The following is a 70302-nucleotide window of genomic DNA, read 5'->3' on the forward strand; positions in this document are numbered from 1 at the left end:
ACTCGCTCATTCGCTCGCTCACTCGCTCACTCACCCACTAGCTCACTCGCTCACCCTCTCAATCATTCACCAACTCGCTCACTCGCTCACCCTCTCAATCATTCACCAACTCGCTCATTCGCTCACCCTCTCAATCATTCACCATTTACTCATTCATCTACCTACCCAATCACTCAACTGGGTGAGCGAGTGAGTGAATGAGTGAGCGAATTAGTCGGTGGGTGGGTGGGTGAGGGAGTGGCTGAGTGGGTGAGTGAATGGGTGGGTGGATAGGTGAATGGGTGGGTGGGTGAGTGGGTGAATAATTGAGCAAGTGAGTGGGTGAGTGAATGAGTGAGTTCATCGAGTTCCCTGTTTATTTGGCTTAACCAGGCTGGGAACTCAAGAGACCACAACGCAGTCCCATTTGCACGAGTGGCATGGATCATCGAAATGACGAAAAAAAAATAAAGTTACAGCGACCAAGGGAATAGAAACATCATGGCCGAGACGACCGCATTACCGAAGAAATCGATAATACCGCACGGACATCCGGTCGATATTGAAGAAAATGCATTTCCTGTGATGAAAGTTGGCACGGGCAAATTACGTTTGAAGGTGGACGAGAAGGCAGAGAGCTCCTCAATCCAACAGTGGATTGACCAATGGCGACTGCACGTGCGCAGGTGCCTGCCGAGTGATCGTTTGATGAACTGCGAGGGACGATACTGAGCTCTGCTTCTTCTTTGGTTCTTTCGGTAAAGTCACGTAGAATTAGAATAAAATAATAAATTGATAAAATAAAATAACACAATAATATTCTCACGACGTTTCGGCTACAACACAAGCGGCCTTCATCAGGTGAAGGGACGAGACTGTCTGGTAGGACAGCGCTTGTCAACATGAATGTCGGTGGTCGCGTTCCCCATTACCACCCCCACGCCCTCTTTGCTGGCTGCTCCGTCCGCTCCTCTTCTCCTTCTTGAAGGACAAAAAGTGCTGCACCACAAGAGCGACGACCTGGAGAGTGTGGTGCTGATCAACCCCGCCGAGGAGACGGTGTGCACAGAGGTGGGGTCCCCTCCCATACCCCCTTCACCCGTACCCCCCCCCCCTCCATACCCCTGCATCACTCCCTCCCCTCCACCCGTACCCCCCCCCCATACCCCTGCATCACTCCCTCCCCTCCACCCCCCCCCCCATACCCCTGCATCACTCCCTACCCTGCACCCCCCCCCCCATACCCTGCATCACTCCCTACCCTCCACCCCCCCCCATACCCCTGCATCACTCCCTCCCCTCCACCCCCCCCATACCCCTGCATCACTCCCTACCCTCCACCCCTACCCCCGCCCCCCTCCATACCCCTGCATCACTCCCTAATCTCGCTGTGTGTGAGTTTCTCAGCATATTGGGCTGAGTGTGTGTTGGTGTATGTGAGTGTCTCAGCATATCGGGGTGAGTGTGTGTTTGTGTGTTGGTGAGTGTGAGCGTCTCTGCATATCGGGGTGAGTGTGTGTTGGTGTGTGTGAGTGAGTGTGTGTTGGTGTGTGTGTGAGTGTCTCAACATATCGGGGTGAGTGTGTGTTGGTGTGTGTGAGTGTGTGTTGGTGTGTGTGTGTCTCAGCATATCGGGGTGAGTGTTAGTGTGTGTGAGTGTGTGTTGGTGTGTGTGTGTGTGAGTGTCTCAGCATATCGGGGTGAGTGTGTGTTGGTGTGTGTGTGAGTGTCTCAGCATATCAGGGTGAGTGTGTGTTGGTGTGTGTTGGTGTGTGTTCGTGTATGTGAGCGTTTCTGCATATTGGGGTGAGTGTGTGTTGGTGTGTGTGAGTGTGTGTTGGTGTGTGTGAGTGTGTGTTGGTGTGTGTGTGTTGGTGTGTGTGAGTGTGTGTGTTGGTGTGTGTTGGTGTGTGTCAGTGTGAAGGTGCTCGCTAACAGCACTTGCCCCTACAGTCTGTTAAGGCTATACGGGGGATCTTTGTCTTTGTCTTTCTCAGTGTGTGTTGGTGTGTGTGTGTGTTGGTGTGTGTTGGTGTGTGTGTTGGGGTGTGTGTTGGTGTGTGTGAGTGTGTGTTGGTGTGTGTGTTGGTGTGTGTGAGTGTGTGTTGGTGTGTGTGTGTTGGTGTGTGTGAGTGTGTGTGTTGGTGTGTGTTGGTGTGTGTCAGTGTGAAGGTGCTCGCTAACAGCACTTGCCCCTACAGTCTGTTAAGGCTATACGGGGGATCTTTGTCTTTGTCTTTCTCAGTGTGTGTTGGTGTGTGTGTGTTGGTGTGTGTTGGTGTGTGTGTTGGGGTGTGTGTTGGTGTGTGTGAGTGTGTGTTGGTGTGTGTGTTGGTGTGTGTGAGTGTGTGTTGGTGTGTGTGAGTGTGTGTTGGTGAGTGTGTGTTGGTGTGTGTTGGTGAGTGTCTGTTGGTGTGTGTGTTGGTGTGTGTGAGTGTGTGTTGGTGAGTGTGTGTTGGTGTGTGTTGGTGAGTGTGTGTTGGTGTGTGTGTTGGTGTGTGTGAGTGTGTGTTGGTGTGTGTGTTGGTGTGTGTGAGTGTGTGTTGGTGTGTGTTGGTGAGTGTCTGTTGGTGTGTGTGTTGGTGTGTGTGAGTGTGTGTTGGTGAGTGTGTTGGTGTGTGTGAGTGTGTGTTGGTGTGTGTGAGTGTGTGTTGGTGAGTGTGTGTTGGTGTGTGTTGGTGAGTGTCTGTTGGTGTGTGTGTTGGTGTGTGTGAGTGTGTGTTGGTGAGTGTGTGTTGGTGTGTGTTGGTGAGTGTGTGTTGGTGTGTGTGTTGGTGTGTGTGAGTGTGTGTTGGTGTGTGTGTTGGTGTGTGTGAGTGTGTGTTGGTGTGTGTTGGTGAGTGTCTGTTGGTGTGTGTGTTGGTGTGTGTGAGTGTGTGTTGGTGAGTGTGTTGGTGTGTGTGAGTGTGTGTTGGTGTGTGTGAGTGTGTGTTGGTGAGTGTGTGTTGGTGTGTGTTGGTGAGTGTCTGTTGGTGTGTGTGTTGGTGTGTGTGAGTGTGTGTTGGTGAGTGTGTGTTGGTGTGTGTGTTGGTGAGTGTGTGTTGGTGTGTGTTGGTGTGTGTTGGTGAGTGTGTGTTGGTGTGTGTGTTGGTGTGTGTGAGTGTGTGTTGGTGTGTGTGAGTGTGTGTTGGTGAGTGTGTGTTGGTGTGTGTTGGTGAGTGTCTGTTGGTGTGTGTGTTGGTGTGTGTGAGTGTGTGTTGGTGAGTGTGTGTTGGTGTGTGTGTTGGTGAGTGTGTGTTGGTGTGTGTTGGTGTGTGTTGGTGAGTGTGTGTTGGTGTGTGTGTTGGTGTGTGTGAGTGTGTGTTGGTGTGTGTTGGTGTGTGTCAGTGTGAAGGTGCTCGCTAACAGCACTTGCCCCTACAGTCTGTTAAGGCTATACGGGGGATCTTTGTCTTTGTCTTTCTCAGTGTGTGTTGGTGTGTGTGTGTTGGTGTGTGTTGGTGTGTGTGTTGGTGTGTGTGTTGGTGTGTGTGAGTGTGTGTTGGTGAGTGTGTGTTGGGGTGTGTGTTGGTGTGTGTGAGTGTGTGTTGGTGAGTGTGTGTTGGTGAGTGTGTGTTGGTGTGTGTGAGTGTGTGTTGGTGAGTGTGTGTGAGTGTGTGTTGGTGAGTGTGTGTTGGTGTGTGTGTTGGTGTGTGTGAGTGTGTGTTGGTGTGTGTGAGTGTGTGTTGGTGAGTGTGTGTTGGTGTGTGTTGGTGAGTGTGTGTTGGTGTGTGTGTTGGTGTGTGTGAGTGTGTGTTGGTGTGTGTGAGTGTGTGTTGGTGAGTGTGTGTTGGTGTGTGTTGGTGAGTGTGTGTTGGTGTGTGTGTTGGTGTGTGTGAGTGTGTGTTGGTGAGTGTGTGTTGGTGTGTGTGTGTTGGTGTGTGTGAGTGTGTGTTGGTGTGTGTTGGTGAGTGTGTGTGAGTGTGTGTTGGTGTGTGTGAGTGTGTGTTGGTGTGTGTTGGTGAGTGTGTGTGAGTGTGTGTTGGTGTGTGTGAGTGTGTGTTGGCGCGTGCAGCGGTAGCGTAGTGGAAAGAGCACTGCCCTACGAACCCTGCAGACCCCAGTTCGATTCCCGCTCACGGCCAACAGCGGTGACGAATATCCAAACCGATCAATGGACCTCCCCTAGGTCCACTCAGCCTTCAACTGAGTACCTGGCGCAGTGTATAATCGCCATCAGCATTCGGGGGTGGGGGGAGACAAAGGCGGCCGGGCAGGCGTGCCGGCACCGACCACCGTTCACCTTCGTGATCCGAGTCGGCCTCGCAATGGGCGCTCGTTACGGGGAGGCGGGATCCTTCTCCCTTGGCTTTGCGTGGCGGCTTGTTCTGCTTCTGTTGCCTTTGAGTTTTGCTTTGTGTCCTCCTGTGCCCGAGGTTGGCCCTCCAGGCGCGTGCGTGAAGGCAGCGTTCCGCGTGAGTCCCGGGGAGCCGGCGCCCGCGTCACCCCGAGCCCCATGCTCGCCGCCGTGGGATCAGTGATTCCTTCAATTGTTGTCACTCTTTTTGTTCGTCATCATTTCCCTTCCTTGCGCCTGTTTGCGCTCACGCCGTTGGATCCCTCGTGGCTCAGCCCACGCTGCTTCTTCCCTCGTCACCGAGCCATGGGTAGCGGCAGAGAAGAGGAGGCGTTCTCGGAGTCGTTCGGAGAATAGGGGTATAGGTGTTCACCTGATGAAGGCCACTTGTGTTGTGGCCGAAACGGCGTGATTTTTGCGTGTTTTTTTGTTGTTTTATTTTTTACCTACGTGACTTTACCGAATAGAACCAAAGAGTATGGATCCTTGCAGTCACGAGAGCTTCAAATCTAGAAGTTCGGGTTATAAGTAACGTTTTAGGGTGAGGACTATAGCTGGTCATTGGGTTTAGGTGTTAAGGACGGAGAGGTTGGGTTAGTGGTGTCATTCAAGAGGGGTGAGGTTAGGGATCGATTTGGAGGTGGGGGCAGTGTGAGTGGTGATCACGAGGCCGCTGGAGCTTTCCACTCCTAAATACAAATTGAAAACTCATTTCTTTAGAGCTGTTCTAGTGTTTAGTTTGTTGTGTCCCCCCCCCCCTCCACCTCTGATTAGTGTGGTTGGCTACGTACGGTGCGAAAGAAGTTCAACATCATACTTACATAGAGGTAGGGACAGCCTCAGGAGTGATGCTAGGGCTATAATTCGTGGTATTTGTAGTGGTAGGGTAACATCGTGTTCGTGGTAGTATCGGGGGTGGTGTTGGGGTAGATGTAGGGATTGTGTAAGGGGTCATGTTTAGCTGTAGGGGTACCCTTATGGTCGTGGCAAGCGTCACGCGCGTGTGCATTGTGTGACCAGCGTGCATGCAGGGGTCATGACCCCCACCACTCTTCACGCGTGTGCCCCCCCCCCACGTGTGCCCCCCCCCGCGTGCCCCCCACTTAGGTCCGAGCCCTGGTGGCGGGTGCGTGCCGCCACAAGTTGCTCGTCCTGGCCGGCTGCTGCTACGAGGACTCTGGGGACCTGTGTCTCCGCGACGGCTTTTTCACCCCCGACTCACTCGCCGACATCATCTTCTCGGATCCCGAGGTCCACCCCCCCCCCCGCACGATCACGGGCCCAGCCCCAACCCTATCCGTGACCCTGCGCAGTCGAGTAAAACTAAACTCGTTTTTATTTCAGCAGCGAAGGCTCCACTGAGCTCTGTAGCTCTTTTTCTGAAGTGAGCCGGCCACAGATGAGAGCTCAACGAAGTGGCTCGTCACGTGGACATTGACAGCGGCCACAGATGATAGGTCAACGAAGTGGCTTGTCACGTGGATATTTATAGCAGACAAATACTCTGAACGCACGCTGATTTGAAATGTGGAGAGAAAAACCAGAGCACCTGGAGAAAAATCCACGTGACTATGGGGAGAGAAAGACAGGCAACCTCCAAATATACAGCAGCAGGCGTCAGGGTCGGGATCGAACCCACGACCTCCAACATACCAGTCGTGGTAGTTAACATCTCCTAGCCACCGTGGCACCCCAAGTACAATCCTAACCCCAACTCTGTCCCTAATCCCTACCCCTGGGCCCCCACAAGCGTATCCATTAACCGTTAACCCCGGTGCAGTGTCAACCTCGGTGCAGTGTCAACCCTGGTGCAGTGTCAACCCTAGTGCAGTGTCGACCCCGGTGCAGTGTCAACCCCGGTGCAGTGTTAACCCTAGTGCAGTGTCAACCCCGGTGCAGTGTCAACCCCGGTGCAGTGTCAACCCCGGTGCAGTGTCAACCCTGGTGCAGTGTCAACCCTAGTGCAGTGTCAACCCCGGTGCAGTGTCAACCCTAGTGCAGTGTCAACCCCGGTGCAGTATCAACCCTAGTGCAGTGTCAACCCTAGTGCAGTGTTAACCCTAGTGCAGTGTCAACCCTGGTGCAGTGTTAACCCTGGTGCAGTATCAACCCTAGTGCAGTGTCAACCCTGGTGCAGTGTTAACCCTGGTGCAGTATCAACCCTAGTGCAGTGTCAACCCTGGTGCAGTGTCAACCTTGGTGCAGTGTCAACCCTGGTGCAGTGTTAACCCTGGTGCAGTATCAACCCTAGTGCAGTGTCAACCCTGGTGCAGTGTTAACCCTGGTGCAGTATCAACCCTAGTGCAGTGTCAACCCTGGTGCAGTGTCAACCCCGGTGCAGTGTCAACCCTAGTGCAGTGTTAACCCTGGTGCAGTGGCAACCCTAGTGCAGTGTCAACCCTGGTGCAGTGTCAACCCCGGTGCAGTATCAACCCTAGTGCAGTGTCAACCCTAGTGCAGTGTTAACCCCGGTGCAGTGTCAACCCTAGTGCAGTGTTAACCCTAGTGCAGTGTTAACCCTAGTGCAGTGTCAACCTCGGTGCAGTGTCAACCCTAGTGCAGTGTCAACCCTAGTGCAGTGTTAACCCTAGTGCAGTGTTAACCCTAGTGCAGTGTCAACCCTAGTGCAGTATCAACCCTAGTGCAGTGTCAACCCTAGTGCAGTGTCAACCCCGGTGCAGTGTCAACCCTAGTGCAGTGTTAACCCCGGTGCAGTGTCAACCCAAGCGCTACCACAGCCCTAACCCTGCACACTCCCGACCCCGTGGTCTTGCCCCCCTCCCCGCCCCCCTCCCCGCCCCCCAGGTGACTGAGCCCCCGAACGCCCCCCTCCCCGCTCACCGCCCTCGCCTCACCCTGCACTGTCCGCGCCGCGGGGGGTGGCACGTGCTCTCCTCGCCGGCACTCGAGCACCTGCAGCAGGTGAGCGAGCGAGTGTACAGGTGTGTAGTGGTGTGTAGTGGTGTGTACAGGTGTGTAGTGGTGTGTACAGGTGTGTACAGGTGTTTAGTGGTGTGCAGTGGTGTGTACAGGTGTGTAGTGGTGTGTAGTGGTGTGTACAGGTGTGTAGTGGTGTGTACAGGTGTGTACAGGTGTGTAGTGGTGTGTACAGGTGTGTAGTGGTGTGTACAGGTGTGTGCAGGTGTCTAGTCGTGTGTAGTGGTGTGTACAGATGTGTACAGATGTGTAGTGGTGTGTAGTGGTGTGTACAGGTATTTAGTGGTGTGTACAGGTGTGTAGTGGTGTGTAGTGGTGTGTACAGGTGTGTAGTGGTGTGTACAGGTGTGTAGTGGTGTGTACAGGTGTGTAGTGGTGTGTACAGGTGTGTAGTGGTGTGTACAGGTGTGTAGTGGTGTGTACAGGTGTGTACAGATGTGTACAGGTGTGTAGTGGTGCGTAGTGGTGTGTACAGATGTGTAGTGGTGTGTACAGGTGTGTAGTGGTGTGTAGTGGTGTGTAGTGGTGTGTACAGGTGTGTAGTGGTGTGTAGTGGTGTGTACAGGTGTGTAGTGGTGTGTACAGGTGTGTAGTGGTGTGTAGTGGTGTGTACAGGTGTGTAGTGGTGTGTGCAGGTGTGTGCAGGTGTGTACGGGGAGCGGTGGAGCAGCGGTTAACGCACTGCGCTACGAAGCCGGCGACCTGAGTTCGATTCCCGCTCACGGCTAACAACATGGACGATTATCTGAAACGGTCCTGGGCCTCCTCCCCTTGGTCGACTCAGCCTCAAATGAGTACCTGGTGCGGTGTGTAAACATCGCCACTGGGGAGACAAAAGCGTCCAGGTGTGGTTCTGGCCACTCATGTGCTGTGCCAGCCATCTCAGGTGCTCGCTAACAGCACTTGCCCCAAAAGTATGTTAAGGCTGTAAGGGGGATAATTTGTCTTTACAGATTTGTCTAGGTGAGTGTGTGTACTTGTATGAGTGTGTGTACTTGTATGAGTGTGTGTACTTGTATGAGTGTGTGTACTGGTATGAGTGTGTGGTATGAGTGTGTGTACTGGTATGAGTGTGTGTACTGGTATGAGTGTGTTTACTGGTATGTGTGTGTGTACTGGTATGAGTGTGAGAGTGTTTGTAGGTGAGTGTGTGTACTGGAATGAGTGTGTGGTATGACTGAGTGTACTGGTATGAGTGTATGTACTGGTATGAGTGTACAGGTGAGCGAGTGTACAGGTGAGTATGTGTACAGGTGAGTATGTGTACAGGTGAGTGAGTGTACAGGTGAGTGAGTGTACAGGTGAGTGTGTGTACAGGTGAGTGAGTGTACAGGTGAGTGTGTGTGTGTAGGTGAGTGAGTGTACTGGTGAGTGTACAGGTGAATGAGTGTACAGGTGAGTGTGTGTTTAGGTGAGTGAGTGTACAGGTGAGTGAGTGTACAGGTAACTATGTGTACAGGTGAGTGAGTGTACAGGTAAGTATGTTTACAGGTGAGTGTGGAGGTGAGTGAGTGTACATGTGAGTGAGTGTGTAGGTGAGTGAGTGTACATGTGAGTGAGTGTACAGGTGAGTGAGTGTGCATGTGAGTGAGTGTGTAGGTGAGTGAGTGTACAGGTGAGTGTGTGTGTAGGTGAGTGAGTGTACAGGTGAATGAGTCTACAGGTGAGTGTGTGTGTAGGTGAGTGAGTGTACAGGTGAGTGAGTGAGTGTACAGGTGAGTGAGTGTACAGGTGAGTATGTGTACAGGTGTGTGTACAGGTAAGTATGTGTACAGGTGAGTGAGTGTGTAGGTGAGTGAGTGTACAGGTGAGTGAGTGTACAGGTGAGTATGTGTACCAGTGAGTGAGTGTGTAGGTGAGCGAGTGTACAGGTGAGTGATTGTGTAGGTGAATGAGTGTGTAGGTGAGTGAGTGTACATGTGAGTGAGTGTACAGATGAGTGAGTGTACAGGTGAGTGAGTGTACAGGTGAGTGAGCGTGTAGGTGAGCGAGTGTACAGGTGAGTGTGTGTATAGGTGAGTGAGTGTACAGGTGAGTAAGTGTGTAGCTGAGTGAGTGTAAGGTGAGTGAGTGTACAGGTGAGTGAGTGTAAGGTGAGTGAGTGTACAGGTGAGTGAGTGTGTAGGTGAGTGAGTGTAAGGTGAGTGTGTGTGTAAGTGAGTGGGTGTACAGGTGAGTGTGTGTGTAGGTGAGTGAGTGTACAGGTGAGTGTGTGTGTAGGTGAGTGAGTGTACAGGTGAGTGTGTGTGTAGGTGAGTGGGTGTACAGGTGAGTGTGTGTGTAGGTGAGTGAGTGTACAGGTGTCCCCTATGATACCCCATGTCCTCCGTGATGACCCTGAATCTCCTGTGACCCCCCCGCCCCCGCGACCCCCCCTCTCTGCGCTGCAGGAGCTGCTGGAGGTTTGTGTGAACCCCGAGCCGCTGCTGTCCCCCACGGAGGGGCTGCTCGAGTTCACGGAGTACCTCTCCGAGTCCCTGGAGGTGCAGGGCCCCTTCGACCTCCTGGAGCCCCCCACGTCCGGGGGATTCCTCAAGGTGCAGCGGAGAGCCCCGGGGGGGGGGGGGGGAGGGGTGGGGGGGGTCGCCGCCTTGCCCACAGTCGGCCTAGGTCAGGGGTCGGCAACCGGCGGCTCCGGAGCCGCGTGCGGTGGCTCTTGAAGTGACCGCTTCACGACGCTGCTTATTAAATATTGAGGTTTATTTATTTCACCGAATTCGACAAAAATGCCTCCTTGTTATTTTCGTTGCCGACCCGTGGCCTAGGCCTTCTCTCAGCCCATTACACCTCCTCGGGTCGATAAACCGTTCTGTAATCACCACCGAGATCAACATGGCAACAGTTTCCTGCTGCCACCCGAATACACGCGCCGATGCCAAGTTGTAAATTGACCAGGGCGGCCACCGGATTGGAACCTTCTGCGACAGGCGGCGAACGCGCTACGGCGGCGCCCGCATCACCGTCTCGAATCAACTGCTGCATGAGGGCCTCCCCCCAACGCGACGTTGCGGCGGGAGGGGGTATTTGACCATACTTCACCACACCGGTCACGGGTGCGGGTTGGGTTGGCGAAGGCGTAGGGACGTAGACCCGGGTGCATAGAAGTACAGCACAACAATGTGAGCCGTGGGTGGTGGGGGTGTTTGTTAACTGACCACGCATCCACCAAACATCTCGTCTGGAATAACGAAGGTGAACGTGTATGTCCACTCCTCCCCCCCGCATGGTGGAGCAGCTGACTCGCCCCTGCTGCTACATCTTCCCCGGAGGAAGAGGTGACTCAGCACTCTTCGCCGTGAACGGCTTCAACATCCTCCTGGACGGGGGGTCCCACCCCAGCTCGGGACTCTGGAAGTTGGTGAGGAGGGGGGGGGGGCAGTGGGGGGGATGGTGGGGGGGCGACTCTTCCACATTGACCAGACGTGTTGGAAGAGGAGGAGTACAATGGCAAAGATCCCCCGTATAGCCTTTAACGGACTGCTGGGGCAAGTGCTGTTAGTGAGCGCCTATTAAGGCCGGTACGACGCACCAAGAGGGTGGGGTGGCCAGCAACACGCCTGGTCGCCTTTGTATCCCCAGTGGCGATGTTTACACATCGCACTAGATACTCAGTTTAAGGCTGAGTCGACCTAGGTGAAGCCCAGGAGCAGAGCGCACTAACCACTGCGCCACCGTTCCCCACGGTAGCGAAGTGTCCAAACTCCACCATACGTTACCTGCCGTTCAAAGACTAACTGGTGGACCACATCTTCCAAGATGCTTAGTTAGTGTGGAAGAGTAGGCCAAATACCCTCTCTCTAGAAGGGCTCTCTAGGGCTCCGTATAGCAGTGGCCCGAGAGAGCACTTCCAGGGCTGCGTCTTTATCTTTTAGTTTACAACGCCACACTTACTCCCCTTGTGTGCCACTGCTGGCGGTCTTCGCTCTGCGTCGTGGAAGAACGACCTCATTGTCGCCAGAAGGAAAGCAATGCTTGAGTGAACGAGGCTTTCTTATTCCTCCCTCCCTCTGCTCCTCCTCCTCCTCGTAACCCCCCCCCCCCCCCAGGTTCGCCACCTGGACCGGGTGGACTCGATGTTGATCACGCACGCCGGTGCCGACAACCTCCCGAGCGTGAACAGCCTCCTGCAGCGCAAGGTGGCGGAGGGCGACGAGGAAGCCTCGCAGGGCTCCACCTCGCCCAGCGAGTGGATGAAGAACCTCGTCTCCCCCGAGATCGGCGTCGTCTTCTTCAACGCGCCCGACCTTCCTCCTCACTCTCCTTCCTCCTCGTCATCGGCGGCGGCGGCCGGCGCCCCGTCGGCCCGCACGGCGGCGCAGGAGGCGCGGCTCACGGTGCAGCTCCTGCAGAAGCTCTGCATCAAACCCGAGCCGCTCTTCCGACCCCCGGCCTCCGACGTCCTGAAGCCGGTGACGCTCTTCCACAAGATGGGCGTGGGCCGCCTGGACATGTACGTGCTCAACCCGGTGGGCGACAGCGAGGAGCTGCGGCGCTTCGTGCGGGGCTGGGCCCGCGACCCCGGCGGCCCTGGCACCGCGCCGCTCTTGAACCGCGCGACGTCCATCTCGGCGCTCGTGGTGTGGCACCCCGTGGCGCCGTGCGAGAAGACCGTGCGCGTCCTGTTCGCCGGCTCGGCACCGCAGGGCAAGATCCTCGAGGGCCTCGACAGGCTGCGGCACCTGGACTTCCTGCGTAGGCCCGTGGTCACGGAGAAGGACCTCGCGGCGGGCCGCGAGAAGGAGGACGCGGCGGCGGGGGCGGCGTCGGGGTCTCAGCCGGCCGGCGACAGGGCGCCGCCGCCTCCGCCGGGAGGCCCGCGGGGGGGCGCGGGGGGGGACCGGGGCCTGGGTCACGTGAACGCTGACGGAAGCGAGGAGGTGAAGAGTTGGCGGACCGAGCCAGCCGAGGGGGAGGCGGCGGCGGGATCGGCGTTTGTGGCCCCGAGCGAGGCCGCGGTTCCCGAGAACCAGCAGGAGAAGCGGGAGGGCGTGCCGGCGGAGAGCAAGAAGACGCAGAAGGTCCTGAAGAAGACGGTGAAGGATCCCCAGGAGAGGCTGAAGAGGGCAGAAAGCGTCAGCCAGAAGGAGAAAGAGGTGAAGCAGCTGAAGAAGGAGGTGAAGCGGGAGAAGGATGTAACGAAGGAGGTGAAGCGCGACGACGTGAAGAAAGTGGAGCGGAAGGTCAAAGTCGAGAAGAAGGAGCTGAAAAAGGAAGAGGTGAAGAGGGAGGTGAGGAGGGAGGTGAGGAGAGAGTCGTCACTCTCGTCCAAAAAGGAGGAAGAGCCGAAGAAGACGGCCAGGGCCTCGGAGGGGAAGGTGAAACGAGAGGCCAAGGAGGTGAAGAAGGACGTTCGCAAGGCAACCAAGAAGACCCCGGAGAAGCCGCTCAAGAGGGAATCTTCCCTGAAGGAGACGGCGCCTATCGCCGCAAAGACCGCAGACAAAGCCAAAGCGAAGGGGGACAAGAAGAAGGCCGACAGTCCAGCCAGGAGTGCTGCGGTGACCACTCCAAAGGTGACGCCTTCACCCGCCCTGGCCACGCTTCACACAAAAATGGAGCAGCAGCTGGAAAGGTCCCGCATGTCCACACCCGAAGATCTGACCCGTGACTTTGAAGAGCTCAAGCAGGTGGAAGGGGAGGTGGGGGAGGAATCTGGCTTGGAGATCATCGAGAAGGGAGACGTCCCCGTAGAAGATGAGGTCCTGGAGGACCGGAGTCCTGAGACGCCGCTGTCCAAGGAGGACATCGTCCCGAGCATCGGCGAAGAGCCCTGCTTCCGCACCGCACTCTCCACGGAATCCCCCGACGAAGGGATCGCAGCCACGGACGGCGAAGCCGAGCTCGAGTCTTCGCCTCCCGAAGAGTCTGGCGGCGAGATCAAGGTGGGGAAAGGAGGCATGGGCCGAGAGGAAGTGGAGGAACACGATGTGGCGGCGGTGGTGGAAGCGGAGCAGGAGGAGGACGACGCTTTCGGGGAATCTTCCGACACGGGGGACTACGAGGAGAAGGCCGAGACCGAAGACAATGACGAGCAGGAGTTCAAAGAGAGGGACAGCGTGCGGAGCGATGCGAACAACGACGCGGAGCAAAAGCAGGGCCTGGGCGGCGGCGAAGCCTCCGAGGGTCCTGGAGACCGCGGTGGCGACGAGGCCGGCGGTGCCGTCGAGGGAGATGCCACCAGCTCCGCTCGCCCCGAAGCGCCACGGGATTCTGATAGCCGGACCGATTCGGATGGAGCTGCTAATCAGGCCGACGCGGAGAGCTCCGATGAAGAGCCTGAACGACGCGAGGATGGCAGCGGCGATGACGATGACGAACAAGTTGAAGCTGCTGCTTTCGAACGCGGATGTGAAAAAGTGTCGTCAAATCTGACGGAAAACTTTCCCACGAGTGGTGGCAAAGTGCCGTCTGCACCATTGCCTCACCCTGCCGCAGATAATCTGTCCACCTACCTAGAGATGGAGTCTTTGGCCTTCGTAGGGAACCAGACACTTGGGAACGGAGCCGCTGGTAATGGCCACGCGACGAAGCTCCACGTGGACCTTGCAAACCCAGCGTGGTTGGAGAGGGAGCGCCTCGACAGCGAATCGTCCTCCACGGTGACCCGCACGGAGGAGACGCAGGGCAAGGACTGCATCGTCTCGGCACACACGATATCTCCCACCTCTTCCATCGAAGAAGACAGGTCCTTTCAACTGCAGCCTGCGAAATTCTGCCTTGCCAACGTGGCCAAGAATGGCGAGGAGGAAGGGGAGGGAGGGCAGCTGTTCCGGCGAGGTTCGGCGAGCAATGGAAGTCCCCAAAAGAGCCCGGTTCCTCCGTCGCCGCTCCTCAAGACCCCCGGCAGCGAGCGGAGCGTAAACTTCGACCTGACACCCACCGAGATCAGGACGACGCTAGACCGGAACATCCTTAACTTTGAGCAGAAGTTCAACAATTCGCTGAATGATCACATCATCGCCGAGACCACGGCCTTCCGCCCGGACTCCCATGCGGTCTCCCCGCCGGCCAGTGCCGGCCACACGCCGTTCTACCAGTCTCCCGTCGAGGAAAAGTTCAGCGTGGTGCAGGCGGAGGTCGTGGATGCGACCGCGCCGGGCGCGGCGCCGCCCAGCGCCACGAGCCCCGACGGGGAGCAGAACGTGAGCCCCATGGACGAGCCCGTGCCGGACTTTGTCCACTCCGATGAGAAAGTGCTGTCCCCCATGCGCAGCCCCCCGCCCCTGGGCTCATGCTACCGGCCGCCGTCCTGCCAGTCGTCCGCGTCTGAGGAGGAGTCCCCGGGCGGGAGGGATCGGGGCTCGTCGACCACTCCCGGGGCCTCCGAGGCCGCCGGCCCCCCCAAGCTGGACCTGAAGGAGTTTGAGTCGCTGACCGGCGAGGGCGGCACGCCGAAGAGCACGAGGTCGCTGAGCTTCGACAAGATCCCCCCGTCGCTGGGGGTCGCCGCCGACTTCCCCTCGCTCAGCCCCTTCGAGGAGGCACGGCCGCCGCTCGGCTCGGGCCCGGCCACCGTCGGAGAGGGCGACCGGGAGCAGAGGGCGTCCGGCCGGAAGCATGAGGGGTCTCTGTTACAGCAGCCGCGGTCCTCCTCAGAGAGGTCGCTGTCGCCCGTGGAGGAGAACATCGTGGGGCCGGGCTACATCCAGTTTGAGGCCCCGTCGCCCGAGTCCCAGGGCCCCCGTCGCCCGAGCAAGGCCAACGTGGTGCTCATCCCGGGAGACGTCGTTGAGACGCGGGCCCCGACGGAGAAAGAGTGGCGCTACTTCACGGTCGACGACTGCCGCCATCGCCCCGAGCGGGAGACGGCAGCGATGGGGCATGGAGAAGGTGAAGCTCCCCCTCGAGCCGTGGCCAACGGCCCCACAGAGGTGGACTTCTCCCCATCGGCGGAGGGCCCAGGGCCTTGCCTTCTCTCCGACGCGAAGCCGGGGTGGGACAACGCCCCGCCGGGCCCCGTCGCGCGACCCGAGCCCGTCCTCAACCTGAGTTTGCGCAAATCCGACAACTCCCCCGAGTCATCCGCGCCGGAGGGCGACCCCATGGAGAGCGGCGGTCGTGGGTCTCCCCGCGGGGGGAGCGGCCCCTCGCCCGAGGGGTCCCCCGCTGGGTACCCCGTCGTGGAGCTCGCCCAAACGCCCGACGCGGCCCCCGAGGAGGAGCCGGAGTCGGGCCGCTGGCCCTTGATCGAGTCCGTGACGTCGCCCTCGGACCCGCTTGCCAGCTCCCCACTCACCTCGCCCATCGTCGAGGAGGTGGCCTCTCCGGAATTGTCGAGGAACTCCTCATTCAGGTCCTCACGCACCCTCGAGGGGCCGTCCGTGGTGGAGGTGCCGGCGCCCCGAGCGCACCGCGACAACGCGCCGGCCATCCCGGCGCGCGGTGACGGCGCGCCGTGCCACCAGGGGAGCGACTCGACTGGCCGCAGAGCTCGCAGCAACGACGACGACGGTGGTGGCAGTGGGTTTCTTATCAGCGAGGCTGCACCTCTTGCGGCCACTGCCTCCGTCGACCTGTGCCTGGTGTCTCCCTGCGAGTTCAAGCACGCGAGGGCGTCGCTGTCTCCGATGTCCGATGGGGACAACCGACGTGGCGACCGACCCTGGAGCCGAGGAGAGAAACGGGAAGAAGAAGAAGAAGAAGGCATCTTGGCGAGCGAGGCTGGGCCCTTGTGCGGGCCCGTCGGGCCGCCGCCGCCGCCGCCGGCCGCGTCCCGTCACCACCACCACACCCACCACCGCCACCACCACGACGACGACGACACGCCGCCCTCGTCCGTCAGCGAGTCGCTGCCCACGCAGACGGACTCGGACGTGCCCCCCGAGACGGAGGAGTGCCCGTCCATCACGGCCGACGCCATGCTGGACTCGGACGACGACTCGGAGTGCCTGCCCGCCGACAAGCCGGCGCCGACCCCGCCGCCTCCCCCGGCGCCTTCGTGCGGCTCCCGGCATCCGGCGGCGGCGGCGGCGGCGGTGCCGCCGGATCCCTGCCCGCCGGCGCGGGACCCCGGCGTGGCCATGGTCGACCCCGAGGCGGCGCCGCCGCCGGACGGGCCGCTCGAGCGGGAGCCCGGGGAGAAGGCCGCCAAGGGCCGCAAGGCGACGGCCGCGCCCTCCTCGCCGGGTCGGAGGTCGCACGCCAAGGCCAGGGCAGCCGGGGTGGCGACGGGCGCGGGGAAGGAGGAGGAGGAGAGGAAGAAGGTGAAGAAGAAGAAGAGGGACGAGGAGGATGTGGAGAAGGATGCGGCGAAGAGCCCCAATGGGAAGACGCGGGCACGGGTTGACGGGAGGGCGGCCGGCACGGGTGAGGCTGCCCTTCAGCAGCAGCAGCACTATCAGCAGCAGCAGCACTATCAGCAGCAGCACTATCATCAGCAGCAGCACTATCAGCATCACTATCAGCAGCAGCATCAGCAGCAGCACCACCACCATCAGCAGCAGCATCAGCAGCATCAGCAGCAGCACCACCACCATCAGCAGCAGCATCAGCAGCAGCATCAGTAGCAGCAGCATTGTCTGCATCGTCATGGTCACCAGCAGGGTCATGGCTCGTTGTTGTTGTTGTTGCCGCCAGCAGAGCGCGCTCGGCTGACGCCCAAGAGCACGGCTCTGTGATCGTGGCGAGCTCGGCTCGTGATCCCCTTGCAAGCTCCCCTTGTTGGACATCGTCTCCCCTCCGTGTACCCGCGTATCTGTACACCCTGTTTACCTGGTCACCTGTTTACCTGGTCACCTGTGTATGCGGTCACCTGTGTATGTGGTCACCTGTGTATGTGGTCACCTGTATATCTGGACACCTCTATTTCTTGACACCTCTATTTCTATAGACCATTATATCCGTACACCTTTATATCCAGTCACCTGTGTACCTGTACTCCTGTGCCCATGTGTGTGTGTGTCCGTGTGGGTGCGTGGGAGACAAAGGCGGCCGGGCGTGGTGTTGGCCAACCACCCCCTCATATGCCGTGCCGGCCTTTATAGATGCTCGCTAACAGCACTTGCCCCTACAGTCTGTTAAGTCTATACGGGAAATCTTTGTCTTTGTGGGTAGCGGTAGTGTAGTGGTAAACGTGCTCTACTACGAACCCGTCGACCCGACTTCAATTCCCGCCCATGGCCAACACCAGTGGTCATCCACCACGGCCGGGCGTGGTGGATGACCACACCACCCCCTGGTGCACCGTCCCGACCGCCGCAGGTACTGCTCGCAAAGAGCCACTCGCCCCGGCGGTCTGTCATGGTCCACACATGGGGGGGGGTCTTCGTCTTTGCGTGTTCACGTGCGGTGCCCCCCCCCCCACTCTGTGTTGTGCCGCTGCAGGCGCGGGGCGCTCCTCCACGCGGGGGGCCGCCCCCGTCCACGTGGACCTGGCGTTCGTGCCGGGGCACGCGGCGCCGGGGGCCTGCGACGCCGAATTCTTCCGTCGTGTGCGAGCGTCGCACTACGTGGTGAGCGGCGCTCACCCGGGAGCCAACCAGCCCTGCCGCGCCGTGCTCGACGCGCTGCTCCGGGGGAAGGCCACCTGGGGGGGCGACGCACAGGTGAGCATGCACCTGTACAGTATACACCTGTGTCACCTGTACAGCACACACCTGTGTCACCTGTACAGCACACACCTGTGTCACTTGTACAGTATGCACCTGTGTCACCTGTACAGTATGCACCTATGTCACCTGTACAGTACGCACCTGTGTCACCTGTACAGCACGCACCTGTGTCACCTGTACAGTACACACCTGTGTCACCTGTACAGTACACACCTGTGTCACCTGTACAGCACACACCTGTGTCACCTGTACAGCACGCACCTGTGTCACTTGTACAGTACACACCTGTGTCACCTGTACAGCACGCACCTGTGTCACCTGTACAGCACACACCTGTGTCACTTGTACAGCACACACCTGTGTCACCTGTACGGCACACACCTGTGTCACCTGTACGGCACACACCTGTGTCACCTGTACAGTGCACACCTGTGTCACCTGTACAGCACACACCACACACCTGTGTCACCTGTACGGCACGCACCTGTGTCACTTGTACAGTACACACCTGTGTCACCTGTACGGCACGCACCTGTGTCACCTGTACAGCACGCACCTGTGTCACCTGTACAGTGCACACCTGTGTCACCTGTATAGCACGCACCTGTGTCACCTGTACAGTACACACCACACACCTGTGTCACCAGTACAGCACGCACCTGTGTCACCTGTACAGTGCACACCTGTGTCACCTGTACAGCACGCACCTGTGTCACCTGTACAGTGCACACCTGTGTCACCTGTACAGCACACACCTATGTCACTTGTACGGCACACACCTGTGTCACTTGTACAGTACACACCTGTGTCACCTGTACAGCACGCACCTGTGTCACCTGTACAGCACACACCTGTGTCACTTGTACAGCACACACCTGTGTCACCTGTACGGCACACACTTGTGTCACCTGTACAGCACGCACCTGTGTCACTTGTACAGTACACACCTGTGTCACCTGTACGGCACACACCTGTGTCACTTGTACAGCACACACCTGTGTCACCTGTACAGTGCACACCTGTGTCACCTGTACAGCACACACCACACACCTGTGTCACCTGTACGGCACGCACCTGTGTCACTTGTACAGTACACACCTGTGTCACCTGTACGGCACGCACCTGTGTCACCTGTATAGCACGCACCTGTGTCACCTGTACAGCACACACCACACACCTGTGTCACCAGTACAGCACGCACCTGTGTCACCTGTACAGTGCACACCTGTGTCACCTGTACAGCACGCACCTGTGTCACCTGTACAGCACGCACCTGTGTCACCTGTACAGTGCACACCTGTGTCACTTGTACAGTACACACCTGTGTCACCTGTACAGCACGCACCTGTGTCACCTGTACAGCACACACCTGTGTCACTTGTACAGCACACACCTGTGTCACCTGTACGGCACACACTTGTGTCACCTGTATGGCACGCACCTGTGTCACTTGTACAGTACACACCTGTGTCACCTGTACGGCACACACCTGTGTCACTTGTACAGCACACACCTGTGTCACCTGTACAGTGCACACCTGTGTCACCTGTACAGCACACACCACACACCTGTGTCACCTGTACGGCACGCACCTGTGTCACTTGTACAGTACACACCTGTGTCACCTGTACGGCACGCACCTGTGTCACCTGTATAGCACGCACCTGTGTCACCTGTACAGCACACACCACACACCTGTGTCACCAGTACAGCACGCACCTGTGTCACCTGTACAGTGCACACCTGTGTCACCTGTACAGCACGCACCTGTGTCACCTGTACAGCACGCACCTGTGTCACCTGTACAGTGCACACCTGTGTCACCTGTACAGCACACACCTGTGTCACCTGTACAGTGCACACCTGTCTCACCTGTACAGCACACACCTGTGTCACCTGTACAGCACACACCTATGTCACTTGTACGGCACACACCTGTGTCACCGTGACTGGTGGTGGTGTCCAGGTGACGGTGGTGCCCACGCACGACACGGAGGTCCTGCGCCAGTGGTTCCACGAGACGCGTGAGGAGCAGCGCCGCCTCCACGTGGCCGTGCTCGCCGCCAACAGCACCGTGCTCATGCAGGGGGAGGCGTTCCCCGCCTGCAAGGTCGAGTTCTGAGAGTTCCGCCAGGAGCGTGGTGGGGGGGGGGGGGGGGGGGGCGTGGGGGGGGGGGGCTGGGTGGGGGGCCGGGTTGAGAGGGGGTGGGTGCCTCCATCGTCATACAACAACGCCTCACGAGCGGCCACGATCAGAATTTCACAATATGTATTTATACAACACTCCCCCCACAAGGTGAACAGCTCGGCCACACCATCTAGACATGTAGAGAGATACAGCGTGCAAGGTCGAGGTTCCTAGTCCAGCAGGGAGCCCCGCCACAACACTCCCCTCCTTAAATGGGGCGGCCACACCGTCCATTTATAGAGAGAGAGAGGGAGATAGAACCCCAGCGTGCAAGGTCAGGACCTGAGTCGTAGGGTTCACCCAACCCCAAATGTCATCCATACGGCGTCAGAGAGGTCCCAGACCACAGGGGCCACCAGCGGCCACAACACACCGCCCCCCCACCCTTACCGCAGGGCGGCCACACCATCGATCTTACACGGGCATCGCCATCTCTCGCGATCCTGCGATGTAATATCCACGAACATCCCCCCCACCCCCGCAGGAGAGGGAGACTTGGGGCTCACGAAACAGGGATCCCTGACCCCCCCCGCTCCCCTTCACTGGTCTGTGCAGCTGAGCAGGGTGAACATTTTACGCTCGCAGCGGTCACGAATTTGAAACGCGGCCGCTAAATCTATTTGTGTCGTCAAGGCCCTCCACCACCTGGCACGGCCAAGCAAATCACAATGCCACGTGCTGTCCGAGCGGAGTGATTAAGTTACCATGATGGCTGCTCAAGAGGACAAGGGCACAATCGTCGGGCCCCGGGGTCTCGGTGCGGTTTAGGGGGCTCGTCCCCACAGGCTGTGCGCCGGTGTCGCCGTTGTTGAGAGTCATCGGTCTGGTGCAGCCCACATGGTTCCACCAGCCGTGCGGTGATGGAGCGCGGTGCTCACCCGATCGTGGCTGTGCAGGTTATGGTGAAGTTTATTATGGGTGAAGTGATTCAGGAATGGTCACGACGATGTCCAGCCCTGACCCTTACCCAGACCCTCAACCCCAATGCTATCCCTGACCCCGTAACCTAACCCCTACATCCAAGAGGCTGGGGGGGGGGGGGCACACCACAGATCTACTAGGAGTGTAGAGTGTAGAGAGGAGGAGGAGGAGAGGGACCGCGTGTGTTGTGTGGAGGACGAGGGGAGGAAAATCTCCAGGTGCTCGTTCACGAACGCCGCTCTCGACTCGCGTGCCATGTGTGGGGGTCGTTAATGAGTTGTGCAGGGGGGGGGGGTGGAAGGAGGGGGGGGGGCAGAGTACAGGCATCACTGCTAAACGAGTGAGTGGGGGCCACCATCCCCCGTGCCCCTGGCTCCGTCCGTGGCTGTGTGTCCATTGGAAGGTAGTAGGCAAAGGGGCAGCCCTGCAACACCCTTGCACACGCCATTGCTCGCGGGTGGGACCACCACTTAGAGGGAGCATCTGGAGGGTATGTGGCCTACTCCTGGTACTTGGCCTACCACGTTGGCCATGACGTGGGGGGAGAGGTGGGAGTATCCACACCCCACCACCACCACCACGACACGTGACTTGCCACCCATTGACACGGACACGGGGGGATGGATTCAATGTCGCTTCGGAGCTTGCTTCGTTCATTCACAGCGCGTGGCGGCAGGCGGAGTCGAACCCATGGGCCCCCACTCTGGGTGGCCAGTGTTGCTCCACCGCTGCATAATAGATGTGTTGTGTCGTCAAGACCCTCCACCACCCGACGCAGCCAAATACATTGATTTGTCAGGCGGTGTTACAATAGTTTAACAAAGCGAGGATTGTCATTGTTTGAGCTGACTCACTCGTGTGTGTGTGGGTGTGTGGGTGGGTGTGTGTGAGTGTGTGGGTGAGTGGGTGTGGGTGTGTGAGTGAGTGTGTGTGTGAGTGAGTGAGTGTGTGCGTGGGTGAGTGGGTGTGGGTGTGTGGGTGTGTGTGTGTGGGTGGGTGTGTGGGTGTGTGTGTGTGTAGCGGTTAGCGCGCTGCGCTATGAACCTGGCGACCCGGGTTCGATTCCCGCTCACGGCCAACACCAGTGACGATTATCTGAACCGGTCCCAGGCCTCCCCTAGGTCGACTCAGCCTCAAATGAGTACCTGGTGCGGTGTGTAAACATTGCCACTAGGGAGACAAAGGCGGTCGGGCGTGGTGCTGGCCACCCACCCCCTCGTGTACCGTTCCGGCCTTCATAGGTGCTCGCTAACAGCACTTGCCCCTACAGTCTGTTAAGGCTATATGGGGGATCTTTGTCTTTTTGTGTGTGAGTGTGTGGGTGTGTGTGAGTGTGTGTGAGTGTGTGGGTGTGAGTGTGTGAGTGTGTGTGAGTTCCGGCCTTCCCATGTGCTCGCTAACAGCACTTGCCCCAACAGTCTGTTCAAGGCTACACGAGGGATCTTTGTCTGTGTGTGTGGGTGGATGTGTGCCAGTGGGTGAATTAGTAGCTGATGGTGTGTGTGTAAACATCGCTACTCGGGAGACAAAGGCGGCCGGGCGTGGTGCTACGCCCACCCCTTCGTGTGCCGTATTGGCCTTCATAGGTGCTACTCGCTAACAGCACTTTGCCCAAACAGTCTATTAAGGCTATACGGGGGATCTTTGTCTTTGTGTGAGTGGGTGAGTGTGTGAGTGAGTCAGTGAGCTGAAGTCGGGCGCGTTCTTGTTGTTAAACGCTTGTACGCCACGTGACGATTTGTTTGGCTGCGTCGGGGTAGTGGTGGAGGGTCCTGACGACACACCTGTGGCCGGATCATTCATTGCGTGGCCTAACCCCACAAAGATCAATTGTGACCGATAGCCCACGTGCTTAGCCTGAGGTTTAAACGCTCGCAACTTTTACGAAGATTGCCGCAGGCTTCCATGCCACCATGCTCATCAGCTGTGTTTCTGTCTCTCTATGCTTTCGCTCATGTGGTGATTTACGTCTAATCGGATGAAACGGCCGCAATAGAAGCACAGCCAAAGCGTGCTGGGTGGGACCAGAGCTTCGTCAGCCGGAGCTGTCCAGGGCCGAGCTCCAGAAAATGGGAGGGGGGGGGTTAGGAGTTGCGGGTCAAAGGGTGGGGGGGGGGGGGCTCCTGGAGAATATTCCATGGGGAATTAAGTGGTGGTGGTGGTGTGAGTGGAGGAACTAGACACGGGGGGTGGCTGTGACCCCATAAACACGGTGATGGCTCTTCACTCTGATCACGACGGCAGCTGTGCTCAGCTCTGCTCAATCATCGGCCTGTGTTGGCGTCCAGAGCAGGGCTCCTCGCCCTGCTGATGGGCAATTTGAGGGGGGCAGGGGGAGGGGGGATGGGGGGGAGGGGGGCTTCATGGACAAAGAGGTGAACTCTGCCCCTTTTAACGCAGCTGATGAGCACAGGGCCCAGAACGTGAAGCGGCCAGCGACAAACAGCGTCGTTGTCGACGTTGAGCCGACGTGCGCCTCACGCGCGCCTTGAGTAGAGCGAACTTCCTTCGCGGAGGAGAAGGCGACAAAGACGCCGGTGGTGGTGATGATGACGACGGTGGTGGTGACGATGACGGTGGTGGTGGTGGTGACGATGACGACGGTGGTGGTGGTGACGATGACGGTGGTGGTGGTGACGATGACGACGGTGGTGGTGACGATGACGACGGTGGTGGTGACGATGACGACGGTGGTGGTGGTGACGATGACGGTGGTGGTGGTGACGATGACGACGGTGGTTGTGATGATGACGACGGTGGTGGTGACGATAGTGGTGGTGACGATGACGATGGTGGTGGTGACGATGACGACGGTGGTGGTGACGATGACCACGGTGGTGGTGACGATGACGACCGTGGTGGTGCTGATGACGACGGTGGTGGTGATGATGACGACGGTGGTGGTGGTGACGATGACGATGGTGGTGGTGACGATGACGACGGTGGTGGTGACGATGACGGTGGTGGTGGTGATGACGACGGTGGTGGTGGTGACGATGACGACGGTGGTTGTGATGATGACGACGGTGGTGGTGACGATAGTGGTGGTGACAATGACGATGGTGGTGGTGACGATGACGATGCTGGTGGTGACGATGACCACGGTGGTGGTGACGATGACGACCGTGGTGGTGCTGATGACGACGGTGGTGGTGATGATGACGACGGTGGTGGTGGTGACGATGGTGGTGGTGACGATGGTGGTGGTGGTGGTGACGATGACGGTGGTGGTGGCGATGGTGGTGGTGACGATGACGGTGGTGGTGGTGATGACGACGGTGGTGGTGGTGACGATGACGACGGTGGTTGTGATGATGACGACGGTGGTGGTGACGATAGTGGTGGTGACGATGACGATGGTGGTGGTGACGATGACGACGGTGGTGGTGACGATGACGGTGGTGGTGGTGGTGACGATGACGATGGTGGTGGTGACGATGACGACGGTGGTGGTGACGATGACGACGGTGGTGGTGACGATGACGACGGTGGTGGTGACGATGACGACGGTGGTGGTGACGATGACGACGGTGGTGGTGACGATGACGGTGGTGGTGGCGATGACGACGGTAGTGGTGACGATGACGACGGTGGTGGTGACGATGACGACGGTGGTGGTAATGATGACGACGGTGGTGGTGGTGATGACGACGGTGGTGGTGATGATGACGACGGTGGTGGTGGTGACGATGACAGTGGTGGTGATGACGACGGTGGTGGTGGTGATGATGACGACGGTGGTGGTGATGATGACGGACGATGGTGGTGACGATGACGACGGTGGTGGTGACGATGACGACGGTGGTGGTGATGATGACGGACGACGGTGGTGGTGGTGGTGACGATGACGACGATGGTGGTGATGATGACGACGGTGGTGGTGGTACAGACGAGACGCGACAGTCCAAACGAGGCGAACATTAAAAACAGAACAGACGACACGGAAGACACGAATGAGACGACACGGACGAGACAACAACAACGAATCGCAAACAAATCCCCCGCGTCGCAGCAGCAGCGTCTTCGTCGTCCACTCGCGAACCGAGAGGCACCACGTGGCCTGGTGCCCCCCCCCCACCCCATGCCGCCAGCGTTCCTAGAGGCCTCCTGAGTCTGGGTGGACGAGACGGGGCCTGGGGGAGCCTTGGGGGGAGAAGGGTGGGGGGCCCTGGGGAAGGGAGCCGTGGGGGGCCCTGGGGGGGCCCTGGGGGGGCCGTGGGGGGGGCCGTGAGGGGGGCCCTGGGGGGCCCTGGGGGGCCCTGGGGGGAGAGGGCCTTGCTCTGAGTCGCCGCTTGCGTGCATTGCCTTGAGGTACCGCTCACTGCCACCACCACCGCCTCATCATCATCATCAAGCCAGGGGGGGGTAGATAAAATCGTGTAGCATTCAACTTGGTGGGGGGGAGGGGGGTGTTTGGGGGGTGCGCGCGTGAAGACGCGTGGGGGGGGGTGTTGGTTGTTTGAGACCGCAGTGGTGGGGGGGGGGGGGTGTTGGTTGTTTGAGACCGCCGTGGTGGTAGTGGGGGGGGGTGTTGGTTGTTTGAGACCGCAGTGGGGGGGGGGGGGGGGGGGTGAGTGTTTTGTGTCGTCGTAGTAGTAGCCCTGCTGCTGCTGCTCTCTGTGTGTGCGTTCGAGAACGACCGCGGCTGAGCCCGTGGTGATATGCAAACTCGTCGTCACTTTCACTCGGAGGCCGCTGCCGCCGCTGATGGCAGTTGAATTTCGCCGGAACTTCGCTCGGGAGGGGAAGTGGGGAGGGAGGGATGGAGGTCGAGATGGATCGAGGGATCGAGAGAGATTGGTGGAAGCCAAAGAGCTTCCGATCCTCAAGGTAAATGGAGGCAGGAAAAGGCGTGAAGTGTTTGTGGGATTACGCAGGGGCCATGTGAATGAGGAGCCGAAACGAGGGATGGAGAGATGCAGTGATGATGGGAGTGGGGAGCGAACACGCAAATGATCGAGTGAGGCAGGAATAGAAGAAATGAATGACGCGGAGAGATTGAGTGGAGGAAGGATTAAATGAGTATCAAGAGATTAAGCGGGACAGAGGGAATGAGTAATGGAAGCAATGGAAGGAATATAATGATGGTGGGGGAATGATTGAGGGATGGATGAATTGAGTGCTGAAGAGATCGGTGTAACTGAGTGAAGCGTGGAATGACGAGTGGAGTGACTGAGATGGTGAGGGATCGAGTGAGGGAGTGATTGAGAAGTTAAGCGATGTGGATAGAGGAGGGCACGATGGAAGAGATGAATGGATGGGATCATGAGTGATGTATGATGCACGACTTGCTGGATTGATGGAGGAGTTTAAGGAACGTGGTGATGGAGAGATACATTGATGAAGGCTTTATCAATACAATGAAGGGATGATGGAGAGGTGGACTGATGGAGGAATTAAGGAAGTGAGGAGCGATGTTGAGCGATGATGATGGAGGGTGTTTATGGTCCAGAGAAGTCACGTGTGCCGTATAAACCACGTGACCGCATCCCAAAGTCGACGGGTAAATGCATGTCCATTCCTGATGATTGCGTTTCAAGTGAAACGTTCACCACAGGGACAAAGGGAACAGAAGAGGAGGCGGACCACGGGGCGTGTAACACGAGGCTGTGCTCGGCAGAGTTCGCTGTAACAAACTCGAACGATGCTATCACCACTTACAGTAGACATAATAATAATAATAAAGGTGATTTGGCCATGTCACTCCGGTTTGACGCGTCCTTCCCTGAGCTTGTGCTGTGGCTGTGCATCAACATCGCCACCATCACGGATCTCCATCACCAACACCAGCACCACAACTGAGCTCCATCACCAACATCACTGCTCTTTGGTTCTACCATCACTACTCTTTGGTTCTATTCGGTCACCTACGTGACCGAATAGAACCAAAGAGTATGACCACAAACAACAACAGCCTCCATCCACGGCGTTTGTGCCAGACTAGGTGCACCTTGAGGCCACGTAAAGTGTCGAAGTCTTTCTGCTGGCAGAAGGTCACGGGACAGACCCAGGTGCTATAGGTTGACTGACTGAGATGCCTGGCAGATGCACCCCCCTGCGCTCCCCATTGTGGCAACTCGCGGCCTTTTAATTGCTCGGCGCTCCTCCGTTGTTGCTGGAGGGCGACTGCCTCCCACTGCCCAGAAGCAGCAGTAGCAGCGTCCTTCACGAGCCCCCTCCTCCTCCTCCTCCACAGAAGCCGATCTTAACACCGCTGGTACCGGTCTTTGGTAAGTCAACTCACCTCCACATCCTCCTGTACCGTATCAGCTCCATCTCGTCTCTAACCCGTGCAGCGCCCGTTTAGCCTCCTCTACCCGGCCAAACAGAAGCAGCTTGGGCACGCGGTGGCTGGGCATGCGGGCTACGTGACCCAGCCAGCGCAGCCTTGCTTGCCGGAGATATTTAAAGGATCTGTGAGCTCCTCAGACTTTAATCCAGCCCGGTTAAACCCAGGATGGATTGTTAGGCAGGCCGGCCTGAATGTTTCGAAGCGATGTTCATTCAAAGGAGTCCGATAAGACCCGGAGCGTCGTACGGAGCGACAAAGCAGGCAGCTTCCACAGCGGTCCGTCGCCGACGTCAACACGTGCCCACCACGCCACAGAGACAAAGATCCCCCGTATAGCCTTGAACGAACTGTTGAGGCAAGTGTTGTTAGCGAGCACCTTTGAAGGCCGGCACAGTACTCATTTAAGGCTGAGTCGACCTTGGGGAAGCCCTGCAGGACCCGTTCAAATATCCGCTGTCACCGCTATTGGCCTCAGCGTGGCCTGTCACGCCACATGGCACTCGTCAACGTCATTGTCCATTGTGACGTCTGATATGTAAATGGCGCCTTCAGCCCCGTGACTTTGCGAGCCCGTGGGTCAGCGGCGCTTAGAGGGCCGGGCTGGCGGTGGCGCCGAGATTTTGTCAAACTCCAAAATCCCGCCCAGCTGCCGCGGTGGTAGTCGAGAGGTTGCAGCGCCGCAAGTGGCTTCGTGAACCCGTCTGGGTTGGTGAACCCGTCTGTGAACCCGTCTGTGAACCCGTCTGTGAACCCGTCTAGGTTGGTGAACCCGTCTGTGAACCCGTCTGTGAACCCGTCTGTGAACCCGTCTGGGTTCGTGAACCCGTCTGTGAACCCGTCTGTGAACCCGTCTGTGAACCCGTCTGTGAACCTGTCTGTGAACCCGTCTGTGAACCTGTCTGGGTTGGTGAACCCGTCTGTGAACCCGTCTGTGAACCTGTCTGTGAACCTGTCTGTGAACCCGTCTGTGAACCTGTCTGTGAACCCTTCTGTGAACACGTCTGTAAACCCGTCTGTGAACCTGTCTGTGAACCTGTATGTGAACCCGTCTGTGAACCTGTCTGTGAACCCGTCTGTGAACCCGTCTGTGAACCTGTCTGTGAACCTGTCTGTGAACTTGTCTTTGAACCCGTCTGGGTTCGTGAACCCGTCTGTGAACCCGTCTGTGAACCCGTCTGTGAACCCGCCTAAGTTCGTGAACCCGTCTGTGAACCCGTCTGTGAACCCGTCTGTGAACCTGTCTATGAACCTGTCTGTGAACCCGTCTGTGAACCTGTCTGTGAACCCTTCTGTGAACCCATCTGTGAACCCGTCTGTGAACCTGTCTGTGAACCTGTCTGTGAACCCGTCTGTGAACCTGTCTGTGAACCTGTCTGTGAACCCGTCTGTGAACCTGTCTGTGAACCTGTCTGTGAACCTGTCTGTGAACCCGTCTGGGTTCGTGAACCCGTCTGTGAACCCGTCTGTGAACCCGTCTGTGAACCCGCCTAAGTTCGTGAACCCGTCTGTGAACCCGTCTGTGAACCCGTCTGTGAACCTGTCTGTGAACCCGTCTGTGAACCTGTCTATGAACCTGTCTGGGTTCGTGAACCCGTCTGTGAACCCGTCTGTGAACCCGTCTGTGAACCTGTCTATGAACCTGTCTGTGAACCCGTCTGTGAACCCGTCTGTGAACCTGTCTGTGAACCCGTCTGTGAACCTGTCTGTGAACCCGTCTGTGAACCCGTCTGTGAACCCGTCTATGCACCCGTCTGTGAACCCGTCTGTGAACCCGTCAGACAGCTCGCAGGACGCTCGGCGAGACTGCGTCGACAGCGGAACGCTCGCACAGACAGTGACATAAACACAGCGACAGACACATTCGCCAATGGCGGGCCTCTGTGGAGAACAATATGACGAGTCGATGTTTCGGGCAATGGTCCTTGTGTGCAGATGAATGCATCCGATTGTAAGTAAATGTGCCCTTGTACTGTTAGCAGAGGTTGATCGGCTCGGAAGGCTGGACTGGATCTTCGGACCGGAGTCGCCGAATCCCATTCACACACAGCGGCCGACGAGTCCATGCTCTAAGTGAATCGACTCCACATCAGATTTTGCGAGTGCCCGCTGCGGGTTCCTGAGACTTTATTCATCTCCGTTTGACGTCGCCCTTCGCTGCAGTTCTTAGAAAAACCCGCAATGGATCATAACTCAAATCCGCTTCAGCTTGGCGCCTGGATTTCACAAGTTCTTAGAAAAACCCGCAATGGATCATAACTCAAATCCGTTTCAGCTTGGCGCCTGGATTTCACAAGTGCCTCCTTGTTTGCCGCGCACTGCATAATGGAGCCCATGCTGTTATGTTTAACAATCACGCACTGTGAATGTTGATAATAATGTACAGCCTCTTTGTCAACCCACTGATGGATTCATTCCTCCCCCAAAACAGTCGTTCATGGGGGGGGGGGGGGGAGGTTGACCATACTTCACCACGCTGGTCAATGCCCACACTGTGTTGCTAGGAATCGAACTCGGGTTCATGCATAGCGCAGTGCGCTAACCACTGCTCCACCGCTGCAGCCCCCTTCTTCCTGCCCACACGATACGGAGGTTATCCACCCCGCGTGACACTGATGGTCAAAGAGCAGGGAAATGTAATTACAATTCATAAGTGGAGCGATTTGCCATCGTTCCAAATTCAATGGGAAACTCACTTGATGTCAGTCCGGACTATTCCATTTGTAGTGATTTCTGTCAGGGGACGGGGGGTGGCGACAAGAGGCAGCGCTGAGAAATTGGGACGAGTCCACTCCGAGTGAAAAAACGGGGGTGATGCGCAGAGCTGTCCCTAGGTGCACGGCGAATCTGGGCGACTGCCCCAGGCCCGGCGCTTTGGGGGGTCCCCGCGCGTCGACGTCACGATGTCGATGTTCGATGTCATCCTCCCGGTTTAGTTTGAAGGCGTCGGTTGTGGCTCGCTCCGGGTCCCGCACCCCCTATGGCCGGCCCTGGTGTGGTGATGGGTTTGGGCGGGGAAGCTCAACCTCAGTCTTATGGCTGCCCCCCAATCAAGACCACTGGCTTCCGGCCCCCCCCCCCACCCCCCCAGACACGACCAGGGTAACTCAAGGCCACAACACAAGAGTCGCGGTGCTAGCAAGGCACGTGGTGGTGCTGCTGCTGCACCTTGCGTGCCAGTCCGCTATGTCGCCGCAACGTGGCGTTGACATCCCTGACGCATATTAAAACATTTCACCTGCACGGTTTCCACGCTGCAGGCAAATCTAAATCCTACGGGGGGTGTCTTTGGGTGGGGCTACAAGAGAAAAAGGGTGGGATAGAGATGGCTGTCATTGATATTTACGGCCCTTGTATCAATCTACTGCTGGATGAGGGCCTCCCTACGCCACAGCGGGGGGGTCGTGAAGAGGGGGGGAGTATTTGACCATACTTCACCACGCTGTATTATTATCACGACGCTTTTTGTACGTGTACCCAGGCAAGCGTCGCCGAGTCTCGAGACTCTTTTGTAGGAGGGTCCTGCCAAGTTGCCGTTGAAGAGGGGGTCGGGGGTGCTGCCGCTGTGTGATCCCCATCGAGTCATTCATCATCCGTGGTGTCGATTTTCAAAATTGTTACCCAATTGAGACCGTGACGCCCGCACGCAATTTCCTCCTCTCGCGAATGCACACGTCACGGGGTCACCGCCGGGGTCACGCCGTGAAGCCATGCAGGCGACGTGCAGCCGTCATGTCACCACCCGTCAGGTGCCTGGGGGCGACCAGGCACGTGGGAGCATGGGAGTAGAGTACAACGACGGATGGATGACTGCCGCGCTGTGGTCTCTAAAGAAACCCAAACCGCACACGGCTGCTGCTCCTCTCCAGCGAGCACAGAGCGGAGGCGGGGTTGGATTACCAGCAGCAGCATCAGCAGCATCATCACTGCCATCTCTCCAGCTGATGTAATGGGTTCTTGATTGCTCGGTGGGAGGCTGAGGTGGGGCGGATACGGGGTGAGGGAGAGGGGGTGAGGGGGTGAGGGGGGGTCTCCCCACCCCCTACGCTGTCGCATCCTCAAGGACGCGAATACAGTGAGGGCAGCAGCAGCAGCAAGCTGGGCATGCCAGGCAGCTAAGTGAGCCTCGCGTCTTGTCAGCCCGAGGTGAATCATCGCCAGGTCTGCCGGACTAACCGCGCCCCAATCTCGACAGCTGAGCAGGGCTCGTAGAGCCTGGGAAGGCGCTTTGCTGACATGGCAACCGCAGTCGAGAACCAGAAATAACGAGAGCCATTGTTTTCCTTCTCGAATTCCGTGAACGAAAACACAAACTGCGCGACGTGTCAAGGCGCCCAGGGGTTGCAGGTTGGCGACCTCTGCCCGTAGTGCTGCAGGCGGCCAACAGCGCAGGGGCGTCACCAGGAAACAATCCCGGCACTCGTCGGCGTGCTGAATCGCCTACCTCTCTGTTCCTGCGTCTTGCTATGCTACTGCCCGCATTCATAAACCAGCATTGGCCAGGCCCAGCCTGGTGAAGTATGGTCAAATAGCGGAGTAGGGGCGATCCTCGTCACTTGACGAAGTGGGGTCCATGTGCGTCATACAAAGAGGTGCGTCCATGTGCGTCATACAAAGAGGTGCGTCCATGTGCGTCATACAAAGAGGTGCGTCCATGTGCGTCATACAAAGAGGGGCGTCCATGTGCGTCATACAAAGAGGGGCGTCCATGTGCATCATACAAAGAGGTGCGTCCATGTACATCATACAAGAGGTGCGTCCATGTGCATCATACAAAGAGGTGCGTCCATGTGCATCATGCAAAGAGGTGCGGCGCTTCCCACTCCCGGCCAACATCGGTAACAGCGAATGCCTGAGCCGGTCCTAAGTCTCCCCTCCTAGGTCTACTCAGCCATAAATGAGGACCTGGTGCGGTGCGTAAACAACATCAGCGTTAGGGAGACAAAGGCGGCCGGGTGTGGTGACGGATACCCACCAAACCCCTCGTGCGCCGTACCGACCCTGCCGCCCCCACCACGTGGAAGTGTAAACAGCGGGCACCTCGGTTGGGTCCGTCGGGAGTCGCGTGGCGGGGTGAGGCGTGGGCACTCTGCCGAGAAGCATTCGGCAGAGTGGTGTCCAGCCCCGTGGAGGCGGCGAGGGTTGGTGGTCACACACAGATGTTGTGCAATTCCCTTCCCGTGCGCGTCGAGGAGTCGTCGCCTGGCTCGCCGGAAAGGCCGCGGAGCCAATGTGGACTTTACCTGCTCGCTGTGTGTGGGATATAATGTTGCCCCCTCGCACGCGTGGGGTTTCCCCAGGCGCTCCAGTTTCCTCCCACGTGCGAACACTCATTAATTGGGCCGATAACACCTTGATGTATATAGAGGACTGCAGAGCTTGGAGAGGGGATTTGGCACCGGCTCACCGCCTAGCTGCTGCTGCTGCCTTCCCGCTCATCTGCGGTTCGCGAACTCGTCGCTGAGTCTCTTCAAGAGTGAGTGGGGGCAGCGTGGACATTGGGGGCCCTGCCGCTACCAGCAGTGACGTGAGCCAGCAAGTGGAAGGGCTGCGCCTTTACCATTTACCCGTGATTTAAGAAACAAACTCCTCTGTGGTAGACAAACCCGAGTGCACTGTTCTGCCAGATTTCCGAATGGATGCTCCTGTAAACATGGCAACGTTGTTCTAACGTTGCCCCAACGTTGGCATGTGGTCGGTATCGTTTGCCCAACGTTACCCCAACGTTGGCTCATGGTACGTATCGTTTGCCCAACGTTGTCCCAACGTTGGCATGTGGTAGGTATCGTTTGCCCAACGTTGCCCCAACGTTGGCATGTGGTTGGTATCGTTTGCCCAACGTTGCCCCAACGTTGGCATGTGGTAAGTATCGTTTGCCCAACGTTGCCCCAACGTTGGCATGTGGTAAGTATCGTTTGCCCAACGTTGCCCCAACGTTGGCATGTGGTAAGTATCGTTTGCCCAACGTTGCCCCAACGTTGGTATGTGGTTGGACCAACGTTGCCCCAACGTTGGCATGTCTCCCGCTTGTTCAGTCTCAACCACGGGTAGCGCAATCGGAACGGATTAAAAACAATGGAAACAAAATAAAAAATAAAAAAGGCAGTCGCGAATGTTGGGAAACCAACGGACACGGACGTGTTTGGTACTAAAATATAATTTTCAAACCCATGCGTCTTAACAAGCGTTCGTGTTTGTTCTGCAAGGTTTTTCATTCTGTTCATGCTGTGAGCATCGTCATTACAAGCAGCATACGCGCACCGCCGCACGACGACGAACATCGAAATCACGAAATAAATTAAGAAGCCGGAATGGAGTTCCGCCGGGAGATCGCAAGAAATCTCGGCGAGAACAAAAGACGGCGACATCGTCTTCGTCGTCTTCGTCGTCATCGTCTCGAGACGTTGCCGTGTCCAGGGGGAAGAGAGGGGGAGAGTTGGGGGGGGGGGGGGGCCGTGGGGCACACGCACGGCCGAAGGAAATCCGCGGAAGCTCCACCCGTGACTCGCCCGCTCAGAGCACAGCGTGGCTCTCGAGATGGCTCTCATCCGCGCATTTCTAATTGATAGGAAAGCTCACGACAAGTTCCGTGCCGATAACAACATTGTGTGTGGCCTTAAAATAACAGAAATGCATCATGGGCGACGTTTCGGGCAGTGGGCCTTCTTCAATCCATCCCGAACGTTTAGACTTGAGTACCAAGCTCCAAGGTTAATAGGAAAGAACGCATTAACACCCGAATCATTCGGTTATCGCGGTAATTAATCGCTAATCCACTAGAGGGCATCATATGCCATCATAGCACGTTGCTTGTAAGCGCTCAACGTTGTGGGAGGGTCCCATCGTGCAGAGATGGGAGTGGAACTTCCAATGCCATCAATGAAACGAGCCGGGCATGTGCCGATGAGACCCACAAAGGTCGAGATTAACGTTGGCTGCTCAAAGGCGCGATGCTCCTACTGGGACGTTTAGTGGTGCCGGAAATGAAGGGGCCGGTGGACTTGACACTGTGGTGGACCAACGACGTTGTTCTGAACTCATTGGTGGACCAACGACGTTGTCCTGAACCCATGGACGTTGGCATGTTCACTCGGTGCACAGTTTCATCACGGCGAGCACAATGGGAATTGACTCACGCCACGTGGAGAGGCACGGACGAGAGGTTTGGTGGCTTTGGGAGGGGAATTTGTGTCACGGGAAAAAAAGCGTCTCGAGTCGCTCGCATCACGGGAGCTGTCGAGCGGGCGAGTGGGGGGTGCGTGGGGTGCGTGGGGTGTACGGGGTGCGTGGGGTGCGTGGGGTGTGTGGCCTCCGCGGGGCCAGGGCGAGGAGACAGACATTTGGAATATTAGCGACCCCCACCATCACCACCACCATCACCGACCACCATCAAATTCACTATATTTCACGACGCATCCCCACCCCCAAATCGGTGGAACTGAAATCGATTCCTGGAACACGAATTATTTGGATTAATTATGGTCAATTGTTTGAACGTCATGAAGTAGGTCAATCTACTGCTGGATGACATTGTCCCCCACCTCTCCACACTGTGTGGATCATGGGGTGGTGTGACTATACTCCAGCAGTGCTTTGACCATGGCTGGTGGTTCTGGGTGAGGGTGTAGGGGCGGTGATGCTGGAGTCGTCTAGGAAATGGCTGCTCCTCGCAGCGCAGAGAGAACAGCGGAGGGGAGGAGGAGGGCACAGGGGAGAGAATCACTCTAACGCTGACGGACCGACACCAGCCCTGCCCACGTAGCCCTAACCACACCAGCCCTGCCCCTAACCACACCAGCCCTACCCCTAACCACACCAACCCTGCCCCTAACCACACCAACCCTGCCCCTAACCACACCAACCCTGCCCCTAACCACACCAACCCTGCCCCTAACCACACCAACCCTACCCCTAACCACACTATCCCTGCCCCTAACCACACTAGCCCTGCCCCTAACCACACCAACCCTGCCCCTAACCACACTATCCCTGCCCCTAACCACACCAGCCCTGCCCCTTACCACACCAGCCCTGCCCCTAACCACACCAGCCCTGCCCCTAACCACACCAACCCTGCCCCTAACCACACTATCCCTGCCCCTAACCACACCAGCCCTGCACCTTACCACACTATCCCTGCCCCTAACCACACTAACCCTGCCCCTAACCACACTAACCCTACCCCTAACCACACTATCCCTGCCCCTAACCACACTAACCCTACCCCCAACCACACTAACCCTGCCCCTAACCACACTATCCCTACCCCTAACCACACTATCCCTGCCCCTAACCACACTAACCCTACCCCTAACCACACTATCCCTGCCCCTAACCACACTAACCCTACCCCTAACCACACTATCCCTGCCCCTAACCACACTATCCCTACCCCTAACCACACTATCCCTACCCCTAACCACACTATCCCTGCCCCTAACCACACTATCCCTACCGCTAACCACACTATCCCTGCCCATAACCACACTAACCCTACCCCTAACCACACTATCCCTGCCCCTAACCACACTATCCCTACCCCTAACCACACTATCCCTGCCCCTAACCACACTATCCCTACCGCTAACCACACTATCCCTGCCCCTAACCACACTAACCCTACCCCTAACCACACTATCCCTGCCCCTAACCACACTATCCCTACCCCTAACCACACTATCCCTGCCCCTAACCACACCAACCCTCACGACACTCGCCCTTTCCCTCACCACACGAGGCCTCACCAGCCCTGCCCCCATCTCTATCCGAGTCGTGTGCCTGCAATCGGCCCTCGCTCCCCCTCGTTCCCCCATTGCTCCCCCGTGGCTCCCCCATTGCTCCCCCTCGCTCCCTCCTCGCTCCCCCTCGCTCCCTCCTCCCCGGCCTCTGTGCCGACCGCGTCGTCGTGCGTGGTAGACGAGGTGAGACGAGGAGAGACGAGGTGAGACGAGGACGGCCCCTGGTCCCGCCGCCCCCACCGTCACCCTCTCATCGCGAGCAGCCGTGCGATGGCCCTCGCCGCGTCCGCCCGGCCCGGGTCTCCGCGCAGGCGGTGCAGCTCCGCTCGCTCCACCTCGTCGTCCACCTCGTCCTCCACCTCGTCGTGGCCGCCCTGCCGCCGCCCGCCCGCCGAGAGGCCGAGCAGCCGCTCCACCTCGTCCGGCGCGACGAAGTACGGCGGGAGCCGCGAGCCGTGCCGCGGGTCCGCGTCGTCCGCCTTCGCCACCTCGTCGCCGCCTTCGTCGCCCGCCACCTCCTCGTCCACCTCGTTGCGCTCCGCCGACTCGGAGGCGGGGAAGGACGAGGTGACGCCCGTGGAGCCCTGCACGGGTAGAGAGTGTGGGGGAGAGGGGAGATCGTGGTGGAGGGGTTTGCGACACAGATTTAGCCAGGTCACTACGTGGCCTAACCCAAAAAATGAAGGACGAGTCCATGCGTGGTGGTACCATGTTGCGTGTGATGGTAACCTGCGTAGCAACGACAGTGGTGACCATGAGCACCTCTTACACGCCGGGAAGTCTGCACACATCTGATCGGGACACCCGCAGGGGCAGCCGTCCCTGTGCGGCACGAGGTGACTCGGCACCTAGGCCTGTGAGCGGTCATTCGTGTGCCGGTAGTGGACGATGATTCCCTATTGATGAGTAATTTGCGGTGTATTGGCAAATTTGGATAATTGAGTCGATGGGACATTCTTGCCAGAATCACCGATACGCAAAAGGAATAATCTATTTGGTGCTTGAACATTTTCACACCTGGTTATTTGGCAGAAAGGCTAAAGCCAATTCTTACATTTTTCATCAGTTTGAAACTGGCACAAAGGTCCCATACATATATAACTGCTGTTCAACCCGAGCTGCACGTGCTCTGATGTTTAATTTTGCTTGCTACTGTTCACCTTTTGGCATTCTCTGGTCCAACATCGGCGAGACAAGGCCATAAAGAAGGCTGTCAGAGCATGTTTGTTTGCATGTTTTGACACAAGTACGTGTGGTCAATGCAGACTTGTGAGGCTTGCCAGTGGTGTCTATTTGGTGTATGAACATCCTGAACACCTGCCCTATTGTTGCCGCCAGAAAGGGTAAAGGCTCTTCCGATATTTGTCATCAATTGGATCATGAGGTGAGACCGCCCCCTCCCGCACCCCAACACCCCACGTGGGTCGTACCTCACCACCCACGTGGGTCATACCCCAACACCCCACGTGAGTCGCACCCCACCACCCACGTGGGTCATACCCCACCACCCACGTGGGTCATACCCCAACACCCCACGTGAGTCGTACCCCAACACCCCAGGTGAGTCACACCCCACCACCTACGTGAGTCTTACCCACGAGGCGGCGTCCTCGGGCGAGGCGTCCACCCCGCGCCGGTCGTTCTGCACGGCGTTGTAGGCGCTGTAGAGGCGGGGGGCCGCCATGTGGGCGGGGCGCGCGGCCGTGCCGTGCAGCACGAGGCGCCAGGCCACCACGCGGCCCTCGTTCTCCACGTGCCCGGACTGCGGCGCAACGGCGGTGTCGGTCACACGGCGACAGTGGCACGCGGTGACATTAACGACGCGGTGACATTAACGACGCGGTGACATTAACGACGCGGTGACATTAACGACGCGGTGACATTAACGGCGACAAAGTTTTTTGGGAAGATCAGGAATTGGAAAAAACGTCACTCTCGGTGGGTTGGTGTGGGAGGGTGGGAGAGACGCAAAGAGACTGGGAAGCTTCTAGATCCACGTCCGGCAGACACTCACTCGGTCGGTGATGGTGAGGGTCCAGGTCCCCACTGGATTCTCTCCCCACGTGTGCACCGACATGAAGGGCCAGCCCTTGAAGCCATCACGAGACGCGTCGCGCTCGCGCTCCGCCAGCAGCGCCGTGGTCGTGCCTGTGGGGGGCCGCGGGGGAGGGGAGTGGGGGGCGGTAGCGATGTTGATGGTGGTGGCGGTGGTGACAGTGGCCAGCTCTGCCACCGCTCATCACAGGCATCGCAATCAAGGGGTCAGTCAACCCGTGGCGCCTGGGCCTGACTCGTGACCTCCTGCCGACAGCAGGAGTCTTCCACGCTTCACGTGAGATGGCCTCAAAGTGCACCTAGCCTGGCACAAGCGCCGCGGTTCACGTCCCCGTTGGCGAGTGCCGGACGACGGCCATCGGTGGTGAGCGTGGCGAGGACGTCGACTCTCGAGCGGAGACAGAGGACGGCTCACGGGTGCGAGGAAGAACCACGGACGAGCGGGAAGGCGGCGGCAGCAGCAGCAGCAACGACAAGCGCCTGTGCTCTGCGGTCCTCTGTATATGAAGCTGTAATTATCGGCCAATGGTTCAGTGTTTACGTGCGGGGGGAAGCCACAGCATCCGGAGAAAACCGACCCGTGCATACGGGGGGAAGCGCTGTGTCCCGCACAGAGAGGACAAGTGGAGTCCACACCTTGCTGGGCCCGCTTCTCCACGACGGCCAAGGGAAGGGAGTTTCGGAGCATCTTTGTGCGATCCACCAACCCTCGCTGCCTCCACGGTGCTGGATTAATGGTGGTGGTTATGTTGGTGACATTGGCGGTGTTGATGGTGATGCTGGTGATGACGGTGTTGACATTGGTTAGTGGTGATTGTGGTGATGATGATGATATTGGTTAGTGGTGATTGTGGTGATAATGATGATGATATTGGTTAGTGGTGATTGTGGTGGTGTTGATGGTGGTTAGTGGTGATTGTGGTGGTGGTGGTGGTGATGATGATATTGGTTAGTGGTGATTGTGGTGGTGATGATATTGGTTACTGGTGATTGTGGTGGTGTTGATGGTGGTTAGTGGTGATTGTGGAAGTGGTGGTGATGATATTGGTTAGTGGTGATTGTGGTGGTGATGATATTGGTTAGTGGTGATTGTGGTGGTGATGATATTGGTTAGTGGTGAGTGTGGTGGTGATGATATTGGTTAATGGTGATTGTGGTGGTGTTGATGGTGGTTAGTGGTGATTGTGGTGGTGATGATATTGGTTAGTGGTGATTGTGGTGGTGATGATATTGGTTAGTGGTGATTGTGGTGGTGATGATATTGGTTAGTGGTGATTGTGGTGGTGTTAATGGTGGTTAGTGGTGATTGTGGTGGTGGTGATGATATTGGTTAGTGGTGATTGTGGTGGTGTTGATGGTGGTTAGTGGTGATTGTAGTGGTGGTGGTGGTGATGATATTGGTTAGTGGTGATTGTGGTGGTGATGATATTGGTTAGTGGTGATTGTGGTGGTGATATTGGTTAGTGGTGATTGTGGTGGTGGTGTTGATGGTGGTTAGTGGTGATTATGGTGGTGGTGGTGATGATATTGGTTAGTGGTGATTGTGGTGGTGATGATATTGGTTAGTGGTGATTGTGGTGGTGATGATATTGGTTAGTGGTGATTGTGGTGGTGTTGATGGTGGTTAGTGGTGATTGTGGTGGTGGTGGCGGTGTGAGGGTTGCGTGGATCAGAGTCGGGGGGTGGAGGTGAGGGGTGGTGAGTGAGCGGAGTGGGGGGTGGGCGGGGATGAGCTCTCACCCGTGGGCGAGGTGAGCGTGATGTGGAGGTCTCCCCTCCGCGTGTACTCCAGAGTCGTCTCCAGCTGCACGTGCTCCAGGGATCGAATCTCGTTCTCCTGTCCCTCGCAGCCCCGCGTCGGGATCTCCACGGACACCTCACGCCCGTTACCCAGCCACCTGCAGTGCCGTGGGTGAGGCGGTGGGGTGGTGGTGTGGGGTGGTGGTGTGGGTGGCAGGGCCAGAACAGTTAGCGCGCTGTGGGGCAGCGGTAATGCACCTCTGATTAGCGTCGTTTGCCACGTGTACGGTGATGCGAAAGAAGTTCAATTTCCACTCGTAGAGTGCGACACGCGCGGTCACGTGCTCGGTGTTTGTTGCAGAGGTTCGCTGTTCGAATCCGGCGTGCCACCCAGGTTAATACTGCGGTGATGTGGTGCATTAACCATAACACTACTACCACTCCGCACCGTCTGCTTCACGCGCAGTGTGACTATCAAGATCCCGTGACGTCGTTTGCAAGAGTAGGCCATCGTGTGCCGGAGTCACGGCCCAATTTTGAACAATGACACCACGAATCACTCCGTTTGGCAGCCACATCGACCACGACTGCGGAACGACCGCGGGCTGTGTCTGTGGAACAGCGGCGCCTTCCTTCGTGACGGGTGGGTGGGTGAGCGGGTGAGTGAGTGGGTGGGTGAGCGGGTGAGTGGGTGGGTGGGTGAGCGGGTGAGTGAGTGGGTGGGTGAGCGGGTGAGTGAGTGGGTGGGTCGGTAAGTGGGTGGGTGAGCGGGTGAGTGAGTGGGCTGTGTCTGTGGAAAAGCGGCGCCTTCCATTCGTGACGATCGCCCCGCTCGAGAATAACAACAGCGCCAATACCACAATGTACTCACAATGGAGTGGGTGAGCGGGTGAGTGAGTGGGTAGCTGAGCGGTTGAGTGAGTGGGTGGGTGGGCGAGTGAGTGGGTGGATGAGTGATTCAGTGAGTGAATGATCCAGATGGGCCGGTGAGTGGATGGATGAGTGATGAGGGTGGTTGAGTGAGAAGACGTGTGGGTGCATGGTTGAGTGGATGGATGGTTGAGTGAGTGGGTGAGTGAGTGGATGAGTGGTTGAGTGGATGGTGCAGTTAGTGGGTGGGCGAGTGGTTAATAACGGAGTGGCAGAAGTTACCATGAGGGGGCTCTACCAAGAGAGCCTACATGTTAAAGAGAGCTACTCTAGACTCAGTCTCGACTCTAGACTCTAGAGGATGTTTCGACCTCCCTCTTGTACGACTAACGAGACGTCTCGGAATGAGTCGGCGGTGTTCTCGGCAGAGAGGAAGCAGCGCCACCTGCTGCTGGGTCCTCGGAGGAGTGGCTCCACCCTCTCGCCCTGAGCACAAAACTTCGACCCCCTAACCCCAACACCCCTACACCCTTACCCCTACACCCCTACCCCCTCACCCCTAACCCCAGCACCCCTACACCCCTACACCCTCACCCCTACACCCCAACACCCCTACACCCTTAACCCCAACACCCCTACACCCTCACCCCTACACCCCAACACCTCTACACCCCTACACCCTCACCCCTACACCTCAACACCCCTACCCCTACACCCTCACCCCTAACCCCAACACCCCTACACCCCTACACCCTCACCCCTACACCCCAACACCCCTACACCCTCACCCCAATACCCCTAACCCCAACACCCCTACACCCTCACCCCTACACCCTTACCCCTAACCCCAACACCCCTAACCCCAACACCCTTACACCCCTACACCCTCACCCCTACACCATCACCCCTACACCCCTACACCCTCACCCCTAACCCCATCACTCCTACACCCTCACCCCTACACCCCTACACTCTCACCCCTAACCACAACACCCCTATACCCTCACCCCTACACCCCAACACCCCTACACCATCACCCCTAACCTCAACAGCCCTACACCCCAACACCCTCACACCCCTACCCCCTAACCCCAATACCTTTGCCCCTGACCCCCCCCCCCCGACACCTGCCCGCGCGCTCACCCCACCGCCCACACCAACCCGGCCGCACCGCCGAGCCGCTCACCTGGGCGTGAACCGGTCGTCTGTGACGACACAGGCCCTGGCGGGCGCCACGTGACGCCACGTGGCGGGCTGCGCGAGCTCCACCAGCGCCTTGGCGTTGAGGAGCCCGAACCCGAAGCGGCTGTTGACCATGAGGCCCGCGCCGTTGCGCTTCCAGCCGGGGTTGTTGGCCAGCGGGTCGTACTCTGACGTCCACACCACCAGGTGCTGCACGTCTCGCCAGGTGAGCGCCGGGCTGCGGTGGTGGTGAGGAGGAGGAGGGCGAGGGGGCGACGGTGAGCCGACAAAACGTGGCTCGCCGTGGCTGCTTGCGCAGTGTGGGGAGGGGGAGCGCCTCGTGGCGACCCGTTCAGCACGGTCCCACACCGACGCGGTGACGACCACAGGACAGAGACCCCCCCCGGTGTAGCCTTCACGGACTGTTGGGGCTGTTAGCGGGCGCCTACGAAGGCCGGCACGGCACACGGGGGGTTTGTGGCCGGGATCACGCCCGACCGCCTTTGTCTCCCCAGTCGCGATGTTTACGCACCGCACCTGTTCCTCATTTGAGGCTGAATCGACCTATGGGAGGCCCAGGACTGGTTCAGACAATCGCCACTGATGTTGGGGGCCGTCCATAAATGACGTCACGCGATTTTGGACGATTTTTGACCCCCCCTCCTTCGTCACACGGCGTCACGAAAAGTCAGACCCCCCCTCAAATATGACGTCACAAAGCTGTGCTCCGCCCCCCCCCCCAAAAAAAACATGCTTCAAATCGCTTAAAACTATTGTTATTGTAGCGCGTATTTAATGTGGCGTTGCATTCTGATGTTGTAGAAGAAAACATTTATTAAAAAGTTTATTTCATTAAGTAGAACGTGTTGTCTATATTTATTTATAGTTGCGCATTTTGATGTGACGTCACATTTCTCACCCCCCCCCCCTCGTCACACATCGTCACAAATGTCTGACCCCCCCTAGGTGCGTGACGTCAGTTATGGACGGCCCCTTGGCCGTGAGCAAGAATCGCAATCGGGTCGACAGGTTGGTAGCGTAGCGCTAACCGCTCCACCACCGCTCCCCATCGTTACAATGCCACCATCAACCACCATCACCAACAGCCACCCCTACTCCCGTCTGTATGTACACTATGTTGAACTTCTTTCGCACCTTCTTTGGTTCTTTCGGTAAAGTCACGTAGAATGAGAATAAAATAATAAATTGATAAAATAAAATAACACAATAATATTCGTGAGAATATTATAATAATATTCGTGAGAATATTATTGCGTTATTTTATTTTATCGATTTATTATTTTATTCTCATTCTACGTGACTTTACCGAAAGAACCAAAGAAGATGAATCCTTGCAGTCACGAAAGCTTTAAATCTAATCAGAGGTGCGGGGTAAGGACAACAATCTAACACACTAAAAGCCGTTCTCAAGCAATGAGTTTGTCAATCTACATGATGATGATGATGGTTTAAAAGTGGCGTAGCTCCAGTGGCTTCCTAATATCGGATGGAAGAGCGTTCCAGACGGCCCCAGAAGCTCATCTGAGCGCCGCGCCTCTCCCCTCCCTCCTTCCCTTCCCCTCAGCCCCCCCCCCTCCCCTCTAGCCCCGCCCCCTCCCCCCGCCCGTCACCTCTAGCCCCGCCCCTCCCCCCGCCCGTCCCCTCTAGCCCCGCCCCCTCCCCCCGCCCATACCCTCTAGCCCCGCCCCCTCCCCCCGCCCGTACCCTCTAGCCCCGCCCCCTCCCCCGCCCGTCCCCTCTAGCCCCGCCCCCCGTCCCTCACTTGGCCTCGAGCGCGAGGGCGAAGATCCCGGCCGCCAGCGGCGCCGACGCCGAGGTGCCCGTGTGGGTGTCGGTGCACGTGTTGTGCAGGTCAGCACTAGCCTGCAACATCACCACCAAACACCACCACCAAACACCACCACCAACATCGTCAACATCAACACGTGTTGTGCAGGTCAGCACTAGCCTGCAACATCACCACCAAACACCACCACCAAACACCACCACCAAACACCACCACCAACATCGTCAACATCAACACGTGTTGTGCAGGTCAGCACTAGCCTGCAACATCACCACCAAACACCACCACCAAACACCACCACCAAACACCACCACCAACATCGTCAACATCAACACGTGTTGTGCAGGTCAGCACTCGCCTGCAACATCACCACCAAACACCACCACCAAACACCACCACCAAACACCACCACCAACATCGTCAACATCAGCACGTGTTGTGCAGGTCAGCACTAGCCTGCAACATCACCACCAACAACATCGTCAACATCGTCAACATCAACACGTGTTGTGCAGGTCAGCACTAGCCTGCAACATCACCACCAACAACATCGTCAACATCGTCAACATCAACACGTGTTGTGCAGGTCAGCACTCGCCTGCAACACCACCACCAACAACATCGTCAACATCGTCAACATCAGCACGTGTTGTGCAGGTCCGCACTCGCCTGCAACAACACCACCACCAACAACATCGTCAACATCGTCAACATCAGCACGTGTTGTGCAGGTCCGCACTCGCCTGCAACACCACCACCAAACACCATCAACAACATCGTCATCACCAAACACCATCAACAACATCGTCAACATCAACACGTGTTGTGCAGGTCCGCACTCGCCTGCAACACCACCACCAAACACCATCAACAACATCGTCATCACCAAACACCATCAACAACATCGTCAACATCAACACCATCAACAACATCGTCAACATCAACACCACCACCATCAACAACATCGTCAACATCAACACCACCAACATCAACAACATCGACATCAACACCCTCCAACATCACCACCACCGACATCATCATCAACATCAACACTGGCTGCACCATCACCACCACCAACGACATCAACACTAGCTGCAACATCACCATCAACGACATTATCATCAACACCACCATCAACATCAGCACCATCGCCAACATCACTACCACCACCATCAACATCATCAACAGCACTACCATCAACACCAAAATCACCAACAGCATCCCCAGCAATGTGATCATGATCATCATCGTCACGAGCTCCATGATAAACAAAGTCATCACCATCAGCATGATCAGCATGGCTGGCATTAGCGATGCTGATCGTGTCATCGTACTTGTTTGTTACATGATTGTGGTGTCTCAATGCCTAGGAGTGTCTGTTTAATGGTGTCTGTATCTCCTGGTGTCCCCATGCCCAGGTGAGTCCACTTCAGGTGTCCCCAATCCCCTGCTGTCTCCCTGTCTCCAGGTGTCTCCATGCCCAGGTGAGTCCACTTCAGGTGTTCCCTATCCCCTGCTGTCTCCCTGTCTCCAGGTGTCTCCATGCCCAGGTGAGTCCACGTCCAGGTGTTCCCTATCCCCTGATGTCTCCCTGTCTCCAGGTGTCTCCGTGTCCAGGTGGGTCCACGTCCAGGTGTTCTCTATCCCCTGATGTCTCCCTGTCTCCAGGTGCCTCCGTGCCCAGGTGAGTCCACGTTCAGGTGTTCCCTATCCCCTGATGTCTCCCTGTCTCCAGGTGTCTCCGTGCCCAGGTGAGTCCACGTCCACGTGTTCCCTATCCCCTGCTGTCTCCAGGTGTCTCCCCCCTCCCCCTACACGCGCAGGCTCGTCGAGGGTGTTTGGTGGGTGGAAGCGGTGCGTGGTTGGGGGGGTACGTACGATGCGCTGGTCGCTGTAGTCGCCGCTGCTGTAGGCCGTCGCCATGGTGGAGGAGCACCTCTCGGCGTACCAGGGCGAGAGGCCGCGCTGCGAGGCGCTGCTCACCGAGATGGTGAACACGCTGTCCGTGTAGCCGTCGCAGTCGCAGTTGTCTCCCTGCCGACCCCCGTTCCCCGACGCCCACACGAAGATGGAGCCCTTCCCACCGCGACCCTGGCGACGGGGTCACGGGGTCGATGTTCGGGGTGAGAGATAACGACGATACTAATTATAATGGAGGACGTGCGGTGTTGGCGCTCTCGTTCCCATAGTGTAGGGCACGCAGGCGGGTGGGCGGGCGGGTGGCCAGGGGCAGGGCCCTCCTCACCCGGAGTATGCCGTGCTCGAAGGCCTTGCGCGCCAGACGGCCGGGCCCCTCCACGGTGCGGCCGTCGTCATTGGGGCCCCAGGAGGCGCTGTAGATGTCCACGTGCTGCGGGTTGAAGCCGATGGAGCTCGCCTCGATGGCGTCCGTCACGATGCCGTCCAGCATGCGGATCCCTGGGGGGGGGGGGGGCCGGGGGGGACAAGGGGGCCACGGGGTTACGTGGGGGCGGGTGGTGGCAGGTTGCGGGAGAGGGCTACGTGGGTCGCGTTCAGTTAGCCGTGGTCTGGCCCATCGTGGGCCACTGGAGAATCGATCTTTGGCTATTTGTCCACTGTGGGCCACTCGGATCTGACATCGGACCACCACCGTGGAGCGTGGGGTGTGGCACGGTGCCGGATATCAGCCGGAGCGGTCCGGAGAGCCGCTTCGGGAATTAGATCTTGGCCACGCCACTACATCCATCTCTGCGTGATCTCGTCATTGTGATTCTGATTCGTATTGGGTACACAATCTCTCTCTCTCTCGCTCTCTCTGTGCCCTTTCTCAAGACGTCGGTGAGCTTGGCCTTCCTGCCATGTAGCTCCGTCCTTGATATTTACTCAAGAACTTGTTAGTCTATGGGCAATGTTAGTCTATGGGTAGTGTTAGTGTATGGGTAGTGTTAGTGTATGGGCAATGTGAGTCTATGGGCAATGTTAGTCTGTGGGCAATGTGAGTCTATGGTCAATGTTAGTCTATGGGTAGTGTTAGTGTATGGGTAGTGTTAGTATATGGGCAATGTGAGTCTATGGTCAATGTTAGTCTATGGGTAGTGTTAGTGTATGGGTAGTGTTAGTATATGGGCAATGTGAGTCTATGGGCAATGTTAGTCTGTGGGCAATGTGAGTCTATGGTCAATGTTAGTCTATGGGCAATGTTAGTCTATCGGCAATGTTAGTCTCTGGTCAATGTGAGTCTATGGTCAATGTTAGTGTATGGGCAATGGTAGTCCATGGGCAATGTTAGTGTATGGGTAGTGTTAGTGTATGGGCAATGTTAGTCTCTGGTCAATGTTAGTCTATGGGCAATAGGAGTCTATGGGCAATGTTAGTCTATGGGCAATGTTAGTGTATGGGCAATGTGAGTCTATGGGCAATGTTAGTCTATGGTCAATGTTAGTCTATGGGCAATGTTAGTCTATGGTCAATGTTAGTCTATGGGTAATGTTAGTCTATGGGCAATGTTAGTCTATGGGCAATGTTAGTCTATGGGCAATGTTAGTTTATGGGCAATGTTAGTCTATGGGCAATGTTAGTCTATGGGCAATGTTAGTCTATGGGTAGTGTTAGTCTATGGGTAGTGTTAGTGTATGGGCAATGTTAGTCTCTGGTCAATGTTAGTCTATGGGCAATAGGAGTCTATGGGCAATGTTAGTCTATGGGCAATGTTAGTCTCTGGTCAATGTGAGTGTATGGTCAATGTTAGTCTATGGGCAATGTTAGTGTATGGGCAATGTGAGTCTATGGGCAATGTTAGTCTATGGTCAATGTTAGTCTATGGGCAATGTTAGTCTATGGGCAATGTGAGTCTCTGGTCAATGTGAGTCTATGGGTAATGTTAGTCTATGGGCAATGTTAGTCTATGGTCAATGTTAGTCTATGGGCAATGTTAGTCTATGGGCAATGTTAGTTTATGGGCAATGTTAGTCTATGGGCAATGTTAGTCTATGGGCAATGTTAGTCTATGGGTAGTGTTAGTGTATGGGTAGTGTTAGTGTATGGGCAATGTTAGTGTATAGGCAATGTGAGTCTATGGGCAATATTAGTCTATGGTCAATGTTAGTCTATGGGCAATGTTAGTCTATGGGCAATGTTAGTTTATGGGCAATGTTAGTCTGTGGGCAATGTTAGTCTATGGGCAATGTTAGTCTATGGGTAGTGTTAGTGTATGGGTAGTGTTAGTGTATGGGCAATGTTAGTGTATAGGCAATGTGAGTCTATGGGCAATATTAGTCTGTGGGCAATGTTAGTCAGTGGGCAATGTTTGTCTGTGGGCAATGTTAGTCTGTGGGCAATTTTAGTCAGTAGGCAATGTTAGTCTATGGGTAGTGTTAGTGTATGGGTAGTGTTAGTGTATGGGCAATGTGAGTCTATGGGCAATGCTAGTCTATGGGCAATGTTAGTCTATGGGCAATGTTAGTCAATGGGCAATGTGAGTCTATGGGCAATGTTAGTCTATGGGAAATGTTAGTCTGTGGGCAATGTTAGTGTATGGCAATGTTAGTCTGTGGGCAATGTTAGTCTATGGGTAATGTTAGTCTGTGGGCAATGTTAGTCTATTGACAATGTTAGTCAATGGGCAATGTTAGTCTACGGGCAATGTTAGTCTGTGGGCAATGTTAGTCTATGGGTAATGTTAGTCTGTGGGCAATGTTAGTCTATTGGCAATGTTAGTCAATGGGCAATGTTAGTCTGTGGGCAATGTTAGTCTGTGGGTAATGTTAGTCTATGGGCAATGTTAGTCTATTGGCAATGTTAGTCAATGGGCAATGTGAGTCTATGGGCAATGTTAGTTTATGGGAAATATTAGTCTGTGGGCAATGTTAGTCTGTGGGCAATGTTAGTCTATGGGCAATGTTAGTCAATGGGCAATGTTAGTCAGTGGGCAATGTTAGTCTATGGGCAATGTTAGTCTGTGGGCAATGTTAGTCTGTGGGCAATGTTAGTCTATGGGCAATGTTAGTCTATGGGAAATGTGAGTCTGTGGGCAATGTTGGTCTGTGGGCAATGTTAGTCTGTGGGCAATGTTAGTCTGTGGGCAATGTTAGTCTGTGGGCAATGTTAGTCTGTGGGCAATGTTAGTCTCATCCCTTCTCCATCCCAGCCCCCGGCCGAGCGAGTGAGCGTGGAAGGCGCTCACCTCCCACGCGGGCGTTGAAGGCCACCCCGACGCCACACTTGCCGTTGTTGGCACGCATGGCGATTTCACCGGCGCAGCGGGTGCCGTGCCTGCCAGGGTACACACACGGGGGTACACGGGGGTCACGGGGGTACACACACAGGGATACACGGGGGTATAAAGACAACGATCCCCCGAGTAGCCTGAACAGACTGTTGGGGCAAGTGCCGTTAGCGAGCAGCGCCTACGAAGTGGGGGTGGGTGGCCAGCAGCGCGCTCGGCCGCTTTTGCCTCCCGAGTGGCGATGTTTACACACCGCACCGGGTACTCATGTGAGGCTGAGTCGACCTAGGGGAGTCCCATAAATGTTTGTGGCGGTGACTGTGGTCTCACTTGTTCTCGTTGGTGATGTCGTATCGGGGGAAGGGGTCTGGGTCGTTGTCGTTGAAGTCGTAGCTTGCGTCGGGGTCCTGGGGGTCAGGGGTTATGGGGAGGGGATCGGGGTAAGGGTTTAGTGATCAGGATAGGAGTAAGGGAGGGTTAGTGATCAGGTTGGGAGTATGGGAGGGTTAGTGATCAGGATAGGAGTAAGGGAGGGTTAGTGATCAGGATAGGAGTAGGGGAGGGTTAGTGATCAGGATAGGAATAGGGGAGGGTTAGTGATCAGGATAGGAGTAAGGGAGGGTTAGTGATCAGGATAGGAGTAGGGGAGGGTTAGTGATCAGGTTAGGAGTAAGGGAGGGTTAGTGATTAATTTAGGAGTAGGGTAGCAGGGTTGAAGTTTAGAATTGTGGGGCAGGATTGGATATGTATGTGTATGTTGAACTGGGTAGGGTAGGTGGTAGTATTAGCGGTAGAGGGTGGATTAGGGGTGAGCACTCCTTGCATGCTATATCCGAATCGTCCGTCACTCAGTGACTCTTCAACTCCAGGTCTGGTTTTGCCGACGCGGTGTCCAGGGCTCATCAACACTGAACACAGCAGCAGCTGCCCCCTCTACCAAACATCCAGCAGCTACTGCTGCCCACTCTACCAGACACCCAGCAGCTACTGCTGGCCCCTCTACCAGACACCCAGCAGCTACTGCTGCCCACTCTACCAGACACCCAGCAGCTACTGCTGCCCACTCTACCAGACACCCAGCAGCTACTGCTGCCCACTCTACCAGACACCCAGCAGCTACTGCTGGCCCCTCTACCAGACACCCAGCAGCTACTGCTGCCCCTCTACCAGACACCAATGACAAGGTACGCCTCTGTTTGGGGTCAGGTTTGAGGGGTCAGGGTTTAGTGGGTAGGATTTGTGGAGGAGGGTTCTGGGCAGAAGACAAATCCGCATATTCTGAGGAGATCGCACGAACTCCATGCGACAGAAATGTCCCGAAATTCGAGAGCCGAACCCAGGCCCCCTCTCGCTGTGAGGCCGCACGAGTCTCACGGCACCCATTGCGGACGTGTGGGCCCCCCTCCCTCGCCTCCCCTCCCTCACCCTCCCCCTCCCTCGCCCCCCCCCCGCCTCCCCTTCCTCACGTAGTTGCCGCGGATGTCCGTGTGGTTCCACTCGAGGCCATCGTCCAGCACCGTGACCACGACCCCACGGCCCGTGATCCCCGCTCGCCACACGGGGATCACGTGCAGGTCCAGCTTGGGCAGCGAGCGGTCCCTCCGCGTGTCCTGCTGCTCACGGGGGGCAGCACAGGGGGCACGGGGGGGGGCATGGGGGGGGTGGGTGGCTTGGGTTGACATGCGGTGTTGGTGGTTGTGTCTGATAGAGATATATGTTTAACTTATTTCGCACTGTGCGTAGTCAACCGTGCAAATCGGGAATCGAACTCGGCGTCAGGGGCCGGGTTCGTAGCGTGATGCGCCAACCACTGCGCCACCGCTCCCCACATACCACCCCAAAGACAAATATCCCCCTTATAGCCTCGAAGAGTCTTTTGGAGCAAGTGCCCTTAGCGATCACCTCCATCACCACCACCAACCTTATCGCCCCCACCGCTCTCATCACCCCCCCCCAAACTCCCGCCCCCCCCCTCCGCCCCCCCCCCCCCAGGTACGCACCAGGTACCACTGCTTGAACCACAGGGGGTCGTCGAACATGTCCACGGGGGAGCAGTGGGGGCAGGGCGCGGGGGGCGCGCGGGGGGGCGCGCGTTTGGAGCGATCCTTGTGGTACTGCTGCTCCACCCACTTCACCTGCAGAGTAGGGAGGGAGGGAGGGAGGGCGGCAGACAGGGGGAGTGGGGGGCAGGCAGAGCCGTGATGCCATCTGGAGTGGTCTTGGCGAATGTCGAGACGATGGGGCGCAGCAGTGGCAATGAACGGACAAAGAAACGAACGCGCGAGGAGCGGCGTCAGTGGGCGGCGCGCGTGAATCGACGTGGGGGGTGGGGGGTGGGGTACCCGGTGGTCGCTGGAGAGGCGCTCCGTGTGCTCCTGAGTGCCCCTCCTCACCCTCCGCGGGAGGTCGCGCCTCTGCAGGAGGTAGTGGTCGTCCAGCGCCCCGATCTGCCGGTGCAAGGCGGCCACGGGGCAGCAATTACGCATCGGTGCAGCCGAGCGACGGCCCCGGCGGTGTTGGTGGCTACGCTGCTGCGCCTGGCTGCCTGCGATCCACAGCACTGTGGAGGCAGCGGCGAGGGTTGGTGGATCGCACGCAGACGGGTGCCGCGGTGGCTAGGAGATGTTAACTACCTCGCCTGGTATACAGGAGGTCGTGGGTTCGATCCCGACTCTTGGCACCTGCTGTATATTTGGAGTTTGCGTGTCTCTCTCTCCCCGTGGTCGCGTGGATTTTTCTCCAGGGGGGTTCCCTCCACATTTATAATCGACACGCGTTTAGAGTATTTGACTGCTGTTGTAAATCTCCGCACGACGAGCCACTTTGTTGAGCTCTCATTTGTGGTCAGGTTGCTTTTGAAACAGAGCTACATAGCTCGGTGGGCCTCACCTGGAAAATATAAATAGTTTAGTTCCAGTCAAGAGTCGTGTTAAGATGATGTGGTATTCCCTGCAACGCGTGGCTGGAGCATACCCATGGCTCGAGAGCAGAAGGCTGTACGGCAAAGTGTGGACTAATCTCCATCTGTTTCAACTCCATTCCTGTGGGTGGGCATTGAGGGGCAGCTGTACCCTGGCTCGCCACCAGACGGCAGCACTACTGTCGATGTTCTTTCATTGAACGTTAAATCGCTGACCAATAATTTTAATTAAAAAAAATAGAGCATCACAAACAATAACTACAGTATAATGACAATTACTGATTAACACCATTAAGTTGGACTAGAGTACAAATGCTAATACACACTAATACGAATTGTTAATTATAATGCCTTGGGGCATGGCAGCACCACAAACACACAAACACACGTGTGTCGCGCGCGACACACGTGTGTTTGTGGGGGGGGGGAGTTATGCTGCGTTCACAACAACGATAGGCGACGTTTCGGGCAATGGCCCTTTATAGCACGTAAATTAATGTTTTGTGAAGAAGGATCATTGCTCGAAACGTCACCTGTTATATATTGTCCATTATAAGACCACACAACCCGGTGTTGTTGACAAATGCGTTGAGTGTTTATTTTTTTGCAGGAGAGGTAAAGCATTGTCAGTGGCGTGTAGCCGATGTAGTCGAGTGATCGACTCAAGTTCCATAGACAGGGGTTAGAGGTTAGAGCAGCTGGGGTATAAGTTAAGATCTCTGTTTGACCTTGGGGCCATGTTCAGGCTCGGTTCAGAGTTGGGGTTATGGTTAGAATTATGGTGAGGGTTGTGCGAACGGTTACGGTTACGTTTTGACTTAAAACTTTCGTGACTGCAGGAATTAATATTCTTGGTTCTTTCGGTAAAGTCACGTAGATAGAAAATAAAAATAATACAATTTAATTAAAATTAAAAATAAATAGCTTTTACTATTTAAAAAAATATATATATGTGACTTTACCGAAAGAACCAAGAATATGGGTTGCGGTTTCGGCTTTAATTAATGGTTTGCTTATGGTTTGGGGTTGAGTTAGGGGACAGGGTCCATTAGTCCATGCTCGAGATCTATGAAAAGAGCTTAACAGCTCATCGGATTCATCCAGTCTCAATTCTTGTTCTGATTAGTCAAGAGACTCAGCCACTCGACCCCCTACATCACACAATCCCAACACAGCGCCACGTGGCCAATTAACTTTTATCTTTAATTACACAGCGACGTTCTAGTGAACCGGCCCGGTGTGGGTGGGTTGATGGGGATGAGGGGGGGTGCATCATCCATGCTCTCCTTCACACATCACCGCGAGCAGCTGTTGAAACAGGAGCTCGCTGATTATCTCGATCGGGGTTTGACTCATAACGACATCCGTTAGCAAAGTGCTCCATCGTCATCGCACATTGCCAGAATCAAGATCGTGTTTACGTGCATCACCACCACCATGACCCCCATTAACATCACCACCACCATCACCACCGTTAACATCACCACCGTTAACATCACCACCACCATCACCACCGTTAACATCACCACCACCATCACCCCCATTCACATCTCCACCAGCACCGCGTGGTCAGATCTCCCACCCATCAACATTGTAACAATCACCACAATTTTAGTTGTCATCATCACCATCATCATAATAGCCCACACCATCAAAGACAAAGCTCATCCATGTAGCTATTAACAGACTGTTGGGGCAAGTTTTGTTAGCGAGCAGCACCTACGAAGGCCGGCACGGCACACGAAGGGGTGGGTGGCCAGCACCACGCCCGGCCGCCTTTGTCTCCCCAGTGGTGATGTATTACACATCGCACCAGGTACTCATTTCAAGTCTGAGTGGGGGTGGCCACACACACACAAGTCACGTGATTTACGGGAGGCTTGAACTGATCTCGACAGAGAACTCCGGACGAGAGGGGGGGGGGTGGTCCACTGCGGAGTGGGGGACGCCACAAGACGCCACAAAACAATACATCGTTGTCCCCACAAGGGGGCGGAATCACGGGCGTCAGTCGCAGCGCCGAAGAGAGAATGATTGGTACGAGATCGGGGGCTGTCGTTGAGAATGGGGGCGTGTATGTGAATGTGTAGGTGGTGCGGTGTGTAAGCGTCATCACTCGGGAGACAAAGGCGGCCGGGCGTGGCGCTGAGCCCACCACCTGCCTCGCGTGCAGTGCCAGCTTCAATAGGCGCTCGCTAACAGCACTTGCCCCAACAGTCTGTTAAGTGCTCTTGTGGCAAATGCTATGATGGGCAGACATGACGAATGATCAGCACGAGACTAAACGAACACCAAAGGAAAATTAAATACTCCCGGATAGAACGGTCGGCAGTGGCAGAACACGCGTGCCAACAAGGACACACGTTTGGTTTAGATAATGTTGAAGTTCTGTGCAAAACTAGTTACTACTGGCCAAGACTAATTAGATAATCTATTGAAATTGAGAGAAGTAAAACTAATTTTAACCGTTCGGATAGATGCAGGCTTAGCGCTGTTTGGAAGCGAATATTCAAATAATACTTTGTCTAAATGCATGCCTATACAGGTCACCATACTTCAATGTGAATTACCAGTGAACAGGCAAGAACAGGTACTGCTATTCTAGTGCACACAAACGCCAGGAGGTGCATGCACAATGTACATGCACAATGTACATGCACGATGTGCATGTACATTGTACGTTGGTTACCATATGAATAACCCGTACCGGCAATAGATGCCCAAAGTAATGTAGATGCATTCATTAACCCTCACGCACTTCTCTCAAGAAGGGCTCACAAGTGGTGTCACCACAGATACCCCTCGAGTTAAGGAACGAAACAGGAGGATTTCTCCACAATTCTGGCTGTCGCCTGATGCTGCTGCTTGTACTTACTGGCGAAACGTCACGGTGCTCAGATTGTAAATGTTGTGGATTGTACTAATAACGAATTGGCACGTTCTGTTTACGTGACAAACCTTACTAATTGGCTGTGTCGGGTGGTTATGGTTATACGGGGAATATTTGTCTTTGTGTTGTCGTGTGCGTCTGATAATGAAGAGACGGCTGTTGCTGCTGCTGCTACTGCTGTTGTTGCTGCTGCTGCTGCTGCTGTTATTGCTGCTGCTGTTGTTGCTGCTGCTGTTGTTGCTGCTGCTGCTGTTGTTGCTGCTGTTGCTGCTGTTGTTGCTGCTGCTGTTGTTGCTGCTGTTGTTGCTGTTGCTGCTGTTGCTGCTGTTGCTGCTGTTGTTGCTGCTGCTGCTGTTGCTGCTGTTGCTGCTGATGTTGCTGCTGCTGTTGTTGCTGCTGTTGCTGCTGCTGCCGTTGCTGATGTTGCTGATGTTGTTGCTGCTGTCGTTGCTGTTGCTGCTGCTGTTGCTGCTGTTGTTGCTGTTGCTGCTGCTGCTCGTGACGATGATGGTGATATTCGGGAGGATGTGGACGTGTTATCTCACGATGAGAATTGTTGAGGAATGGCCATCGCTCTGCTGGGGGTGAACGTTCCCTCGCCTCGACCTCAGCACGGCGGAGCCTCGGGAAGTGCGCGTGCACGCACACACGCACGCGCACGCGCGTGGCGGTGGAGACGACTCGCTGAGCGTGACCAATGCACACGGCCGCGATGATGGCGCTGATGATGACGATGATGAGGATTGTTTTCACGATGGAAACTGATTATATAATTAGAGAGGACACGTTCAGTAATTATGCTGCTGCTAATGCTGCTGATGACTTTAGATTAACATTATGGTGGTGATTACGATGCTGCTGCTGTTGTCACTGCTTATGATTACGATCGCGATGTGATTATGATGATGACGGTGGCGATAATGATTTGGATATTGCCCCTGCTGCTGCTGGTGGTGGTGATGTTACAAATTGAGTCGGCAAGAGTGATGGGAGCTGTCGTGGTTTTGATGATGGTTCAAGTTATGATGGTGGTGGAGATGGTTGCTATGCTGTTAACGATGACGACGAGGAGAGAATGACAAGCAGAACCACCGCCTGTAACACCGCCTGTACCACCGCCTGTACCACCACCTGTACCACCACCACGGGTATCGCCACTACCAACTCCACCGGTACCGAGGGTCTCACGTGTCACGTGATATTTTCCGGAACGCTGCTGGGCCGGCTTGGAGGGGGATTATCGGTGTAAGGCACTACCACTAGAGTGCAAGTTACGCCTCTCCATAACCCGATATTATTGTAGCCCATAATCTTATCATGAAATGCACAGATTTATGGGAATGTAGGGCACAATAAGGGACACATTGAGGCAGGATGGATGTGGCGTGAACAAAAATTGTTCCTGTGACAGCGTTCCGGATAGTTTCGGTTGAAATTCAGCATTTCTTGGGCCACCACCACCCCTACTCGAGGCAAATATACAGGTCCCCCATATAACCTTTAACAGACTGTTGGAGCAAGTGCTGTTAACGAGCACATATGAAGGCCGGCACGGTACACGAGGGGGTGGGTGACCAACACCACGCCCGGCCGCCTTTGTCTCTCAAAGTGCGGATGTTTACACATCGCACCAGGTTACTAATTTGAGGCTGAGTCGACCTAGGGGAGGCCTGGAACGGGTTCAAAGATGTGTCACTGTTATTGGTCGTGAGCGGGAATCGAACTCGAGTGGCCAGGGTCGTAGCGCAGTTCACTAACCACTGCGCCACCGCTCTCCACTATCACCACCACCCCACTCACCACCACTCCACTCACCACCACTACCATCACCACGACCCCCTCACCACTGCCACCCCACTCGCCACCACCAACAACAGCCGTCATTCGTCACTAAGTGGCGGTGACGTCACCACGGTGCTTGTGCCAGGCTATGTGCACCTTGAGGCCACGTGAAGTGTCGAAGGCTCGCTGGCAGGGGGCCACCTCTACCACCACCACTACCACCCCTAAGCCCACTCACCACCCCCCTACCCCACTCACCACCACTCACCACCCCCACCCCACTCATCACCACTCACCACCCCCACCGCACTCACCACCACCACTCACCACCCTTATCCCACTCACCACCACCACTCACCACTCCTGCCCCACTCACCACCCCCACCTCACTCATCACCACCCCCACCGCACTCACCACCACCACTCACCACCCTTATCCCACTCACCACCACCCCACTCACCACCCCTGCCCCACTCACCACCACCACTCACCACCCCTGCCCCACTCACCACCACCACCACTCACCACCCCTGCCCCACTCACCACCACCACCACTCACCACCCCTACCCCACTCACCACCCCCACCCCACTCACAACCACCACCACTCACCACCCCCACCCCACTCACCACCCCCACCCCACTCAGGACCACCACTACCACCACCACGGCTCACCTGGCCCAGTAGCCGGTATCCCAGCTCGTCAGCCAGGGCGGACGCGACGTGGGGGCCCCCCTCGATCTGCACTGCCCACTCGTTCACGTACTGCCTTGCGTTCACGTTCTGCCTTGCGCCGGGGGAGGCCTCCGTGGGGATCCACCACGCCAGGGCCAGGCAGCCCAGCAGGCGGGCAGTGTGCAGGGCGCTTCGCGTGCTGCCCCCCCTCATCGTGGAACCTCGCAGCGGGGGCAGCGAGGGGGATGACGGACGATGTGGATGGAGGAAGAGGAGGGAAATACGGGAGTTGAGGACCGCGAGACGAGAGAGGAGGCGAGCGTGGGGGGGGGGGGGGTGATCGGAGATTTCGGGAGGCGAGTGAGGAGATGACAGCAGGTGACGGATGATGTGACGGGTCGAGAGGAGAGGGTGAAGATACCGCGAGAGAGAACAGCAGGCGCGCGCGCTGCGGGTTCACGCCTCGTCTCCGCCTGGGTGCCGCTGTCCTTGCGACTGTCGCTCCGGGTCCTGGAGCCCGGCTCTGGGTGTCGTCTCGCCTCCCGTCTTGTTCAGCTGCTGGGGTCGCTCCGAGGTTTTGAGGATCTACGCTGGACCATAGCCCCCGCTCCAATGCGCGTCACCATCGCGTAGCGGAGGGGGAGGGAGGAGGAGGAGGGAGCGGGGTGGGGGGGGGGCGACGGAGCGCGAGAAATGAAGGCGAGTGCTGGCAGGGAGGGCGGGGGGGCGGGGGGGGGGGGCTGAGTGACTCAGTGCGAGGGAGCGAGCAGCTTGACTCGGACGAGCCCCTCCCGCGCGCGTCTCCACGTGTGCACGCGCGTCTCTGTGTGCACGCGCGTCTCTGTGTGCACGCGCGTCTCTGTGTGCACGCGCGTCTCTGTGTGCACGCGCGTCTCTGTGTGCGCGTGCGTCTCTGTGTGCGCGTGCGTGCCTTTGTTTTGTGTATCCGTGCGTGTCCCTGGCCTTGATAGGTGCTCGCGAGCAGCACTTGCCCCAATAGCCTTGCAAGGCTATACGGGGGATCTTTGTATTTATGTGTGCATCTCTGCGTGACTCTGTGTGGGTATCTCTGTGTGTGTGGGGAGCGGTTGCGTAGCGGTTAGCGCGCCGAGCTGTGAATCCGGCGAGCCGAGTTTGATTCCCGCCCACGGCCAACACCAGTGACGATTATCTGATCCGGTTCTGGGAATCGCTTAGGTCGACTCGGCCTCAAATGAGTATCTGATGAGGTGTGTAATCATCGCCACTTGGGAGACAAAGGCGGCCGGGCGTGGTGCTGGCCACCCATCCCCCCCCCCCCTCGTGTGCCGTACCGGCCTTCATAGGTGCTCGCTTACATCACTTGCCCCAACAGTCTGTCAAAGCGATACGGGGGATCTTTGTCTTAGTTTTGTTTGCATCTCTGTGTGTATACGCGTGTGTCTCTGTGTGTATACGCGTGTGTCTCTCTGTGTGTATACGCGTGTGTCTCTCTGTGTGTATACGCGTGTGTCTCTCTGTGTGTATACGCGTGTGTCTCTCTGTGTGTATACGCGTGTGTCTCTCTGTGTGTATACGCGTGTGTCTCTCTGTGTGTATACGCGTGTGTCTCTCTGTGTGTATACGCGTGTGTCTCTCTGTGTGTATACGCGTGTGTCTCTCTGTGTGCGAGCGTGTGCCTGTGTGCGTGTGTTTCCTCCAGTTCGATGAGGCTATGCGGTGGATCTTTGTCTCTCCCACGTCAAGGGCTGCTCCTAAATTTGGTTCATTCTTCAAGACGCACGCTCCCTCGCCTCGCAATGACGTCAAGAGAAGAGAGCGCGGTGGAGGTGGGAGGAGGTGGGGGGGGGCAGAGGGGGAGGTGCTGGGGGGAGCGCGGAATGGGAGGGGGGGCAATGGAGGGGGGGCGTGGGTGGCTGGGAGCCGGGGTTAGAGGGGAGGGGGGAGATGGAACGCGGTGGGTGGTTTGGGAACTCACAATGGCTCAGAATCGATGGCAAAGAAAACACAGCAGACGTGGCTTGTGCGTCACCGTGACGATGGCGTGATGATGTCGTGACGACGGTGATGGGGGTCGTGATGGTGGCGATGATGTTGATGGTAGTGATGGTGAATAATCGTCTGTATCATCATGGTGATGGTGATTATTATAATGGGTTGTGGGTGATGATTGGTGATGTGCGAAGATGACGATAATTATTATATTTTGATTTTGATTTAAAGCTTTCGTGACTGCAGTAATTCATATTCTTAGTTTTTTCGGTAAAGTCACGTTGAAGAGAAACAACAAAATAACAAAATATATATAAAACAATAAAAAATTCTCACGACGTTTCGACCATAACTCAAACGGTCATCATCAGGTGTGTCGGTTTGCATAAATTTATTTTGAAAACGGCATATTTATTTATTTATTTATATAAAAATGACGTTTGCGTCACGCGCAACGATTGGCTGTTTGCCAGGACTAGTCCATCTATTTTTTGAAAAGAGGAGGGGGGAGACGAAATTTGTTTTTATGTATGCTGTCTGAAAGCCACTGTAAGCGTGAACAATCAATCAAGAACTGAAATGATTTATCAAATCTTTCCAATGATTGCTAAGATAGAATCCATCTTCTCGGTTGAAATTGTCTCTGTGTTTGTATATGTGGATAGCCTCATGAACGAATCTCTCATGGAAGCCAGATGGCTTACAAAGAACCTCCGTCTTGGAAAAGTCAATGGCATGTGAGCCTACTGAATTAGAACAATGATCTGCTACGGCCGAGGTGTTGGTCCTACCGTGTTTAAGGTCTGCTTTATGTTCACGAATGCGGTCCGAGATATGGCGTTTGGTTTCTCCAATGTAACTACTACCACAGAGGCAACTTAGTTTGTAGACACCAGGGTATTGTATGTCCGGAATCACATCTTTTACAGACGGAACCAGATCACGGATTTTATGTAATGTGTTGAAACGGACCTGGATCTTGTGTTTATTCAAGATTTTGGAGATCTTTTTTGTGATCCCAGCAATGTAGGGTAAAGTGATGGTTTTGAAAGGCTCCTCAAGAGGGTTCTTCTTCATGGTTTGAGTGATAGCTTTGCGGATTGTATAGTCGGAGTAATAATAATTATTATTATAATAATGATGTCGATGATAGTGGTTGTTGTATTTACCTGAATGATTTAGAGCATAATAGTTGCCGGTAATGATTGTTGATATCCGTCGTGTGAAGAAGATAATTGTTGTTGATGATTATTGTTGTTGATTATGGTATGAATGCGACACAGCAATAAACAGCAAGACACAGCAAAAGACAGCAAGACACACAGCAAAACACACAGCAAGACACACAGCAATAGACACAGCAAGACACAGCAAGACACACAGCAAGACACAGCAAGAGACACAGCAAGACACAGCAAGATACACAGCAAGACACACAGCAAGACACACAGCAATAGACACAGCAAGACACACAGCAAGACACACAGCAATAGACACAGCAAGACACACAGCAAGATACACAGGAAGAGACACACAGCAAGACACACAGCAATAGACAGCAAGAAACACAGCAAGATACACAGCAGGAGACACAGCAAGAGACACAGCAAGAGACACAGCAAGAGACACACAGCAAGACACACACAGCAAGAGACAGCAAGACACAGCAAGACACACAGCAAGATACACAGCAAGAGACACAGCAAGACACAGCAAGAGACACAGCTGGTGTCAAAGCGATGCCTTGCCAGGCTCGACTCACAGCTGCAATGCTACGGCAGTCGCCTTTAAAATGCCATGGGAAATAAAATTAAATATAGTTGTTGTTTATGATGAAGTACATAGACAGGAATGACTGCACCTGCAAGTTTTCAATCATAGCATGAGTACACTCCAGCAGTGGATTGACCATGACGATGCACACATCCCATCGGACGCAATCTCGATCGCCATCAACATTCGGTGTCTCATCAGCAGCAGGTTCGGGCTCGCTCGAATCGCTGCTGGTGAGCTACCAGATGTTTATGGGCGAGGATCGGTTTCAACATTCAGTGTCTCGTCAGCAGTCGTGCTCGCTCGAATCAATGCGGGCGAACTTCAGGCCTTACATGCGAGCACCCCTCGCTCTTGAGCCCATGGGGTCCGCGTTGAAGTTGGACGCTAAATTCGAGAGTAATACACAACTCAGCAGCATCGTTCGCGTCGTTGTGGATGATTATAATTCCCGATGATGGTTATGATGGTTATGATGATGAGTAAGTAGGGGTATTGGGGGATTAGCCGGACAATGGGGGAGGGGGGGGTTGGTGGATCACGCGTAGATTTACTCAGCGGTGTGCGCGAGACACCCCACTCACCCACACGCTAAACCAGCACATCGCACGTTTAGGGGGCAGGCAGTACAGCAAATAGGTTGTTTCCAGGCTTCTGTAGGCCGCAAATATGTTCAGAGGTCAGTACAGTTTAAGGAGAGGATTTCTCCTCAAGTAGGGCAGAGCTTCTTCGTTGTTGGCCCTATCACAATCACAGCGGGGGGCACTGTCGAAGTGCCGTCATGGTTAGCACAGCGAACTTTCAATGCAGAGGTCGCCGGCTCGATTCCGATCTTCTGACGCGGCAGCCGAAACGATGGAGCAGGTTTCTGAAACCCCCCCCGCGCCCCGCCTGCATCTGTCCATGCAGCCGTGATCATTGTTGTGTTCACCACAGCCATTTCATCGTGCAGGTCTCGTCGTGTGGTGGGGTAAAGTGTGAGTTACTCCCACCTCCTTCCAAGACGTCTTGGCCAGTGTGGAAGAGTTAGGCCACAAATCCCCCTCGAGTAGCGGAGGCACCCTTCCGCCAGCAGTGGCTTGAGCGAGCAATTGCAGGGGCTGCGCCTTTACCTTCTCTTCTTAATTAGAAACTGAAATGTGTCTTCTATTTTACTTCCCTGACTCGGTGGAGTACTTTGGGCCCTGGACAAATGTCCCCCCCCCCCCTTGCACCCCCTCCCACCTAAATCCGGCCCTGCCCACAATCCAAACCCAACAACCGAATCATCCCATCAAAGCTGCCGGTTTGGAAAGCAATCAGGCGGGGGTAGTGGCAATTACTCTTGTGGATGCTTTATTTCATTATTTACCTCCTTTATTTGCTCGGCAAATAGGCGGAGTGCACACGCGAAGGGGCGGGGGGGGCAGAAGAAGACCGCGCACACCTGACTGCCTGCACCCCACTCCCTCTGTTCTCCCCACCTCTTCCTCTGTTTCCTCACTTGCACCCCGACTACCCCCCGCGCTCCGCACCACTCACAGCTGTGCCTGCCGAATTGTCTTGGCAACCAGCCCTCATCGTCAGCCATGATCGATCCACTGCTGGATCGGATGAAGGTCTTCCTCCCAAAGCGTGTGACGTGATGTAACAATCAAACCTAGCTCCTACACACGCGATCTGATCGCATCGTTCCGTATCCGCGGTGGCTGTCCTCTCGTGCGTGTCCAATCCTGTGCAGCCAGCCCTCATTGCCATCATCATTCTATTCTCTCTCCACTGCTGAATGAAGGCATCATCATCTAATGTCTATCTACTCCAGTATACAATAATAGTATTCACGTCCTTTGTTTACCATGAAAGCCTCGCTGACTCTGGCAATTTTTTCAGCAGGTTCCTGCTTAGTGTTCATTACATAAGTGGTTGGCGTGTCAGAATGAAACCAGAATGCATGGAGACAATCCATGCATGCGAGGAGGTAATACGCAGGACTCCACGCAGATATATAGAACGCATGGCTGAACTCCACACCTACCGATCAGCTCGCCTACCCAAGTCTTTAACACTTGTCATTTCCAGGCAGCCTCCCATGCAAGTGCTCAGCCGGTTCAACGATGCATCCGATCTCAGAAGCGAAGCCGCTCTGAGCCTGTTGAGTTGGTGTTGGGTGATTGCCCGGGAATCTCTCGGCGTTGTTGGCATCGGCTGAGAGCTCAGCTGAGAGGTGGACAGGATATGACCATTACATGATTCAGAATCCGTATTTAATTTTCAGAATCCGAATTTATCCTGGAGGATTTGATGATTGAATCCATCTGTGCAGAGCTCTATGAGCCGTACGGTGGCGGCTAGGCACGCCGGTGATCCAGCAGGGTGGATGCAGCGAGGGTTCGTGGATCTCACGTAGAATTTGCGAAACTCCCTTTGCGTGGGCGTCGAGGAAGAGCCACAGCCTGACTAGCCAGGAGAAGGCAGTACGGCAAAGTGCGGAATAATTTCCATCTGTTTCAACTGGATTCCAGCGAGCATATATGTGGACTCCACTTGTTCTGTCTGTATGGGATAGAGAGTTTCCTCCTCGCACGCGTGGGTTCTCTCCGGATGCTCCGGATCCTTCCCACATATTATAAACAACTCGTTCAGTGGCCGATAACATCTTAATATATAGAGGACGGCACAGCATGAGCAATTGTTGGTAGTTGCCGGCTCACCGCGTGGCTGCTGCGTTGAGACCCAGCGTGGAACTGTTTTTGAGACTCTAAAGGCCATTCATTACAATTTGGTGTGGGAATTCAACAGTTGATTGCACTCGATATACTAACTCCCGCCGTATGAATGTGAAATTTCCACCGCTGGCTCAGGGTGCCCTCAACAGAAGATGGGCGCTTAAATGAGTGAGAAACCTCTTGGACAATTGTGATATCTCACCCTCGGGCCCGTGTGAGGTCAAAGAGTGTTTGGGTCTCTCTTGGGCTGCAATGTTCCTCGACAGTTCATCATGGGCTATTGCATAGCATTTGTTTTATTGATTCATGTTTATTTATGTATGGGTTAGGTCGTCGTGTTGGTATTTTGTCAACTTGCTCCGACATCCATGCTCCCCACCTTCACCAACCCGCACAGAGCAGCATGGTGAGGTATGGGTAAATAACTCTCGCTATCCGCACGGCGTGGGGAGGCCCTCATTCAGCAGTTGATTTACAAAGGGGCTGTACGTGTGCTATGTTTTTTTATTTTTAATTTTACCATGTAAGGCCCACTGAGTTTCATACCTCTTTTTCAGAAGCGACCTGGCCACAAATTATAGCTCAACGATGGGGCTAGATTGAAAACTAATTTCTTTAAAATAGCTTTTTGTGTTTAGTTTGTTGTCTTTCCCCTGCACCTCCGATTAGTACGGTTTGCTACTACGGTGCGAAAGGAGTTAAACATAATACTATAAACGCATGATTTTGAACGTGGAGGGAAACACTGGAAGACCTAGAGAAAAACCCGACCACGGGGAGAACATGCAATCTCCAAATATACAGGCGTCAGGGTCGAAATCAACGCCACGACCTCCTGCATACCAGGTGAGGTAGTTAACATATCTCTACCGTGGCGCTCAAATGTAAGTCTGGCAAGGCTGTCAGTCGTGAGAGTTTTGTTGAGAGAGCGAGAGAAATTAGAGTGATAATGAAGGGGGTTGGAAAGGGAGACGGGGAGAGAGAGAGGGAGAGAGCAACATCTGCTCCTATTTGTTTTTCAGCGAAAAGTGGCCGAGTTTTCCACAGCTTTGGCAATCCTATCAGCACATGGGACTTGCTGATGAGCAAAACAACAACCCACTCCACCATCTACACGGCGGCCCTCAGCACCCTGGCCAGCGCCTATGCACAACTCAGTGGTAGCTGTCCGAGGTTCTGAAACGTCATCACTGCCGATCACTGGGCAGTTCAGCCCTCATCCCCTCACAGTGATTTCTGTCCAAGATACATTATTGAAACGAATCATTCACCTTCAGCTGGAAGACAACCCAGTCAATGCTTATTATTACGTAAAAGCGATGGTAATTATGCTTAGATTCATCAATTAAAATCAATAGATTTTTTCTTGATATACCCTATTCGTCCGTGAGCCCAGACCAGATATTTTTCATTGTCGATATCACCTGAGGTGACATAGCTTTAGCGGTTCAAATTTCTTTATGTGGCCAATAACAGTGAATTATGTAATGATCATGTCAAATGAGTGCAGTTATCAAGTAAATTCACTCTTAGTGGCCGTGTAAATCAATCGAGACGACTTAAGTTTTCCTACCTTTGGTGGTACCAATTTCTGTCCTGGCCCATGAACTAATGCATCCTTTTAGCCTGAGTAGGAATCAAATATTTTTTGCTTCTCAAATATTCCACACCGAAATAAAATACGAAGACAAATATCCTGGCGGGAGCACGTAGGCGAAGTTTGTTGTGGGAAGTAGAGGGCAACATAGCAACGTCCCTTGCTCTACTGTACTTATATGGTCCCGGTCTGTGCTCCTTTGCCTTCATCGACACTCACTGTCCAGCGTGGTGAAGTATGGTCAAATGTTCCTCATGGCCCGCACAGTGTGTATGTGTGTAGGGGGGAGGGGGGGGTTGGGGAGCGGTAGGGTAGTGGTAAGCGCGCTGCGCTACGAAACCAACTACCCCAGTTTGATTCCCGCCCACGACCAACACCAGTGACGATTATCTGAACTGGTTCTGGGCCTCCCCTAGGTCAACTTAGCCTCAAATTAGTACCTGGTGCAATGTGAAAACATCACCACTGGGAAGACAAAGGCGGCCGAGCGTAGTGCTGACCACCCACCCCCTCGTGTGCAGTGCCGGCCTTCAAAGGTGCTCGATAACAGCACTTGCCCTAAAATTACGTGAAGGCTAAACGGGGAATCTTTGTCTTTGGTTGGCCTAGCGGTGTGGGAGTGGATTGTCACAAAGACCGTGAGTTTAATAAAATATTAACTTAAAACGTACGTTTTTCGTAGCTGATGCAATGATCCATATATGTTTAGGGTTATGTTACGTGGTGGTGATTTAATGTAAAAATACTCGTTATTCCATTCTTGCGTATGGTAACATGTTCAGGAGCTAGATGCCAATGTCGTGGTCTGCTAGTCTCGACTGGATGGCTTTAGGAGAGAGAGAGAGTTCGTGTAGTTGTATTATTCCTCCTCCGTTGAAGGAGTGCAAACTACAGTGATTTAATTAAATGGTCCATAGACACTGCACGAAAGTGTTTTTATCTTACCAGGTAAGGCCCACTAATCTATTTAGCTCTTTTTCTGAAGCGATCTAGTCACAAATAATAGCTCAACGAAGCGGCCTACGATATGGAAAATGTATCGCAAAGAAATACACGAATCTTATGTTTCTACACGTGGAGGGGGAAATTGGGAGGACCCGGAGAAAAATCCACGGGACCATGGGAAGAGAGGACACGCAAACTCCAAATATACAGCAGGCGTCAGGGTCAGGATTGAATGCACGACCCCCTGTATACCAGGCGAGGTAGTTAACATCTCACCATCGCGGCGCCCTCTCGCCACCATAGTCACTAACCCTCCATTTGCCGACACGATTATCACGCTTACAAAGATGTTATTATGATTATTATCTTACGTCATCAGTGTATATTGCTCACGTTCATTACCTGATGCATCTCCGAGCAGTTTCAGCGAAACATCATCATGCGCTAATGTTTAATTAAAAGTCTTACACTACCACCATTGGAGCTTGAGCTTTATCGGTCAGAAGATTGTCAATACATTGGCCGCGTATAAAGTATAACATCTGTGTAAACGAGACAATCCCGTGTAGCGCCACGGTGGCGAGGTTTTAACTACCTCGCCTGGTATACAGGGGGTCGTGGATTCAATCCTGACCCTGACGCCTGCTGTATATTTTGAGTTTGCATGTTCTCCCTCTCCCCGTGGTCACGTGGATTTTTCTCCGGGTCCTACGGTTTTCCCCACCACATTTAGATTCATCCGTTTAGATTATTTGGCTGCTGTAAATTTCCATATGATAAGCTACTTCGTGGAGATATCAGTTGTGACCAGGCGCTTCTGAAAAAGAACACCATAGCTCAGTGGGCCTTACCTGGTAAAATAAATAAAAAAAGTAGTTTAAGGTGGTGGAGGGGTCAATTCCGATTAGCACGGTTGGCTACGTACGGTGCGAAAGAAGTTCAACATACACACGTGATACATTAATTATGGATTCACGTGACTCCTGTAGCCACTGCAGGCGCTGCATTCACCAGTGTTACGAATATTTCTGTGGTGATGTTGCTGTTGCCACTGCATTAGCAGTGGTGCAAAAGCACAAATAACAAAACAAAAAAATCAACAAATTTGTCAATCATAACACCGTGGCCTTAAATGGAAAAATACATTATATAATAGGCGACGTTTCGAGCAATGGCCCTTATTAATATCCTATGAAACAGTATAGTTGCGCAAAACACAACGACATATATTCATATATGGTATCCCTCAGGGCTGGCTCAGGTGAATTAATTTTTAAAAAACACATTTAGTTCATGTTGTTTATTTTTTACAGACAAGGGACAACCGGGCCGGTACGTAAACCTCACTACACACAACAAAATAGCTTAATCACGCATCACTCAGACTGGGAATTAAGCCCAGGACCTCTGAAATGTCTGCCGATGTGTGTATGTGTAGTGATGGTGTAGTGGTTAGCTAACCAATAACAGTGGCGCATATTTTGACCGGTTCTGAGTCTCCACTAGGTCGACTCAGCCTGAAATAAGTACCTTGGTGGGGTGTGTCATCATCAACTTTGGGGATACAAAGGTGGTAGGGTTGGACATCCACCTCGTCGCGTGCTGTGCCAGCCTTCATAGGTACTCGCTAACAGCACTTGCCCCAACACTGTTAAGGCTATGCGGGGGATCATTGTCTTTGCATGTACATGCGTACGTAAGTGTTTGTGTATTACAATGAGTCAACTCTTGAATCAATGTGGAGAATACGGTAACGATAATAGGTTATGGTACGCGTCGCTCGTCGTTACGACTTCAGTCGTAATCGTCCTCAGTCTTAGTTTAGGTTTAATAGCGTTAGCTGTATCCTTAGTTTTTTCGGTAAAGTCACGTTGAAGAGAAACAACAAAATAATAAAATATATATAAACCAATAAAAAATTCTCACGACGTTTCGACCATAACTCAAACGGTCGTCTTCATCTGAAGACGACCGAATATTTTACGTATATTTATTATTTTGTTGTTTCTCTTCAACGTGACTTTACCGAAAAAACTAAGGATATGAATTACTGCAGTCACGAAAGCTTTAAATCAAATTTTTAGCGTTAGCTGTGTTCAGCGGGCGGGGTCACGTGACTCAATGTTTACATTTGGTTGCCAAGACGACGCGGGGGAGGGGGCATACGGGGCAGGGGGGAATGGGGGGGATGGGCGGAGGTGGGCGAGGAGCGGAATAGGGGGGTGGGCGATGGGGGGGAGTGGGGGGGGGGAGTGGGGGGGCGGAGGTGAGGGGGAATGGGGGGTGGGCAGGGGGGGGAATGGGGGGTGGGCAGGGGGGGGAATGGGGGGTGGGCAGGGGGGGAATGGGGGGTGGGCAGGGGGGGGAATGGGGGGTGGGCAGGGGGGGGGTCTGTCCCGCGGTGACGTAACTCGCGGCCATGTGACCCGTGGCGCCTCACTCCATGTTACTCGCAGCCCGGGCAAGGCGAGGAGACGCGATCCGAGCGCAGACGCACGGCGGCGGCGGCGTCGGCAGCGTCGGGGTCGGGGTCCACCATCCATCCCATCCCACCGCTCCGCGAAGGCGTGCAAGCCGCTCCGTTAACCGACTCACCCCCTACCACGACCACCCGCACCCGCCTCGGGTCTGGCTCGGCCTGCCGGCATCGGTGAGGGTTCTCCCGGTAGGGCGGCTAGGCAAGCGTCGGGGGTTCGCGCGCGGCCAGGCCGAGGTGATTTGCATTCGCAAGTAAACAAAGGCGCGAGGAGTGACGCGGAGTGGTGGCCAGGGGCCGGGAGGGGCCGGGAGGGGCGCGCCCAACGATGGCCTGAGACGTCCACGGAGGAGACGGAGTGAAGAGATCAGCTCGTGGGAGGGCATGCAGGGTGAGACGCGTGCGGGGTTGATGCCCGTAAACAACAACAACAAACCCCAACAGCCTGAGTTGGGGTGGGGGGGATAAGCCGGCACGGCGGCCAGCTCCACGCCCGGTCGCCTTTGACGTTTACGCAGCGCACCATTCACATGTTCGCCGCTGTTGCTGGCCGCGAGCGTGGTCGCCGGTGTTGGTGGTAGCGCAGTGCGCTCGCCACGTGAACAAGCGGCGAGTGGGGACGGCGGGCGGGTCGCTTGACTGAGAAACGAACGCGAACGTGTGGGACATTCGCTGCCTTTTGTGTTTCGTGCTAAATCGGAATAACACATGAACACGCCGATACACGTCCAGCCACACAAGTACACTGAGTTCCATGTCGACCCCGACCTCAGGTTTGGCCTCCACCGTCGCCGACGCCGCGATGTCGAGTTCGGAGAGCGACAGCGACTCGAGCGGGTGGACTCTGCTGAGCCGCGAGGTGAGGGACCCTCGTTAGTTCATAGTTAGTTCATTTATTTGGTATAGCCCTGTGAGCCATTCGGCTCTTGAATCGGGTGCAACCGCAACAAACAAAAACATGAACAAGAAAACATCTTAAAGTGATTATGTGACTGTGCAAACAGAAAATCCAGGAAAAAAACATCAAAATATTCCTGAAATAGCACCGTACGCCAACGCTGTGTGCAAAAATCCCAGTGGGATGCAAGTCAAATAACAACAACCACAAGACAACTAAGATTAAGGACATCAGTCTAACTCCGTACTACAATAAACAAAAACATGGCCAAAACAAAAAAATCGTTTTCGAAATCACCAAAATAAAAGCCATAAATGCAATGTAACAGTGATCATAGGGACTGTGACCGAATTTTTAACAATAAACTACATTAATAAATTATAACACCAAAATCTAGAAGCATATTTTAGGCCACTGAATAGCAGTGGCGGCTAGGGGTGTACAACTCCTCTAGAGCAGTTTTGAGTGAAGATCTCATAGGTAGTGATTCAAGTTGCAGTTTATTGGCAATAGCATTCCAGACCCTGGGGGCATCAATAGCAAAGGCCCTTCCTCCGGTTTTTGTACGGCAATAGGGAATGTGAAGCTGGTAAATGAGCGAAGACCTGAGGTCAAATTTGTTCTTTGAAACAGAGAGGAGATCCAGTAAGTAGTCTGCGGATTTTTTTGTAAGTACATCGTGAATAAATAAGATCTGGTGCACAAGCCGTCGAACATTAAGAGATGTTAAGTTTGACCCGCGTGTTGTGGACGCGTGTGAGGAGTGAGTGGACCGGAGGGGTTTTGGGCACCCGTGGTGTAAGGGGTGAGGGGATGCGTGTGGTGAGCGGGGAGTGGCGAGGTGACCCGCGGGGAGACGTAGGGAACTGGGCCCCCGTCTCCCCCCCAATACTCCCCCACGGACCCCGCTTGCGCGTTGGCTCGGTCCCCTTACGCAGCGGCCGCGATTTCC

The 70302-nt window shown here is 55.4% G+C and overlaps 3 protein-coding genes across 5 annotated transcripts in view; 2 read left to right on the plus strand and 1 right to left on the minus strand.

Moving 5' to 3' along the window:
* Positions 1-19894, plus strand: part of LOC116953664 (microtubule-associated protein 1B-like) — a 40643-nt gene extending 20749 nt beyond the window's left edge. Inside the window, exons 3-10 of the mRNA XM_076051867.1 lie at positions 968-1050; positions 5363-5506; positions 7061-7177; positions 9583-9729; positions 10428-10550; positions 11239-16498; positions 17516-17736; positions 19709-19894. Coding sequence (XP_075907982.1) covers positions 968-1050; positions 5363-5506; positions 7061-7177; positions 9583-9729; positions 10428-10550; positions 11239-16498; positions 17516-17736; positions 19709-19864 — 6251 coding nt within the window. The 3' untranslated portion in view covers positions 19865-19894. The remainder of the gene's footprint in view (positions 1-967; positions 1051-5362; positions 5507-7060; positions 7178-9582; positions 9730-10427; positions 10551-11238; positions 16499-17515; positions 17737-19708) is intronic.
* A 13387-nt stretch (positions 19895-33281) lies between these two features.
* Positions 33282-57661, minus strand: PCSK1 (proprotein convertase subtilisin/kexin type 1). The gene is made up of 14 exons (XM_032974023.2): positions 56986-57661; positions 51060-51164; positions 50718-50852; positions 50184-50330; positions 49048-49124; positions 48676-48764; positions 45778-45950; positions 45411-45623; positions 43509-43609; positions 41730-41963; positions 39674-39831; positions 37893-38026; positions 37473-37640; positions 33282-36462 (listed from the first exon to the last, which is right to left on the minus strand). The coding sequence occupies exons 1-14, from the start codon at positions 57196-57198 to the stop codon at positions 36121-36123; spliced, it is 2289 nt and encodes a 762-aa protein (XP_032829914.2). The 5' UTR covers positions 57199-57661; the 3' UTR covers positions 33282-36120.
* Positions 57662-68364: 10703 nt separating this feature from the next.
* Positions 68365-70302, plus strand: part of LOC116953527 (uncharacterized) — an 11054-nt gene continuing 9116 nt past the window's right edge. The window contains exons 1-2 of one of the 3 annotated variants that reach the window (XM_032973796.2): positions 68365-68843; positions 69226-69311. In XM_032973796.2, the coding sequence (XP_032829687.2) occupies positions 68837-68843; positions 69226-69311 (93 nt within the window). In that variant the 5' untranslated portion in view covers positions 68365-68836. Of the gene's footprint in view, positions 68844-69224; positions 69312-70302 lie in introns of those variants that run through there. The other 2 variants (XM_032973797.2, XM_032973799.2) reach the window with 2 other exon arrangements.

The sequence above is a fragment of the Petromyzon marinus genome, chromosome 52 (genome assembly GCF_048934315.1).
Source record: "Petromyzon marinus isolate PM22_M1 ecotype Great Lakes invasive population chromosome 52, UKy_Petmar_22M1.pri1.0, whole genome shotgun sequence".
NCBI classification, from domain to species: domain Eukaryota; kingdom Metazoa; phylum Chordata; class Hyperoartia; order Petromyzontiformes; family Petromyzontidae; genus Petromyzon; species Petromyzon marinus.

Bases quoted from the DNA above. Each gene is read 5' to 3' on its own strand.
- PCSK1 (XM_032974023.2), bottom strand. From the start codon at position 57,198: ATGAGGGGGGGCAGCACGCGAAGCGCCCTGCACACTGCCCGCCTGCTG. The intron at 45,624-45,777 runs GTGAGGAGGGCC...CCCCGTCGCCAG, and splicing joins TCGAGCACGGCATACTCCGG to GGTCGCGGTGGGAAGGGCTC. The intron at 36,463-37,472 runs GTAAGACTCACG...CTACCCGTGCAG, and splicing joins CCGAGGACGCCGCCTCGTGG to GGCTCCACGGGCGTCACCTC.